General features: G+C 44.1%; 1 protein-coding gene across 2 annotated transcripts; it reads right to left on the reverse strand.

The window, feature by feature from the left end:
• Positions 1 to 5,049: 5,049 nt before the first annotated feature.
• KCNS3 (potassium voltage-gated channel modifier subfamily S member 3) lies at positions 5,050 to 41,819 on the reverse strand. Of its 2 annotated transcripts, XM_046660449.1 has the most exons (5): positions 41,656 to 41,819; positions 26,032 to 26,138; positions 19,399 to 19,590; positions 15,249 to 15,293; positions 5,050 to 7,033 (listed from the first exon to the last, which is right to left on the reverse strand). In XM_046660449.1, exon 5 carries the CDS (start codon positions 6,972 to 6,974, stop codon positions 5,499 to 5,501), a length of 1,476 nt encoding a protein of 491 aa, XP_046516405.1. In that variant the 5' UTR covers positions 6,975 to 7,033; positions 15,249 to 15,293; positions 19,399 to 19,590; positions 26,032 to 26,138; positions 41,656 to 41,819; the 3' UTR covers positions 5,050 to 5,498. The 2 variants fall into 2 exon arrangements, with proteins under 2 accessions (XP_046516405.1, XP_046516404.1); XM_046660448.1 differs by lacking the exon at positions 15,249 to 15,293 and having other exon boundaries at positions 41,656 to 41,817.
• Between the last annotated feature and the right edge of the window lie 30,270 nt (positions 41,820 to 72,089).

The following is a 72,089-nucleotide window of genomic DNA, read 5'->3' on the forward strand; positions in this document are numbered from 1 at the left end:
AAGAGAGCTCAGAATGGAAACCGAATGGCTTGGAGACACAGGGGCGGTTGTAGTGGTTTCACTTCAGTGAGTGGGAAACAAAGACAAATGAACTTTCAACTGCTGTTGGCAGCGTTGAGGTTAAATGTAAGCTGTGAGGTGTGTTCTCTCAGCCTCTGGAGAGCTTTAAAAACTGAGAAAACAGTTATCTGTCTCAGATAATTTGAGGGTCTATGCAGAAATCATTTCAATTATCTTTTGAGGCTCCCTGTTTTCCCGTGACTCTTTAACACATGATTTACAGAAATTCTTACCTGACCGGGTGTTCCGAAATGCCAAGTAACTGGAAATTGATGGCTATGCAACACCTTCTAAGACTGGATATGTGATAGTATCAAGAAATTATTGTTTATTTTTAGTTCTATCAATGGCATTGCAATTATGTTTATAAAAAGATTACACTTTGAAAGATACTTACTGAAATACTTATGGATTAAATGATATGACTGAGACTTGCTTCAAAATAAACTGGGGAGGAGAGGAAGTGAGCCAGGGAAGAGATGAAATAAGTTTCTTATGAGTTAATAATTACTGAAGCCGGGTGATAGACCCATGGAGGTACCTCATAGTATTCTCGCAACTTTTGTATATGTTTGAAATTTCTCATAATAAAAAGCAGGAAGGAAAGAAGTGAGGGCCAGAGGGAGGGAGGAATGAAGGCACTGTGGTTGTGGTGCTGCCAAGATTTGGTCTCTACGGAGCTGCGCGGCCTTGCCTGAGTGGCTCCTTTTCCTCATCTGCAAACTGAGGAGGTGGGCCGGATAACCTCTCAGGCCCTCTGAGCTGTCCTATCTCATGGCTTTAGGTAGCGCCCTAGCCATCCTGCATGCCCTCTTTCTCATCTCACCCCTCCTCTCTCCAGTGTTCCTAAAGGCTTTGGCATTCTTCCTGGGAAGGACAAAGTAGCAGATGCTGAAAATGAGCAAAGGGAAGCCACTGAGTGATTTTCAAGCCAATCACAATCATGCACCTATTGATGTTCAAGAGCCCTTGACCCCGCATCACCCTCCCGCATTTGAGGGCCTTCACGCCTCACCGCCAGACAAAGGGAAATAAAGAAGTCCTTGCAAATGTTTTTAATAGCCTAAGTTTTAAGGCAAACCAATTCCCCATGTCCCCAACAACAATAAAACTTCATTGGTTAGGACTCTACTAATAGAGAATATAAGAAAAATTAGTTGGCAGGTTAAAATCGGTTTTTGGTATCCAAATTTATAACGTGAACAAAGTTAGAGGAGAACTCGCCAATTTGCAGAAAGAAAGTAGATTATGTAAGTGTCGGAGATAGAAAGGATTCTGGAGGTTATTACACTCACCTCCAATCTGAGAAAATCAGAGAGGGGCTGGCTGGCCTCCTGACCACACAGCTAGTGAGCCTTGGTGCTCAGACCAAGTCCCCAGGCTTCCCAAGGCCCAGCTCTTCCTTAAACTAGACGTATAGACAGGATCAGTCCCGAGTTTGTCTAAGACATGAGAAATGCCTTTCTGCTAACACAGGCAAAACCTTAACACTAAACGAAACCACACTGAGACTGCTGTTACTCTAGGTCAAAAATGATAGAATAACGACAATTTCATATGATGCAAATCATCCTCTTCTGAATGTTAGAAAAAGCTTCCCCAATAATGTTAATCAACCTCTACAAAATAGAACAGGGGTCTCAGCCAGAAGTCCCAAAGCAACAGCCCTCCCATGACCCTCTAGATGGGTACAAGATCAAGTGCCCCCAAAACTCTAAGTTATATTTAATTCTGAGTTAAATATAAAGTCAACACATGGGGTTGAGCTCCGGCATGTACAAAAGCAACTGCAACAAAATATTTCCAGCAAAAAATAACCCCAAAAAAACAGGAAGAACAAGCAAAGTCACAAAGTGTAGCTCTATGGGCATAGTTAAACCTCCACAAGAATCAGCACATCTAAAGGTGGAAGATCCTTTAGTAAAAAAGAGTGGGAGAAAAGAGAAGCCCAAAAGGCAGAGATTAGCAGTGCCTGTGGCTGGGACCTGTCCAGTGTCAATGAAGGTTTTATCCTGAAAACTGAATTGAACTCACCAAGATCTCAAAAACTAATGTCCCAGGGACACAGCTCAGGTGTCACCTCCTCCAGGAAGCCTTCCCACACTCACACTCATACACACACACTCAGGTAAGTCAGTTGACTTATCTATCTCCCATTAGCCTAAAGGCTCCCTGAGGACAAGGACCATGTCTTATTCTTTTATTCCCAGCGCCTGCGCTGAGCACACACCACATTAAGCCTTCGGGACATGCTGGGTGGAAACACCAGCAAGCTAAAGCAATCTCCGCAGAGAAGGACTGGGAAGGAGGAAATCAGGCCTGGTGGGACAGGTCCCTGGGTGATTTGATGGCCTTCCAAAACGCCATAAAGAACTGCTGCTGGAGAGGAAATGGAAGAAGAGGTCACAGGGTAAGGACAAGGAATTTGAAAGAATTAAAAGACAACATCCCCCAAAGTGGCCTGGTCCCACTTGAATGAACCCCAATGCCCAGGACTAATCAACAAAGAAACAAGCAGTGCCATGGTGATGTCGTGGTGCCCGCTGCCTGCTCGGCCCCTCAGTGCCCCACTCCACCATGAGCGTCCCCTTGCAGGGGGCGTTAAGCCATGGACTCAACCCCTTCGGCAAGAAGGAACCCGCCATCTCCTCATGTGAGGATGAACAACAGCTGACGTGCGTGGAGAGCAGGAAAGCTGAGAGCGGCATAAACACCAGCAGGCACTGCAGCTTTGTGTCCCTAGAGGCCTAATGATGCAGCAGGGAATCTGACTGATGATCTCGGCAGGGACTGGTGAAGGTTAGGGAGAGAGATGTCCAGCCTGCCAAGCCCAGAGGGAGGCCGCCACCGCCACCCACTCCACCCACTGCTGAGCGCCCTGGCAAGCTGCCTCTGGGAATTAACACACAAAAGATACAGACAGAAACACAACTCCCATATGCCTTGGATCATAAACGCTCACGGGAAAAGGATCTAGGTGTGGAAGCTCCCCGTCAGTACCCATATTCCTCAGCCGAATTCTTGTAGAGCCACAGCTTTCCCACTGCGTCTGTCACTCAGGGTCAAGGAAGGACCCTAGAGCCTGCTGTGGCTTCAAGGGCATTCTAGAAGACTCTGCTCTGTAAACAAATATGCCTGCTTTGTGGGTCAGAAGACGAAAGGTACATAAACCAGCATTTTCCCCTTTCACCTCACGTACTGGAAAAATCAAAGTCTGACAGAGTGCGTTGTTCTTTGTCTCTTCAAATTAACTGTATCCTGATGTATCCTTAAGTTCACTCCTGAACACAGAGGAGCGGGAGGCAGTGGGATGCAGGGCTCAAAGCACAGGCTCTGGAATCCAGCTCCCAGGGTTCTAAGCCCAATTCCATTACTCGCTGTGTGAACCTAAGCAAGACACTTTTCCTGTGAGCCTCAGTTTCCTCATCTTAAAATGGAGACAGTAAAAAGCTCTTGCTGCTAGACATGTTGTAAGGAATAAATGAGATTATACAGGTAAAGCACTTACATAGTAGCTTATTATTATTGTTGTTGTTGTTGCTATTACTACCACCCTTATCGTTACTCTCACTATTACCAATACCATTAGTGTTAGTACATAAGCAGTCTTCAGTTACTTCAATACTGATTGGGAAATCTTTAATAAAACCAGATCCCAAATTCTGTTGTTATGCCTCAAAGCTATACTTATGGCAACCTCAAAAGCACTTTGGGGAAAAGAAATTGTTTTAAATGGGCAGGTGATGACACACACATGTAATAAACCTCCAGATTTAAAAGCAACTATAAACCCTGTTTAGTTACAGGCATCTCAGAAGTCATGGAAATATAAAGAGGAGTGATGTCTTGAAGAGTTACCTTGATCAGATAACCTACAGACAATATCTTTCTTTCAAGGAAATGCACAATCTACAAACACAAAAAGTTGGATAATAAATCCATGTGGCTCTTCCATTCAAAAGATCTCAGGGAAAGAATGCAACCTGACAGCAAGAGTTAGAGTTGCTGAACTTCTCCAAAATTAAGATTTCAGCTATGGGGCCAGCCTGGTTGCATAGTGGTTAAGTTCACATGCTCCACTTTGGTGGCCCAGGGTTCACCTGTTTAGATCCTGGGCGCAGACCTACACACCACCCATCATGCCATGCTGTGGTGGCCTCCCACATAGAAGAACTAGAAGGACTTACAACTAGGATATACAACTATGTACTGGGGCTCTGGGGAGAAAAAAAAGGGGGGGAAAGACTGGCAATGTTAGCTCAGGGCCAATCTTCTTCACCAAAAAAAAGGCATACCTAAAAAAAAAAGACTTTAGCTAAATTCTCTCTGCATGGGATAGAATTGCTCTGTCACTGCTCTGGGAACGAATATGGATATTTTCTTTCATTGTGAGGGGTATCTACATAAGATGCAGACATTACTGTCTCTAAGGCAATTTTAAAATATTGGCTCATTTTATAGCTGCTGGCACAGCTTTTTTCAGTGATTCAAGTTTCACTCCTCTGGCTATAATGAATCACAGCTGTCTGTTTGTACATTTTTCTTTCCTCCATTCACTGAACGTACCTGCGCCTATGAGTGTGTGGGTTTACTCTGCTCTGCATAATTTTCAGGTGATGAGGTTTCATCTTAGCAGAACAAATTGTAAAATACAAAACATACCCTGAAACATATCTGTAAGGGCACATGTTTCATTCATATATGTCAATTTGAGTACATCCTAAACACGTACATGTTTGATCAGTGTACAATGGAGAGTATGGTTTAATCATGGACATGATCCTTCCACCTGCCGACCACCACCACATCCACTGCACAAAAGAACTAGCTCATTGTTGGTATATGTCCAAAATTCAGGAACACAAGGAAAGGACTCTCTGTTCTCCAAAAAGAGCATTTCCCTACCAAGCCAACTTTGACTATACTGAAATGTACTTACATGACATAAAACATCCAACTAAGACATTCTCCATACTGAAGTAGGCAGTTTATTAGGCTCCTAATTTGCATGTCTAGAACGTGAACATGGGTTTACATGCGTTGTCTCACTTTGTGGCTCTTACATGCATGCAGTCTTCGGTCAGCTGGGCCTTTGACTCTACTTGTCAGTAATTTACAGCTAGCTCAATGTGAGTAAATGACAAACACGGAATGATATATAAGCCATATCAACAAATCCCTCCCAATACCATTAACCGTTTTTTCCAAAATCGTATACAACTCTCTCTTATAAAAAAATAAATTTCAGAACAAGGCATTTAATTCACTTCACACAAAAAATAAAGACGATTCTATCATTTCAGAGCAATGACTGTCCAACTATGGCTGAAAGATACACCCTGAGAATTAAATGATTTTAACGAATCCATTGAGGTTTATAAAGCTGTGTTAACCTAACATCGGGAAGGGACACAAGACACAGGCACAAACATCCCTGCTCATTTTGCTGTGCAATTCTCCAAGGATGCCATGTTATAAACATCCTCGTTGTCTTCAATGCTTGAAGCGTCTGTGGAATCGGGATCGCTCACCACAATTCCCACAGAAGATAGACTGGTAATGAAGGCGTGCATCCGCTGTGCATAAATGTCCCTAATGTTGAAGTAAGGTAGCTCATGACACTTCTCTGGTGGGTCCTCGCTGCACTGGTCCACATCAATGTCCTTTTGTTTCTGGTAGTACTTGGAAAACTTGTTGAAGATGATAGTGATAGGAAGGGCCACAACCAAGATGCCACAGATGATGCAGGTGCTGGCAATAAGCTTCCCAGCCAAGGTGACTGGGTGGGTGTCTCCATAGCCCACAGTCGTCATACTAATGGTGGCCCACCACCAGCAGATGGGGATGCTGGTGAGGCTGGATGTGTGTTCATCTTTCTCCACAGAGTAGATAAGCACAGAAAAGATGGAAATGCCCACAGATAGGAAGAGAAGCAGCAGCCCAACTTCATGATAGCTGTGTCTCAGTGTGGCACCTAGAGAGCGAAGTCCTACCGAGTGCCGGGCAAGCTTGAGAATTCGGAAAATCCTCATCAGCCTGAGGATCTGGACCACTTTGCCCATGTTCTCAATGTCCTCACTCTCTTCCTCCTTGGTGTCTACAGCCAACGTGGCATAGAAGGGAATAATGGAGACAAAGTCAATTATGTTCAGAGGGTTTTTCCAGAATTTCTTTTGACAGGGAGCAGCAACCAGCCGGATGACAAGCTCTCCAGTGAACCAAGCAATGCACGCAATCTCCACACCTTCCAGCACAGGGTCATCCACCTCTCCATCCTCATTCTGGAACTCTGACATGCTGTGAACACACATGGCCACAATGGAGGCCAGTACCACACTCAAGGAAGAAATGGCGATGAGCTTGGCAGACAGGCAGTAGGCTGGGTTTTCCATTCGAATCCAGATCTTCTTGCGGAGCTGACCAAATCGCAGCTTGTCAAACTTCTCCAGCTCCTTTTCAAACAGAGACGACTCTTCGAAAGAGGAGTCAGTACTCACATCATTGCTTTTCTGGTCCCAGTCCTTCTCGTGGTTTTCCTCCTTGCGTTCCTGGTAGCGATTACTGCAGCAGGAATCGATGAAGAGCTCATTGATGCCCCAGTACTCAATCTCCTGGCAGAACGAGAACACGCACAGGTCCTCCATGACATGCAGCTTCCCCGTGTAATAAAAATTCAAAACATATCTGAACAAGGAGGGGTTCCGATCAAAATAGTACTCCTTATCGGCCACACTGTAGTCATCGCACAGCTCCAGAATGGCCTCTTCTGAGTGGCAGGTGAGCAGCTTCCCAAGTCTGGTGTGAGGAAACCGCAGGAGGGTGCTTTGGTCAACAGACTGCTTAAAGCCCCCCACATTCAAGTTGACAAGTTCCTCGTCTTGTCCCGGGCGATGGAAAAACTCACCAAACACCATGGTGGATACAGAGGGCAGAGAGCTGGCTGGGGAGGGAGACGAGGAAATTCACGCTGCACCTGGAAGGAGCACAAGATGGCATTAGCACTGTCCCATCGTGCCTTGCCAAGCTTATTTTTATCTGCCCTTTCCAGGATGATAGACTACATTAAAAGCAAAGCAGAAAATACAATAAAAAGGAATACAGTATTGCACATTTTGACTAAAAGAAAATCAACACAAAACAGAGGGGTTTTTTTCAAAAACTAGGGTTGATAGGGCCATTTTTTAGGAAAAAGAAAAGACTGCCATATAACTTTTATGAACACTAATTTCTATTACTCTATTTATCAAGCATCCAAAATTCACCTCCCACCTCCCAAAAAAAGCAAGGGTCACTTACACAATACAAGCATCTCCAGTCTCACCCATAAGGCTCCGGCATTTGGGAATGCTCCACTCAGACATGATAGGTTAGTTGCTGGCTGGCTCACAGCTCATCTCTCCCTGTTCCCAGGGCTCGGTCATGCACCCTCAGAAAGAGCGCTCTCCTCTGCTTTGCACCTCACCCCCAACCCACACATCTCTGGGGTATCAGCTCAGCTCTTACAAAAGATGTGGGTTTCTCCTTATGCTCCAGTGTTCCACTCCTTCAAGAGAAAGTCCTATTCCCTATGTTTGTTGTGGACAATCAGAGAATATAATTATCTCCCTGTCCTTAAGTACCATATATCTTCAAGGTATAGTTACACTTTATGGGATGGGATTTCAGGTACATCCACAATGGAAGAAACTGACTTGGAGAAACCTTTTTAAGCTAATTGCACTATCAGTTTCCTGACACATACACTCTCCTCCCCCATCTCCTCCCTCGCATCACAGATGGTCTCTCACACACTTCCAACCTATGACACCCAAGTCTATGCTTGCCCAGCACATATAGCTTGTTCTCAGTCCTGATACTAACTAGGATGTACCAGACCCACTTCTCAGAGAGAAAATAATAAATTTTGACCATTATCCAATAGAATGATGCTTCCTTAGAGCAGATAATGTAGATAAAAGAAGGGTAGGAGACTATCAAATACTGAGTTCCTACTGGGTAATATTAGATGCTTTGTACTTATTATTTCATTTAATCCTTCCAACGCTATGAGCTAGGTGTATAGGAAAATGGATACTCAGAGAGGCTGAGTCTAAGATCACAGGATAGATAAATGGTAGAGCCAGGATTTAAACCCGGCTTGGATTAACTCCAAAGCCCATGCTATATACCCTCCATTTTCTTCCTTATTACAATCCAATAATCCAATATGGGAAGCACTATAATAGAAGTGACTCAAGCATCTTTGGGATTATTGAGAAAAGAACAATGACTTCTGTCTGGAGAAGCTTCATAGTAGAGGTTACCATCATCTCAAATGTTAAAGGTTCAAGCAGAGCTCAAAACAAGGGAAAAGGGCCTTCCCAACAGCAGGCACCAAAGGATGTGCAGAAGCCAGATTGTGAAGGATCTTGTATATTAGTCTAAAGGGTCTAGACTTTATCTTGTAAGCAAGATCTTAATCAGTGAGTGGACATGGTTGTAACTATGACTTAGAAAGACCACTGACAGCAGGGTCAAGACTGCTTGAGAGAAAGGCTGGGGCCAAGTAGATAGGGCTGCAATAGAGCAAGTGAGAGAAGGTGAGAGGACCTGACCTCATACAGCGGTGGTGTATAGAAGAGGAAGTGACAAATTCAAGGGCAGTTGATAAAGTGGAATTGACAGTACTTGGTGATTGACTGGAAAGAAGGGACAAGGAAGCAGAAAGGCTGAAGGAGGATATGTTTCCTACTTTGCATAAGTGGGTGGATGGCGACACCATTAGAGGAGGCAGAAATGTCAGAAAGGAATTTCTCCTTATGCTTATGGAAAGCCAAGGCTGTCAGTGAGACAAGAGATTCCTCCTGCGAAAAGGACACACTAGAGGACACAGCCTTCAAGTACGGCCCTCTGCCATCCACCCCAGGAGGAACCCGATGGTCACAAAGAAGGCATGGGCATCTGCTCTCGAGACATCAACACTGAACATGCTCCCACGAAACTAGAGACCACATTATGGCTTGACACAGCATTTAATAGATTTGCTGATCTCTTCAAAAGACTTGATTTTTTTCCGCCTCTGCTTTCTATTTTTAGTTAGATATCTTCTTTGAAGGGCCTAAATCAGAGCTCATGGCTTGGTCCAAATAGTTATGGAACTTCAGATCTCCAAAAGCAGGCTAATGCTCACGGCAAGGGTAGTAGTAAAATGTTCCAAGGAGCTACATTTAGCTAAGCTGGCATTAAGTTTTCATGGACGCTATCTTCTGGTGCCTTATTTTTAATCTCCTTGGCTAGCCTGGAAAGCCACATGATAGAAAGCCAGCATCAGTCTTCATGATACTATCTGCATAAGTCAGTCTGGTAAGCAGAGGGGATGTATCTGTTTCCCAATCATTCTGCAGTCGCTTCTCTACAGAACACTGCTATCACCCATGATATCAGTCTTTTTGCTCTGTCCTCCTTGCTTTTTATTCATTCCATGCCAGTGAAAGAGCCCATTATGAGGTCCAGTCATTCCACAAAGTCTAATCACCAAGCAACACATGTCATAAAACCAGGAGTTTCTTGCTGTGGGGCTTTCAGAAGAGAGAAAAGGGAAAGCATCTCTGGATCAGATCACATCCTTCAGCTCAGAGGCAAGCTGAGATTTTCCAAGTCACAGTGGCAAGAATACAGTGCTGCCTTCCCTGTGTGTCCACGGCAGCTGACAGGGGCAGGGAAGAAGGAGCTCCTGCCTTTACACACGGTTGGAAGGTCCCCTCTGATGCAGACAGTCCCTCGTCGATTACAAACACTCCTTACATCATGTGCTCCTCACTGCTACCCTGGGATTTTGCAGACGAGGAAGCAGGATCAGAAGACATGAGTGGGCATTATGCAGCTATTAAGGGTTAGAACAGAGGCCCAACCCAGGGCCCCTATGCCAACCCCAGAGCTCACGACTCTACAGCATGATGGTGCTCACATTCAAGGTGACATAAAGAAAAGCAGATTCAGAACATCATTATTTCCAAGATTCCTATATTCAGGTCAACATTTATTTAACAGCCATTCTTTTACTCCTATTCAGAAAATATTTACTAGATCAAAGTTATCTGTATACGTACTTATGTATATTCATAATTTATATATTTATAAATTATAAATTTACATTTGTATAAGATGTATATATATATATATATATATATATATAAAGGTATATACATGTGTGTGTATAAAGTCAACCACACACATACTAAATAAAAATATGAGTCAATTTCTCTATAAGCGGGATAAACTTTCCTAATGCTGACTCAAAATATAGAAAAAATAACAAAAGAAATAAATTTTATTATATAAAAGCAAAATTTTTTGTGTGAAAAAACATGCCATGAGCAACATTAAAAAGAGAATATGGGAAAAAATATTTGCCACTTATATGAGAGACAAGAGGTTAATATACCTAACATATAAAGACCTTTGGATAAAAAGAATAAGAGCAACAATGATAAAAATGGACGATAGAAACAATAACAACAATGGGAAAACAGACAAGGGATAGGAACAGACAGTTAACAGAAAAAAATTAAATGTGCCTTAAAAAAGGAAAAAGAATGTTCTACCTTGCTCATAATAAGATAAATTCACATTAAAACTATGCTGAAGCATCATATCTAATCTATCTAACTGGAAAAAAGTCCAAAACTTGGACCACATACTCTGTGAATGAGTCTGTGAGGAAGCAGACACTCACACATTGCAGGTGGAGATGCAAAAGAAAGGAGAATCATTCTGGAGGGGAATTTGCTAAGATCTAGCCAAACTGCACACACATTTACCCTTTGACCCAGCAATCTTTCTTGTAGAAATTTCTCCCAAAGAGAAACAGGCAAAGATTGAAAACACTTGGATAACTGGAAACAATCCAAATATCCATCAATAGATGATTCGGTGAATAAGTTTGGCCTATCCCTCTCTCTATATACGCAATAGAGTGATTTTTAGAATATATTATTTAAGTAGGGGGGAAAGCTAGTTAGAGAAAAATGTATGTAGCATGCTATAATTTATCTACAAAGGGAAAGTTACGACTATATATACATATATACACACATATACCCATGTATACACACATATATACATACACACACACACACACACACATGCTTATGTAAAGAAAAAGAAACAGTGGAAGGATAAACCAAAAATGAATAAAATGCTTCCAGATATGGGAAGAGAGCAAGTGGGCATAGCAGACAGTGTTGGAAGGTGGACTGGAGAACCATGTAAATGTTTTACATAATTACAACACAAAATTAAATAAAAATGAAAAATAGAATCCCTAAAAATTTAACCTTACTGTGTAGCAAGTTGGTCATTAACCTCAGAGAGCTGAATTATTTAGAGGTTTTTTTAAAACATCATAATCTGACTGTACATCCCTAGTGCTATACACCCCAGGACAAATAAACTGTAAAATCTTAAAATGTTTTTAGTATTCATATTTGTATAATTCTTCTGAAACTTTTATATACACACACACAAAGGGTAAAGCAAATAAATGATTATGTTAATGCCATTAGGAACCCTCAAGATTTGGGTGCAAAATAAAAGAAACACAAATATAAAAATCAAAGAAATTAAGTAAATCCAACAATCCTAAATTTGAATTGGAAATATCAGTATAACTCATGATCTATTTTTTATTAAAAGAAAGTCTTATTTCCATTGAACAGGCCTAGAGCAAAATGACTAACTCTAGCAGATGCTGTAAAGCATCACCCCATCTCCCCTTAGGAACTGAGGCTCTCACACCTGCTGGGAGTGTTAATAGCTAGAGGCTCTCAGCTAAGTCCTGCTTTGGGAATCACTCTTAGCCAAGGAGAGTGGCCTTGCCCAAGGTCACACACCCTCCTCAGGCCAGCTCACATCCAATAACTTATCTATGAGGGGCTATAAAGACCCAGCATCCTTTTCTCAAGGTAGGCAACCCAGCTCCAGAGCTCTCCATAGGATCAGCTGAGATTTCTGTTGCAACTTTATCTCAGTTCAACTCCTTCCTCTGTGCAATCCTCCTTCCTTCATTTCCCACAGATGCTGATCCCAAGCGCACCTCCCAGCAGACTTCCTGCACATAAATCTCTGTCTCAGTCTATTTCCTGAAGAACCCAACTGAAGACACCAATTCAGGAGCATTGAACATCTTGAGTTCATGCAAATGAAGCATCAAAATACAATTTCTCACTAAAAGAACAAGAGCTCCTTGAAGACATAGCTAATCCAAGGTCTGGGGCAGTAACTGGACAAGATAAGCCTGGAATATCTTGTTATACCAGAAGGCAAGGAAGCTATCAACAAGGACAGGGCAAGAGCCAAAAGGAGATTCCTACTGGTCAAAGAAGGGAAATTTGTGCATCAAAAACAAAAAAAATATCCAATGGACTGAAACACATCAAGCATGCTAAAATTCCTGAGTTAGTGATATTTTTAAAAATGAAAGAAATAGATTGATCATGTTTGGAAGGTGCTTGAGTACCAACCCATTATTCTGTAATGCAAGAAATAAAGAGAAAAATCAAACATTTATCCTGCCTTCCTGCATGAATTGCACCTTAGAAGAAACATATAGTAGGCAATGAGGAAAATTTTTCCTTATAAAAATATTCCAATAATTCAAAAACAATAGTAACAGAAACAAGTAAAATGGTACACCTGAAAATATTTATCTAGATTTAAAAATATAAACAGGTTGAAAGTAAAAGGATGGAAACAGTACCTGAAAGAGAACAGAAGTGGTTATACAACTATCTACAAAACAAAATTTAAGATAAAAACTGTTACTAGAGACAAATAGCATTTTATAATAATAAAAGGGTCAATTCATCAAGAAAGCATAAGAATTATAAATACAGATGTACCTAGCAACAAAGCCCAAAAATACTATTTGCAGATGACGTGGTCATGTATCTAGAAAATCCTATGGGATACACACACCAAAAATAGTTATTAGAACAAATAAATAAATTCAGCAATGTTGCAGAATACAAAATCAATATCCAAAGATCAATTGTATTTCTATACATGAGCAACGAGAAAACACAAATATGAAATTAAGAAAATTCCATTTACAAAATCATCAAAAAGATATTATGTAGGAATAAATTTAACAAAAATGGTGCAAACTTGTACAATGAAACCTACAAATACTATTGAAAGAAATTTTAGACATAAATAAATAGAAAGACATCCCAAATTCATGGATTAAAAGATTTACTATTGTTAAAACAGCAATAATCCCTCAAACTAATCTATAGGTTCAACACAACTCTTATCAAAATATTTTGCTGCCTTTTTTTCAGAAATTGACCAGCTAATTCTAAAGTTCATATGGAAATGTAAGAGACCCAGAATGGACAAACAATCTTGAAAAAGAACAAAGTTGGAAGACTCATATTTCATGGTTTCAAAACTTGCCACAAAGCTACAGTAACCAAGACAAGGTGGTACTGACATAGGATACACAGGTTGATCAAGGGAATAGAACTGAGAATCCAAAAATAAGCCCTATCTATGGCCAACTGATTTTCTACAAGAGTGTCAAGCAATCCAATGGGGGAAAAATAGTCTTTTCAATACATGATATTAGGACAACTGGATAGCCACATGCAAAAGAATGAAACGGATGCCTACCTCACACCATATGCAAAAATTAACTTAAAGTGGATGAAAGACCTAAGGATAGGTACTAAAACTATAAAATTCTTACAAGAAAATACAGGCATAAAGTTTTGTGATCTTGGATTAGGCAACGACTTCTTAGATAAGACACCAAAATGACAATAAAATAAAAGATAAATTAAATAGATCGACTTCATCAAAATTAAAAATTTTGTGCTTCAAAGGACTTTATCAAGTCAGAGGACAAGTATTAAAAAAGTGAAAGACAATCCACAAAATGGCAGAAAGTGTTTGCAAATCATATATCTGATATGGGTTTACTATCCAGCATAGATAAGGAACCCTTAAACTCAACAATAAAAAGACAAAGAATCTACTTAAAAATGAGCAAAGGATTTTAGTAGACATTTCTCTGAAGATATACAAATGCCCAAAAAGTGCATGAAAAGATGCTCAACATCATTAGTCATTAGGGAAATGCAAATCAAAATCACAATGAGATATCACTTCACACCGCTAGGATGGCTATAACCAAAAAGTAATAATAATACAAGTGTTGTATTATAATACAAGTGTTAGTGAGGATGTGGAGAAATTGGAACCTTCATGCATTGCTGATGGTAATTTAAAATGGTGCTGCCATTTTGGAAAACAATTTAGGCCCATTTTTCAAAAAGTTAAATACAGAGTTACGATAGGATCCAGCAATTCCACTCCTAGGTATATTCCCCAAAGAACTGAAAACATATGTTCAATCAAAAATATTTACATTAACGTTCATAGTAGCATTATTCATAATAGACAAAAAGGGGAAACAACCCAAATGTCCATCAATTGATGAATAGTTAAACAAAATGATATATCCATGCAATAGAATACTAATTGGCCATAAAAAGGAACAAAATACTGATTCATGCTACAACATGGATGAACTTTGAAAACCTTGTGCTAATGAAAGAAGGCAGACCAAAAAAGGCCACATATTGTATGATTCCATTTATATGAAATATCCAGAATAAGTAAACCATAGAGACAGAAAGTAGATTAGAAGTTGCTAGGGGTTGGGAGGAAAGGAGAATGGAATGCGACTGCTAATGGTTATGTGTTTCTTTTATGGGTGATAAAAATGTCTGGAATTAGATGGTTGCACAACCTTACGAATATACTAAGAGCCACTGAATTATACATTTTAAAAAGGAAAATTTTATTTTAAGTGAAATATATCACAATAAAACTATTATTTAAAAAGGTATTCCAACTAATGAAGGAATAATAGAATTAAAATCTCACTATTTTGCAACTCATAGTGAAATAACAGATCCAGCAATGATTACAAATGGCTGCTAAAATGCAGATAAAAAACTGATGGGGAACTTCATAAGAGGTAGATCAGAGTAACAACACCTGAGAGCAATGATCAAGCTTAGCATAACAAAAAAGAGACAATTGGATATAACGTGCCTCCTGATAGAAATATATATACACAATTTTATAGTATTACAACCCCCCCAAAAAATCAGGGCAAAATTTTATGGAGACTCTAGACTTACCAGTTTAAATCAAATAGAGATTTCAGAGGGGCATGTTCAATGACACTGTAGGGACACAATCAACAAAATTCACACTGTGGAAACTCGTACAGGACAAATGACCCAGATCAAACAAGGGACATATCAAATAGATCCAATATGTGGGCTTTGTATGGATCCTAACTTGCCAAATGCTTAAAAAATATATGAAAATCAGGGACAATTGCACACCAACTAAACACTTGATAATATAAAAGAATTAAGGTTAATTTTTCAACCTGCTAAAGGTATTGTAATTATGCTCTTAAAAAGAATCTTATCTTTTGTAATATATATTCTAAAATTTTATGCATAAAATTGTACCACATTTGAGATTCATTTCAAAATAATCCACCGAGGGCACCGTAGGATGTGGGGGAGGAGGTTTGACATTGATCATACAAGACATTGCTCGGGCCATAAATTGATAATTGTTGCAGCTGAATGATGAGTACAGAGGACTTAAATGTATTATTCTATTTTTATATATGTTAAAGTTCTCTATCGAAAATGTTTTAAGAAAAATTTACTAAGCACCTTTTTTGGCTGTTCATTGTAGTAAGTGCTTTCATATACACTCTTGTCCATTCTTTAATTCCCAGCAGCTCAGTCAGTACCTGGACACTAGTAGACAATGAGTAATGTCACTGAATGAATGAATCACTTCCTTTAACTCTCCAATAATCCTAAGTGGTAGATCTTATGTCCCCATGTTGCCAATAGAAAAACATGAGGCTCAGCGTTTGGCCAACATTGTTCAGCTTTGATGGGGCAGACTGCTCGCACTATACCTCACATATGAGTATTTAAATTTTTTTTTTTAAGTGGGAGGGAAGAGGGACTGGCTGATCTTCGAATTGACATGTTTTATCAGTCATGCTTGTTAAAGAATGCCATACTCTTTGGTAGGGGTTTGGTACTAGCACGCTGAGAGCTCATGGGGTCTCCAATCAGACACACATGTGGGTACAAAAGGCATTTGGCCACACGGTAGAAAAATCAATTGTTATTTTCATTCTCTTCCTCAAAAAGAGCTTAGGCTCACTGTATCAATCTCTCTACCTACTATCAACCCAAATCACTCGTGGTGAGAACACTATATACTGTATTTGGCCACCTTGAGCTTCTTGATGTTTGTAAGATTGAAAAGAAAGAAAAAGATGTCAAAAGTCCAAGATATTCACTGGCAGCTTAAAAGAAAAACCACATTGAACCACTTCTCTCCAAGTGGCACCTGTGAAGCCATTTCAAAGCTATTAACCTCTTACTCACCTCTTCCTAGTCCACTTCCCTCTCTCTGCTTTATGCTCTCAGACTCACTTAGAAAATACTTTGAAAACTGTGTCTTTTCAAGGCTGGCACGTATACATGCACTGTGCATGAGTGGCTTGCTTTGCTCAGAAGTATAACAAATAGAAGTCAGTATTTTATTGGGCAGAGCCACTTTTTAAAATCAATTCCACAAAAGTAAACAAAAACCTAGATTCTTTTTTCCTTCCCATTTGCCCACAATCTACATTGGTCCTTTCATCAAAGAAAAAAATACGGCATTTTTTAGCACTAATATTGCCATCTTTTTGGAGCATTCTTCTAAGAGCTATACTTCATTCTACTAAATTTAAAAGAAAAAATCATTTATGCATTTAAAATGGGTAGATGATGCTAAATTCTATTTCTGGCCATTCCATGTAAGAATATTCCAAATAGAACCAAACAAACGTAAACAGAATTGAAAATCTAAACTCAATCCACACCCACGGATTGAGCACCCTCCCACCAGGCACCTTCCTTGGTGATCATCTTCTCTTACAGCAAGCTCCCTGTGAACTGGTGTGAGCAACGAGTAAAAAGAAAATCGGAAATCCATGAAGGCCAGAGAAGAGCAGAGAGTATGACGAAATGTCAATGGCATTGAATTATCCATTATGTGGATTTGAAAATGGAGATTCTGGTGGTCGTCGGTCCAGCCCTTTGTGAATCAGAGTGTTTTTTGCAGCAGCTAAAATAGTGCAATTCTGAGAAACAAGCAGCTGTTTATGAGACATCTAGAAGGACATGTGCAGAGCCAGAGTGCAGAACACATGGAACTTCAAAAAGCCTTCTGAATCTGAGTCTTTGTTTCCAGGGATCAGAATTCCCTGGGCATCCTGAGGCTCCTCCATGGAGCCATTCCCTCCAGTAGCCTTCCCAATGGTTCAGCCCAGCCAGTGAGGAAGCCAGGGCATAACATGTGAGTCCCATTGGGCAAGTAGACAGCAAGGAAACTCCCCACTAGGTCTGCTCCAGGTCTGAAATGTTCTGACAGCACAGGGCACAGCTGACCATACATTAATGGCCCAGGTCCAAGTAGTCATTGGGGTCCCAGGTTGCCCTACTTCAGAACATTCATAACCTGAACCCAACTTTTAAATGTTGAGCTGAACGAAACAAACCCACCAGGTTCCTTTATCCATGCTGAGTTTTCAGAACCAATTAAAGAAAAGAGAGAAAATCAAGGACTCCAAAAACTTGTGTTTAAGCTGCCACTTCCCAGCTACATGACCTTGTGTGGATAGATTCTTCATCTATAAAAGATGATAAACACACCTTGATGGTAAATTAATAAATGCAAAAATATTTTGAAAACACAAAGCACAGGATACATGTAAAACCTTATTCCAAAATAGGAGATTAAGCTAACTGTACCTTTTCCCCACTATCCCCTACCCCAACTCCTTTCACTCTCTTGCTCCCTCCATGTGAGACAGTCACATTAGAGTGGTCTTCACTCCCTCCAGACCTCTATTTACTGTGGCTGCTCCCCTCTGGAAACTCCAGCCCTCCCTGTAATTCACACAGCTCATCTCCAAGCAGAGGGCTGCTCAAAGGACTGAGTGATTAAGTGAGCCAAATACGTAGCAATCTGTCCTATTTGTAAAAAGCAAAGAATCACAGACAAAAGATTTTCAACCAGAAATAGGAAAAATGTGGACTTTACCACAAGAGTGGAGCCTTAACTGCAGTAGGTACCCACCAAGTCTCCAACTGAGTCATGTTACATAGAGGAGCCCACATAAATGGCTGGAACAGTGAAGACCTGCCATCCAGGGGCAGGAGTTTTGGAGAATTTGAATGAGCCTAGGCCAAATGAATAGTTCTCCCCCCAACTGCCCCACTCTACTCACCTTCCCCCACTGCTCTTCAGGTGTGCTTTTATTTTGGCACCCACACAAGATATTGTAATTTCTTTACAGTTCTCCTTACCCCCCACAAGTCTGACCATTGCTATCACTAGACTCTAAGCTCTTCCATGGAAGGGATCACGTATTGTCATCTCCATAGCACAGCCCCTTCTGCTAATTGCTGCCCATAGTCTAGTGAAAGATACTCACTTCTATCTGGAAGAATTAACAAAAGCTATCACTATTTTTGTCGAAGAGCTAGCAAAATGATCTAGACCAGGCAAGGCAAAATGAAATGCCTCCAGTGGCCAAGCAGGTAAGCTGAACAAATGAAGCGGGCTGGTTGGGGACTGTGGTGAACTATCCAGAGGCAGAGGCTACTCAGCGCCAGAGTGCTTCGTAAGAACAGAGGGCCAGTAAAGGTGTATCTTATAGTGCTCCGGAGAACCTGGAAATCCTGATTTTTATGTGGCATAGCTCAACTTTAATTAGAATTGATCCAACATGTTTTCAACATTATGTGGCTCAAACAAAAGTGTGTCTCTGTGCCAGGTGCTCTTGCTAAGCCTCCAATCTGGGACCGGAGCCAGACTCTCACCAACCCCAGCTCCACAGTTCCCATTTTAAGCCAGACTGACTCAAATGGACACAAATGAAATCTTGTCACAATAACAGTAGTGTTACTCTTTCAAGACTGAACTCTAAATGTCAAAAGGGAATAGGGGCAATGTAGAATATGGAATCTTCCATAGTTGGCCTGCTGAATCCACCAGTACAACCCAACCTAATCCTTCCAAGCTGGCACTGTCCCTTCTCCTTTAGTCATCTACCCCAACTGCTCAGTGGATTTTACAGTCAGAATAGTCTTCCTGGTGTCTGACCTTCATTTTGTCACTACACTGTAAGGTTCACTCTCCCCTTCCTTTGATAAACAATGGTGCAAGAGAAAAATCCAGAGAGGCAGCTCTTACCCTTGTGGTGTTGATGTCACACACTCTGCCCTCATCCTGCCCAGTAGAATATCCATCGTCATCCAAGAAGTTCTGCTCTTCTTCCTTCACTGGAATGTGTGGTGCACATAGGCATTTAGCGGCCAAAAAGAAGATAAGAATCCTGTTTTCTGGTTGTCCTGGCCAAATCACTGGCTGGGAAATCACTCTCACCTGCAGAAGAAACCACCAGTCAGGCTGTAGTTCCAAGGAAGAAACACATCCAAGACATTCTATCTCAGACTCGGTGCTCTGGGCCCTTGCCTGATTAGACCCATATCTTAGAGCCCCATCTAACTCTCAGGGAGGGGGCAGTCTTTTCCTCCCACGCAACCATCACTCCCACTGGACATGTGGATAGAAAGACATTGCGAAGCCCCAGGACCTGATTCATAACAGCAGCTGGCTTAAGGACTCTCAGACCTTGACCACAGGGGACACTTGGGACATCCCCACTGACCCTGAGGCCAACAAAACATCCAAAGATAAAACAAGGCACAAGCATTAGGCCACAGTCACTCGCCTCCCACACAGTTTCTTACAGGAGTGTTATTCTCCTAGCTAATTCATCAAGGATATATTTATAAACTTCCAAATGAGTACCTTTTAATCCATTCCAGATACCAAGTTCTGAGTGTGACTGCCCTAATAGAATTAACACTGCTGCTCTAATTTGAAATCAATAGGTTTTAAAGGCTGGCCAAATTCAATTTTGCTTTATTAGTCCATTGCTGTATTTCACAGATCAGAAATGATACCCATGCTACATCAGAGCCCTCTGGTTAAGGCACGTGCATGTGTGTGCATGAGTGTGTGTGCCTGTGTGTGTGTGGTGTGTATGAGGGGAGGGTTAAGTTTGTATCAAAACAAAAGGACAAATTGCAATTGCTCTCTCTGAATAAGTTAAAGAAAGAAAAAAAAAAATTCCAAATCCCAATGAGGTAAGCCTTGCCTCATGTTGATGCATTCCCATAGATTTATACTGGTATCTAAGCATCCAGCCATTGATTTTCATGTTTTGCAATCAACGCTAGGTCCAAAAGAGGGGTTGAAGGGGGAGAAGAAAAGATTGATTCTGAGCTTCAGAAAGGAAGTGAAAGAAGTGCCTCCGGCTCTGTCAGTCATTAAACAAACATTCATTCTAGTCTGAGATCTGCTTGGAATTATCCTAGGCACTGAGACTACAAACAAGACACAGTGCCTGCCCCTGCCTCCCCTCCAGGAGCTCACAGGCCCAAACCAAACAATAACAAGTCATGCTGTCCTACCAACATCAAGGGGGCAACGGAGGGGGAGCAAAGCAGGAACAGAGGTTCCAACAAGGGCCAGAGCAATCCTTCAGTGAATTTCCACCTCTAATGGAGATGATAGAAAGGAAAGATCCAGAAAAAAATGTAGCTCTACCAAAAATGAACTTCTGAGACAGGACTCTTGGCAGAAGAGGTAGAGAAATCTCAACAGGGGTAAAGAAAATCAATTCAGGAGCTAAAGTCCTCCCTTTCCTCCTCCTCCTCCTCCTCCTTCTCCTCTTCCTCCTTTTTCTCTTCCACAGCCTCCCAGCAGCACACTATTAGGTCAGCCTCAAATATCTGCGTTCCACTGAAACGCAAAAATGCTGCTGTGTCTTTTTTAAAGGATATAGCACACGTGTATAGTCTTCTTTTCCCTATCAGGCACCATTCCAAATGTAGCACATTTTAAGGGAAGGTAAGATTAATCTGATTGGGACATAGTTAACTGCAAATAGCTTTGATATGACTATATCAATTACTGAAGAAAAAATTAACAAAGTACTTAGGCTAATCAGCACTTCCAAGAAACCCCAAGCACTGTGGGCACTGGCTCATCACAGAAGGACAGGGCTGGCCCAGTGACAGACCATGAGGTTCGCCAAGTATATCTTTTTTTACAGAAACTGGTGCCCAGTAGGCCTTCCATCAATGTCTGATGAATGATAACATCCCAGGCAGATCCTTTCTCTCTCCTTCCCCCCAAAATTCAGAATTCTTGTGCCTTGCCCCATTTTCCATCACCATGACTCCTGTCCAAAAAAACCGGATGCTTGGAAGACATACATCAGTCAATACCTCTCAGTGTGATGCTATGCCAATTCACACCCGTCTCAGGGCATTCACATTCCAAGTGTGACCTCTCCACACAAAATGATAAAAAATGATAACTATCATCTTCTGAGTCCCTACAACATGCCAAGAACCTTCTCAGGAGTTTCACACACATTTCCCCTATCCTCAACCCCTCTACGTGGTCATTCCCATCTTATGGGTGGGACAGTGAGGCTCAGAGGAGCCATTTGCCCAAAGTCCCACACCCAGTGAGTGCCAGAGCCCAGATTCAAACTCAGGTAGGTCTTTCTGATTTCAATTAGTGTAGAAAATCAAGATCTACTTTTACTAGTTGGGGGAGGTTAGGGAAGGATTAGGAGAGGTGGAAAGAACGTGGCCCAAACTAGCAGGCTATGGGGAAGAAAAATATGTACATCCAACACATTCTCCCATTCCTGCTTAACAAAACCACTAAATGTTTCCATTTCTCTATGTTCCTAAGATCCCTATCAATGTATAACTAAGAAGAGAGTATTGCTTGTGATTCTGCACTTAAGTAGGTTTCTGACTTTGCTGAGTGATTCAGCAGGATCCTGGCAAAACCTGACAAGCTCACTCAAGTATTGCTGGCCTCTGCAGAACTCCTCTCTTCACAACGAAAAGGGAGACCCTCTGCAGCATCCTTGGACTTCCCTCTAGCCAGGCTCTATTTCCTTGCGGGTTGACTACAACATTCAAACATATACAAAATGACTGCCTCCATTACTGAGAGGGAAAAGGTGAAGATTTAAGTGGCATATTGGACTCTTCCATCATCCAGAGAGCGGGTATCCAATCCTGGAATAGAACGAGGAAAATTAAATGGACAAGCACACAGTACACAGGAGTGATCATGACTACCTATGCCCTTCTCCCGGAACTCAGAATCACAGGAATAAGGTTGCCCTCCCAAAATTACACCACAAAATCAGTGCCTGAGAGATCAAAGCAGACACTCCAAGTGACATTGCAACATAAGTCTGTGTCCCCTGTACTTGCAAAGAATCCTGAGTGTACTTGTCACTGCCCTGCTCACATTTTTCTGAAATGTTGTGACCTCAGTGCCACCCACTAGACTGAGAAGCCTCCAATTAGGGACAGTGTCCTAACATCAATCTTCATATTAATTATCCCCGTTACACAATGGTGCTTGACACATTTTTATTGAACCAATTCCTCTCCCCTAAGCCAATAAGACTAAAGAGTGCATTAATTAAAAGAGTCAATATGGATAATGGAAGGCAGTTGATCAGCAATGGAAGCAGAGGAGGAAAGTGTAAAAGATCAAAGTTAGTTGCCAAGACCCATCCCAGTTCTTTCTAAAGGAGAAGAGTTTATCCTGAAGACGCAGCATCTCCAACCCGATGTGATGCACCTTGAGTGGAGTTTTAAGTGTCCAGACCTCAGAGGTTCAGGTATCATTAGGCAGCCAAAAATCTCCTCTTGTTCTGCTTCCAAGCTCCCCAAGGCACTTCCTGGCAACTTGAGCTCCCAAGCACCTGGCCAACAGGGAACCAATGAGCTCTGAGACCAGCACAAGCATCACTCTGTCCTCTAGTTCTAGGTACTGGTGAAACTTAATAAGGGAGGAAGAGGTAAGTTACTCAATGTCCTGTGAGTCTCCATGCGAGTCAACCTCCCAGAGTCTGATTAGCTCTGGGACACCTGAAAGTTAGGATCTGAAGTTGCAAGGCTGAGAAAGAGCCTGACCCTAAACTGTGATTAAGGGTAGCAGGTGAACAGCACCTTTGAGCACCCTCCTGGCAGCCAGCCAGTTTCCCTGGAGACATCCTGACCCTCCTACCTTCTACAGCAGGATTTCTCAGCCTCAGCAGCATTGACATTTTAAGGCCAGATCATTCCTTTTGTGGAGGCCATCCTGTGTACCGTAGGATGTTTAGCAGCATCCCTGGCCTCTACCCACTAGATGCCAGCAGCACACCTCCTTCTGGCCCCCAGGGTTGGTAACACCAAAACATCTCCAGAGATTGCCAAATGTCGCCTGGAGAGCAAAACACTCCCCAGTTGTGAACCACTGCTCTACAAGGAGAAAAGAAAGACCTCAAACATCTGTTTGGGAGCTGTAAGTTCAGAAAGCTCAGAATGACAGATTGTACTAATACTTCATCCGCTGACAGGGGCTGGGGATATTCTCCCGAATACTTGTTCTTCTAGAATTCATTTCCAGTGAATTCCGGTGGCATTTCCAGTGTCATACAAGCAAAACTTTGCAAATGAGGAAAGATAAAAGCAAAGTTAACCTTTTGTTGAAATTCAAAGCATGTTTCATGCAATTTGAGTCCAGAGTAAAGGTTAGTGATTTTCTCTGAGTGTCTGTCTTACACTTGACAACATTGTTGGTGCTGGAATGACACCCAGTGCACGTGCACTAATACAGTTTCAAAGACATGGCTTACTACAGCTTTCTGCAGGCACTGCTATTCCTCCTGACCAGACCCACTCCTGACCAAAGCTCCAATCTTGTGGAAACTCATGGACACCCCAGGAAAAACGCAATTATGTGTCAGTTTTGTAGTCTTGCCACTATTCATCAATCACAGACCAGTTTTCAATAAAATCTGAGAGTAATGAAACAATAAGAAAAATAACAAAAGGTGAAATTCGACCCTACCTCTATCTTACTTAACTAAGGAGAATTGTGGTCCAAGGTTTTGCTTAAATAAAATGAAACTATCACAATCAGACTACTATAATTGGATTTGTGTGCCAGAAGTGTTATACTTATATTTAAATTCTATAATCCAAAGCAATCAGAATAATACAACTCCTTCCAGTGGATTCAGACCCTAGATTACTAAGAATATCTCCAAACTACTTACTTTTTCCAAATTATCAAATTTCAAGAAGTATCTTAAGTTAATATGAGAAATCCTTGAATTAACAATGATTTTTTTTCTCTATTTTGCTCTATCTCAAGAAGATAATAAAAACTTCTCAGGATCTAATATATTTGGGGATTAAAAATAAATTTATAGAAGTTCTGGTCTTCAGAGAAAAAACCAGTAAGTGCTTTCCAAAGCAAAGACTCCAAATCATATTTGAAAGGTTAATATAAATTACATTTCTCTTGGCCATCCAGAGTGAATAAATGCAATGCCATCTCCAGAAATCCCTAAGGGTAAGTAAACCCCACTCCCCTCTCCTTGGGATCTGTGTTCCTAGACAACCTCCCCGGGGAGCAGAGGGAGGCAGCGGACTGCTGCTGAGTACCTCCAAAGACAATCTACAAAAGGAAAGCCAGGAAAAGCCCCATGGAAGGATGTGCATCTCATAAGAGCACAGGACCGCACAGCCACTGACCCCAACATAGTCCCCCACGTGTTGACAGGGCTCTGGGGCCACCCTGAGTGGCCCACATGACTGCCGCCATTCCAGTGGCCCCAGGAAGGAATTGCCCTGGACCCTCCACCTTGCAGGAGTCCCCCTGCAGCGTGGCTGACCAAAAGCAGGGGCTTAGGCTGCAGCAAATCAGCCCACCTGGGGGCTTTTGAGTGTGCCCTCGGCCTCATCTGTCCCCATATTTTCAGTGGCTGATGCATCAAACATCTGCACTAACACAGGGATAAAATGAGCAACGAAAGCAAGCAGTTTTGGAGGGAGTAGGGAAAAAAAATATTACACAACGTTAATAGTGGTGTAAATCAGTTAAAGGAAACCTTCTGGAGGACAGCGTAGCAACATGTATCACAAAATCCCACAGTCTCACATTTTGGAATATATCCTGAGGAAATAAAGCAGACAAGTGTGCAAGGATGTAAGTACAAGGATATTCACTGCATCATGAATTATTCACAAGAGTGAAAAGTCAAAGGCAACCTAAACGCCCGTCAACAAAGGAATGGTTCAATAGATTCAGAGGTGGCCATGCCGTGGAAGACTCTGTGGCCATTACTAATGCTGAAATAATGACAGTAAGAGCTCCCACGTACTGAGTCAGGCCCTGAGTTCTATGGGTCAGAACACATTTAATCCTCACAACACTCGTACAAGTAGTATTTATAGTGGATTCATTTTACAGATGGAGAAACTGGTAAATGGAGAAAACTATCTACAGGGTCAATAGCTTATTAAGTGATAGCTTCAAGTTTAAATTCAAACAATAATGATCTAAAGCCATTCTCTTAACCACTATGCTCCACTGCCTGTAGACTCATGAAAAGACAGTCACAATATGCTAAGTGAAAATAAAAATAAGTATAATACAATATATGGCTTGATCTGATCTTTATAAAATATGTATGACTTTATAAAGTGAAAAAAAATCTGTAAGAATATACACCAAAATGTTAAATACATTCTGTCTGGATGATGAAATTTGGGGTGATTTTTGCTTTCTATTCTGTACCTCTCAACAGTGTGTGAATTTCTTTACAAGTATTATAAAACTCTTATGAAAATAGTTATTCTACTTGGGAAATAGGAAGTCCTAAGCAGCCCTGGTCGGTATTGGGGGAGGGGGGAGGGGGGTGGGATGGACATGACGTGAACTTACGGATTTGGGTGAGATCGAATGCTCCGCGGATGTCCTCCTGTGTCATTTGCAGCTTCTGCTTCTGCTGTTCATTCACGTCTGCTTTCTGGCAGGCATGGTCCTGGGAACTACGAAGACAAAAGACAACATCACTCTTGCCCTCAGAGCTTAAGGAGCTTAGAAGAGGTTGTAGGAGGGTAAAGAGGTAAATAAATAGCTGCACTACAAGGCAGCGTATGTCAGGTATCAACGAGGAGAGGAACCAAGAAGGTGCCACAAAAGTTCAGAGGAGGTAACAGGTCCCTCCGGGAAGTAGGGACAACCACATGAACAGGTGGCATTTGAGCTGAGCCCTGAGGTCGGGTCAGATATGAACAAGTAAAGGAGACAAGTAAGAGTAAGGCCACTCTCCAAGGAAAGGCAAGAATACGTGTAGAGATGTGAGGGCTAGAAAGCTGTGGTATGTACAGGGAGCAGAAAATACATGAGTTTGGCCAATATGTAGCCACATGACCTAGAGATATTTATATAGATTATTTCTTCTTAGAATATAAAGAACTCTGCCCTTACCATCCACACCTGTGTGAGCTAGGAATTAACCGAGGTGCAAGATGTCACTGGGAAGGGAGAATGGATCTCACGTGCCATACAGAGAATCTGCTAAAACTAAGGGACCATATCCCAGGTCTCTGAACTATTTAGCCACAAGGAACCAGTCAGAGAAAGATAAAAAAACCTCTTGGAGCTATCACTGTTCCTAGAATGTCTCATAATTTGGAGGCTGTCACTGGGTTCCACAGTCCACCAGGAAGTGCAGTGACCTGAAATGGCAAGCAGTGAATTCCAGCAATTCCTTCCGAAATGCAGAGAGCGACACAAGCAGAAACATCGCAACATTTCATTAGATCACCCCATGCTCTTTTGTATCCCATTTAATCTATTTCCCACCTAACAGAGCAAGGGTCTGCACAGAGAATTCAGAAGGTCCTTGAAATTAGATGGGAAAAAAAAATCTTGATTTTCACTAATCTTGAACTGAAATTTAGCAATTCCTCCATTAAAAATGCAGGCAGTGGGCAAGGGCAGTATTGGCTGTACCTGTGACTTCACCCCGACAGAAATCCCAGATAATTTCATATCATATCAGAGTTGTTGCAGGTCTGTCAAAATATCACGTACATTCATGATTTCTTTGGAATCACAGTAGTTACAGACCTACTGCTAGATTTACTTTAAGGAGTTAATAAAGAAGCACGTATATTGCTAAATCACAAATTGGTTTAAATATTTTGATAATGGTATTTCCATACAATTGGATTCCCTTATATCCTATGGCTTTTATTTTTGCATTTAAAAACGCTGTTCTGACAAGTGGTCCCTAGGCTCCCCCAGACTACCAAAGGGATCCCTGGCACAAAAAAGGTTAAGAATCCCTTAACTAGAGATCTTGTTAGAATATGTCACATCGTGTCACTCCTATGTTTAACCCTTCAGTGGTTTCCATGTTACTCAAAGTAAAACTCCCTTCGCTCCCCCACTGTACTCATCTGACTTGATCTGGGACTCCTATCACTCTCTTTCATTGCCATGCAGCATACTGGTCTCCCTGCTATTCCTTAATCATGCCAAGTGAGGCGCATTCCTGCCTCAGGGCCTTTGCACAGGCTGATCTCTATGCCTGGAATGCTTTATCCCCAGGGGATTGCATGGCCTGTTTCCTCACTTCTTTCAGATCTTAACTCAAATGATATCTTCCAAATGAGACTTTCCTTGGTTACCCTATCTAAAATAGCCCCCAACAAAATTCCTGTTTGCCCTCCTTGCTTTATATTTTCTCTTTAGCATTTATCATGCCCTAAAATACACTTAGGGACATATATTTTATTTCTTTATCTTATTTATTGTTTGTTTCCCCACTCAGATATGAGCTCCATGGAGACAGGAATTTGTGTCTATCATTTACACCACCATGTCCCAAGTACCCAGAACCTCACCTGACACACAGTAGGTTCTTAAAAATTATTTGTTGAATTAATTGATGAATCAATTAGTTGGTTGACATTTGTCACACGGCTTGGCTACTGCCTGCTTCCATTCCATGTCGAACTTTAAAGTCTCTCTTGCCCATTGCATTACTGGGAGAAAAGAAAAATCACAGCAAATGTGCTTTTGAAATAGTGGTCACCACAGAAGCAAAGCAGTTTATTTATTAGCCGCTGAAGAAGGGCGATATATTTTTTTCCTTAATAAAAAGAGTGTTCATCAAAGACAAGATAGATAAGTTCTAACACACTCAGAAGATAAGATTTTGGATCAAGTTAGATCATAAAACAAACACAAAAAAGTAAATGGAAAAATTGGCATATGGCATAAAAGCAATAAAAACACCCTACGCCAGATTGCAATAGAAGTGATGCTGATTAAGAGCATCACGCAGATTCCACCTGGAAATGATAAAAGAAAATGGAAGCGTACAGACACATGAGTCAACGCAGGGGATGAATCACCACGTGGGCACTGCTTGACTTAACCTGCTGCTGTTCCAACGCAGACCTACCCACCTTAAGGCACCGCTGCTTACGTATTAAAAGAGCAAATATGCATTTAACACTGGTAAGATCTGAAGTTGGCAGGGCTGTCTTCAGACGTAAAGCACTTCACTCCATTCTATACCCTGTTTTAAGAACTACCAAGGCTAAGACTGGACTCCTTGTAGTTATAAACTGTAAGTCAAGGACAAATAAAGAAAGTGTTATCATATCACAGGTGTCCTTATACGGATATGCGCAAGTCGCTCACATATTAAAAAGTAACAAAATAAAATCTCCCAACCGCAAATTCCTCTTTGCAACAAAGCTTCTTGAAATCATTTTTTAACATGCATCCTTCCATCTGCTCCTACAAATCTTGCCCCAACGCTCCACTAAGTGTTTAGGCTAAAGGCAGCTCCAGGTGACCAAACCTCAAAGACACTACTCATCTGCATGTGACTGATTTGTGCCAGGCATTGTCACTGCCAACCTCTCAGCCCTGCAGGTCACTGACACCACTTGTCTGACTACTCATTCTTGGTTTCCTGGGAAACTGCTTCCTCTTCCCAAACCTTAAATCTGAGGTCATACAATAAAATACCTGCAGGGGCAGGGCAGGTGTCCAGAATGAAAAAGAAGAGGACACCTGGCCACTGTGACAAGCTAGAGAGCACCGGCACTGCAAAAAGGGGACTGCTAGCCCTTATCTGTCGGCATCACCTGGTCGGATTGCACACATTGTCAAGAACACCCACAAATCTTATTTTTACGGGAAATTTCTCAATTTTTTAAATGTTGGCAACTTTCGTTTTTACTATTTTAATACTGTAAGCCAAATCAAACAGATCTGTAGCCTGGATACAATCTGCAGGCCTCAAATTTGTGTCCTCTCCCCACCCCACTGCACCCCTCCATGGGTTCCCCCGACCCTCTGCTCTTCACCCCAGGAATTTCATCTAACTAGGAGCCCAGATGTGTATCTCCAACCCAGATCTGACTCCTTCATTTCGAACTCATATAACTGCCTGCTGGACATGTCCATTTGAGTGTCCCATTGGGACATTCAAGACGTCTCTCAAATCCCTTTCCTTTCTCTCTCCCTCCTGCCTCTGCTTTAATTCAGACACTCAGTCATTTTCCATGGTTTACTACAGTAGACTTCTAATTGCTCCCCTGCCTTAGACTTATCCCTATTCCCTGGCCTCAAATTCATTCTAAAATGCACAGGCTTAAAGTCCTCTTGGCCTTCAGGACAAATTCTGGGTCCAGACTGCTTGAATCCCAGCTTCACCACTCACCAGCTGTGTGACCTTGGGCAAGTCGTTTAAGTTCTCTGAGTCTCTGCTTCCTCATTTGTAAAATATGGATACTAAATACCTCCTATCACATAAAGCAGTTAGGAGGATTGAAAATGAAATATAAAAATAAAGTCTTCGGTGCTTGGTATTGTCATCAGTACTGTTCATCCCTTATCCTCGCCTGCCACAACCCAACTCAAACTCAAGAACTATAAAGAATTACTTGAAATTCTCCAAAAGTGCCTCGACTTCTCACTTGTCTGCTCAAAATGGCCTTCAAGATTCAGGTCTATTACATTCTCCAGAACCAAGCCCTGACCCCAGACCTCTCCCTACCCCAAAACCTGGCCCCCCCGACCCCATCCACCAGTGCCTCTCTCCATCCGAGTATTTAACTTGCTGAAGTGCAGTAGAACAATTTCCTCAAAGCCTCTACCACGGCACTGTGGGCTCCGCAAAGGCAGGGCCTGTTTTTCCTTAATCTTTGCACCCTTAATGCCCAGCAAAAATACTGAATGAATGAATGATCTCCTTTAATCCCCAGGTCACCCCAAAGAGGCACCCACCGTTTATGGATGAGGAAATTGAGGTTCAGAATGGTTAATCATGGAAGGGAGGTGGCAGCCCAGAGCCCATGTCCGGCTCTCCCAGTGAGGCCCGTGCTGGGGAAGCTGGTCACACTCTGCTCCTGTGGGCGGTGGTTTGCTGTCTGTCCTTACGCCCCAGGCTCATGTCCCTAAAACAAAATTTACTTTTGTCTTGTCTCCCGAAATGAGTGTGGGAAGAACAAAAATGACTTTTTATCATTTCATGCTCTTCGTATGAAGAGCTACAAAGGTCATTGTATAGAACACAGGTGATCATGAGAAAACTCACGGTTTTTTCTGTGCTAACCTCTATAAAGAATATACACTCAATTGTTTTTATAGTGTCTGTTACAAAATAACTTTTTGATAGTGCTTACTCTGTACTAGGCACTGCTTCAAACACCTTATTTTATCTACCTTCAGGCAGATGCTATCATTATCCCCACTGGGCAGATGGAGAAACTGAGGCCAGAGAGGTTAAATAACTTTCCCAGACAGTAGTGGCGGAGCTAAGATTCAAATTCATAGGTGAGAGCACAGACTCTGTACCTTGATTTGAACCCCAGTTCTGCCACTTTCTAGTTTATGATTTGGGTAAATTATTAAAATCTCTCCTTGATGTTTCCTCATCTGTTGATTGAGAGATAGATAGATAAATAGATAGAAGAAGTAATATAACCATTTAATAAAAGATATTGTTATGAGAATTAAATGAGTTAGTATTTATATCACATTTATAACAGTGCCCAGCACACAAGTGCTATATAAATATTTATTATTATTACTTTTATCATTGAGTGTTGCCAGAGCTCTGAGTGGCATCTGAGTGAGAACTGGATTCTAAGCACACAGAAATTTCCCCCTCTATTTGATGCTATTTTGACCCCTCCAGGTAGACACACCAGTAGCAGGACCACGGCAGCATCACTGGGAAGCCAGCAAAGCTCGTCTGCAGGGCCTTAGTTTCTTATGTCCTGTCAGTACATCCCTTGCTCCCTTTCAGCAAACACGATCCTGGTGTTTGCTCCCTGTTCCCCTAAGAGATTAGTCTTTAGGCTCTGATGTGAATGCCTCCAAGCATTTCCCATTTCTATTAGGGTTCTTTGGACACAAGCAAGAGCAACTGGTGTTAGCCCACTAAACAAATTCAGCTTACTTCAGAAGTCTACATGAAGCTCTCAGGGTCAAACAGAAGTTTGAAGAAGCACACCTGGCTCCTGTCTGTTCACTTCAGAAGGACTTGAAGGCAGAAACAACTCATGGAAGAAGAGGTTTGGTCAGGGAGCCGCCACAGGAAGGAACACATTCAGTGGTCTCTTCCATCCTAGAGTAACTCCATTGACAAAGTGTCTGATAGGCTGGACTTATGCCACCTGCCTACCCAATGGCTGGACTGGGGCAGGAGGAACCTCGGAGGATGTCCTTATCGTGTAGCATCCCACCAAGACAACATTCAACAGGGAGAGATAATTACCCAAAGGAAATTAGGAGGCTTCAGGAAGAAGAAACAGATGTGTGGCCAAAAATTCCATTCAATCTTCCCAGAGAGTTCTCCATTCTTGAACTTAAAATATAAATGTAAATTTATGCAGAGAATATAGAAGTTTAAGGAAGGTCAGACTTCAAGGAACAGGCCAAATTAACTACCTAGGTGACAGAAGCCCTTATCCAGTGTCCCCAAATCACACTAGAAGACACGTCAGTGACATTATCTTGCCCCCACTTCTCATTAATGCCCCTTTCCCCTCCACAGCCCGCCAGAGGGACTTGTCTAAACTACAAGTTAGAACGTATGTCTGTACTCTACACAAACCTTCAGTGGTCCCACAGCATCTTCAGGACAGAGTCCAAACTCCTCCTCTAATGTCAAGCAAAAACATCCCTGCCTTTCTCTCTGGTCTCAGCGCCCACCAATCTACTTCAAACTCCTCTGCCTCAGCGCTGTCAAATTATTTACCATCCTCAACCTTATGGTGCGCTCTCATTTCCAAACCTCACTGAAGCTGTTCCCTCTGTTCCTTTCTTTTTCAGTTAATTCCAGTTTTGTCTTCAAGAAATCAGCCCAAAATGTCACGTCTGCCGGGACACTTTCCTTTGATGTACCACACATGCACATGTGAATACACACACACACACGCGCGCACACACACACACACTTGTAATGCTAAATAGGCACCTCCCCCTTGTGTTTGCAGAATCCTACTTCTTAGCACATTGATACATAGTGATATCAGTGTCTGCTACACCGCAGCTAAGTGGGAGATGTCTGGTGTATGGATGGCTAAATGATTTTTCTGCTTCAGGGTAAAAGACAAGGATTTTCCTGCTCAAAATAGAGTGGAGAAGGCTGTTTGGGAGGTCCCTTTCCATCACATAGCCCTTCCTCGAGGCGCCAGGACGGTGGGAAGAGAATGTCTGACCAAGCTATTGTTTCTCTCTACCCAGTCTGAGCACCTGACATGTTCTGGAATTTCTAAAGGATTGTAGAAAGGCATTTATTGCTGCTAGAAGTAACAGAGCGCTTTTGCCAAATCATAAATCCTCAGCATATTTAACAACAAAACTCTCAGAGCGCCAAGCGTCTATTGCTGTAGAAAGTTGCCACAGTGACTATCTATTTCATGGCATGACAAAAAAAAGTTTCACTTAAGTTTTTAAAAGACATAGTGAAATAAATGGGATGGTTTAATACAGCATCTTATCCATTATTTGGAAGGTAGAAAAAAGAACGTTTTTACGCTTCAGAAACATCCACATCCAGCTCCTGGAAGCCATCCTGGGAGGATTTTTTTTTTAATGCTTTGCCCAGAACTATCTGCTATGAGTAATTCCACATTTCATCAAGATGAAAAAAATCATGAAATAATGAGATGCCACAGCAATGTAAGTCGAAAGAGTTTTCAGTTTGACTTCTTAAAATTAATTCGCACTCCTCTCCTTTCTCCAATCTGTTTCCCAAGCGCACCGCCCCCTCTAAGTTTCCAAGTTCTCCATAGAAAGAAAAACAAGGTGGGACAGAGCAGGAAGGAAGAAGAGGAGATCCTCTGAGGAGCACCCACGCCCTCCAGCGAGCACGGCGGTGACAGCTGACAGCTCAGGACCAAGCCCCGGAGACAGCTGTAGGCACGGTCTCGGTACAAGCACAGGCTTTCCCCTTGAGATGCAGAAAGAAAGTCCTTACTGCACAGGACAGAGGAGCGCAGTCGGAAAAAACAACAAGCTTGTGGACTCTGGAGTAAAACATGGCTAGCTTTACCTGTTTTCACACTCAAAGTTTCCATGTCTAAGAGTTTTCTACTCAAGTTGGTTTAGCAAGAAAAATTCAAACTAATTCTGCACTTGACTAATTGTTAGCTTCTGAAGAGATTCACAATGGAATGGTGCAAACAGGGTTTGGGGGGCATTGTTGTTGTTTGTCACATAAACTCAGAAAAAAATAAGATGGCACATTTTTTTTAAGAAGTCACCTAGTTCTTTTATTTGAAATCATAGATAAGCAATATATTGAACTGCTAAAGTTCAAATTCAGAAAATATTAGAGGAAAAGAGGCTAAAACATACCACATAAGAAAAAAATTAACTTGGCGGTGAATTTATTCTATAGTAGTAGTTCTCAAAGTGTGGTCAGGGAACCCTTGGGGTTCCTAAGACCCTTTAAAGGGTCCATGTGGTCAAAATTATTTTCACAATGAACTAAGATGTTATTTTCCTGTTTCACTCTTACTCTCTCACAAGTATCCAATGGAGTCTTCCAGAGGGCATATGATGTGTGAGAACATAATAGACTAAATGGAGAAGCAAATCTAAGAATCCCACTGTCTTCTAGTAAATCGGACAATAAATAAATTTGTAAAAATGTAAAACAGTGCCACTGAAAATTTTTTTGTTTTGAAAAAGACATTTTTCATAAAAATATGCCATTTATGTTAGCATGCAATGAGAGTATTATTGTTATTTTATATAAATTAGTAAGTAAATATTTTAAAATATATAGTTTTTAATTTCTAACATAAATATTGACAGATATAACCCACATTAACAAAAGCTTTTCAGGGATTCTCAACAACTTTTAAGCATATAAAGGTCCTGAGACCAAAACACCTGAGAATACTGTTTCATAGCATTAGAATCTCAATTTTTTTTCCAATTTTTTATTGTGCTAAATTAAACATGACATAAAATTTACCATCTTAATCATTTTTAAATGTACAGTCAAGGGTATTATATGCATTCATGATGTTATGCGGCCTTCACCACCATTTCCAGAAAGCTTTTAATCTTGTAAAACTGAAACTCTATACCCAATATGGCCTTTTCTGTGGTTTGTTTACTTCTATCCAATCAGCTAAGCAGCCCACACTAATGAGCACTAAGTCTCTAGGGTGTGTGTCTGTGTGTATGGGTGTGTGGAGCAGGGCCCTGTTCCCAGGAGAGAGAACTCCCTCTCTTCCTTCCACACCACACAGCCCTGCAGTTCCACGACTCAAAACCATCTAATGTAATGCATTTGTGGGGCATTCTGAAACCTAACCCCAATGTCTAATAATGCTTAAGTGGGAATGATTTCCGAGTTGCTGACACTAACTGACAGATGAAGGGTTGTAAAACAGGACTTGCTTGTGTGTTCTTAACTACTGATGTGGGCAATAGGAGTGACAGGTAAAAAAAAAACAAAACAACTAAAAGCAAACCCATTAGAGTTTAGGGCCACATTACATAACTGTGCATCCTGTACCCTTTACTTCAAAGCCCCATACAAAAGACACGAGATAAAAAGGTAAGTATGATGCACCTTCCACATTTTAAGTCTGGAGGAGCTGAGAGAAGAAAACACAGTGCTCATCACCAAAAAAGATGCATCATGCTGAGATTTGATTTCTAATTAGATCAAGAAGTCTGGGGAAACTGCTTAAAAGGTGAAGTTCTCAGGCAACATATGAACTTTCATGAGATTCCTATTTTTGCATATCTAGAGATCGTACACTGCAGGATTTGTGACTTAAGGAGATGATGAGAAGGTATGGAGATATCAATACCTTTGACACTTCAGCAAAGATAATGATAGATGATAGATAGATTGATTGATTGATAGATACAAGGACACTGCCACATAATGACACTTCTCATTTACACTTTTAGCCCAGAGGAGACAAGCTTCACCAGGAAGGCTCGACCCTGAAACAGACTGGGATATAAATCTTGGCCAGGTAAATCATCACCAAAGGGAGGTAGGTGGACAGAGGTCTCATGTCAGTGACCTCATGAGGGTACCACACTTCGAAAATTGGGATCTTAAAAACCCAAAAGAAAAACACTCCCCAGAAGGTATGATTTACTGACCTCAAAGACAAAACTACTGAAATATCCTTTCCAGAACCCAGGTATCTCTTCTCAATCCAAATCTACAAACCACAGTCTTCAACCACGGAGTTCTCCCATCTCTTTGGCCAATCAAACGCCTTACCTTAAGTAAATCATAGAAAATGCTTTCAGGCTCACCTTGGCATGTCAATCAGGACTTAGGAAAGCCAAACCAGTCCAGAGAAGAATGAAAGTGAAAACGTGTAAGTATGTTCAAGCGCAAAATTTTAGTCTGCCAGCATTCTCTTATTTCAACACACTAATTATTTGCCAGGATATAATTCAGCCTTCCTGAAAGAAGTCTTCATGAGGGAGCATACTCAAACTTACTCAGCAATTGGAGACAAGGCCAGAGATAGGACTCACACTTCTAATCTTCTAGAAGTGCTAGCACCATATAAATCTACACACAGAGATGTGCATGCGTTGATTTATTGAAGAGTTGGACTCAGCTCCCTAACCTCAGCCAAGGTCGCCTTCTCTGTAGACATGCATGTACGCAAACCCTCCCCCACACCCACCCTGTCTCTCTGTTCCCTTTCATAACCAACCTATACATGTATGGTCTTCACTTCTTCACCTCCCATTCATTTTTCACTCAGTCCCATCTGGCTTTAGGTCCCACCTCTCACACACACCTCTTAAGTAGGCTCCCATCTGCCACACTTGAACCTCTCTAATCTTTTCTTCTCTAATCTAGGCTTCACAAGTGATCTCCTAGAAATATAAATTGGCTCTTGACACTCCCCTGCTACAAATCCATGAATTCCTTCCCACAGCCCTTGGGATAAACTCAAAGATCCTGAAGCTGGCCCAAAGGGTGCAGCATGATCTGGTCTCTGCTCTTCTCCCCAACCTCCTCCCAACCACCTCTTTTCCTGGAGTTCCTCCGACACTCAATGCTCATTCCTGCCTTAGAATCCTCACACCACTTCCACAGCCAGGGATTCCCTTTCTCCCACTTTTCACTTGATAAACTCCTACCTATCCCTCAGAATGAAGTCTTTTCCTCAGAAAGGTCTCCCCAGCTGCCCCAGCTGAACTAGGGCCCTCCCTACCCTTGTTATTCTTCCCTATGAAGTTCTCTAGAGCATTTGCCACTACTTAAATGTTTGCATTTGTTGGTGTAAGGTCTGTCTACGTGCCAACCTCCCACCCCCTGTAACTGTTTCCTTTACCCTGGGGGTACCCAGACCCTAGTATAGTATGTAACACTGGGTAAGTACTCCCATACATGTTGAACGAACGCTTGTACATATTTGTATTTGTAAAGAGGATATTTATGACTACATAAGATAATTATTAAGTCAACATTGGTAATCATCTGCGGGGTGTTCAGTTGAACTCAGTTGATCTGCTCTGGATGATCAGCAGGATGCTTCATTCACTGGGGACTTCAACAAGCAAACTGAAGCCAGCTGCTGTCAACATAACTGCTTATCTATAAAATGATTGACTAAAAGCAGATATTGGGCCTTTATCATTCAATGCTTGTGCAATTAAAGACAATTTTACAGGGTGTCTACTCAGAGAAAACAAATGGTGCAAGGCTCTGCAGGATTGCAAAGAGAGCGAGCCCCCCTTGCCCACAAAGAAATATACTACAACCTAATCTACTAACTACAGCTTAGAAAAAAGAGTTTGTTTTTATAAGGGGGAGGTGTGCATGTGTTGCAAAGTTGCAAAAGGCGCTCCAGAGAAATGATAAAGGAACACAAGGATGGAAATTCTTTTAAGTCAGCTTCAATATTTGATTGCACATTCTAAAAATTGTTATTGTGTTCATCAGAATTGCAATTTCTCTCCATTCTTCACATACAGGGTCCCTGAATGCAAAAATAAAACAGCAAAAAGTACTTCCTCCTCCTTTCCAGCCCCTACTAAGTACGCTGGCAAGCCAAGAGCAGTAACCAAAAGCCAGATTCAGGATGAAATTCAAACTCCGCCACCTCCAAGGACCCTCCACTGCCCTCATTGTGAAGCAGAAAGATGACAGACTTGGACTCAGAAGACCCCTGGCTATGGCCAAGTCCACGCCTCACTTTGCCTTATTTTCTTCATCTGCAATATGGGCTTCCTAACCTCCACCCTGCCTGTCGCTTATCACACTCAGTTACTACGAGAACTGAAATGAGATAACTCAGTGAAAGTTTCTACAAACTCCAATAGGCTATACAAATGGGACAAGCATGGTGATCTTTACCAGGACTCATATTTACCACCTAGTATTGTCCTGTCTTGTGCTTGTTAATCTTTTTTTTGTCGGTCACCTCTATGATAAAACACAAGTTAAAAAATAACGAAATTTAAATTATAATGCAAATAAAGTGTTATCCTATTTATATTTTATAGGTATTTGCTTTTTTTAAATTGAGGTAACACTGGTTTATAACATTATATAAATTTCAGGTGTACATTATTATATTTCGATTTCTGTGTAGACTATATCACGTTCACCACCCAAAGACTGATTACCATCCATCACCATACTCATGGGCTGACACATGTGTGAGTCTCAGGTCCACTGTAAGTTCAAGCTTGGAGGACATGTCTCAGATTCTGCCTGCCCTTGTGCCTGCAGTACTGGGCACATGGCACCCACACGATAAATTTTTGTGGAAGGACTATTGGTTACCGGTTTGCTTTTTTGATGGATTTGACTCAGAGTGCAGTGTGCTGGCACATTTCTGGGTTTTTCATTGATAATATTTTCTGGAAATAGCCATAATGTTTACCTAGCCCATGATCTGTATGGTCTGTCTTCCTTTTTCCCAACCAGCTGGGCAGAATTCCATTGGAAAGACAACTACTTTGGCGAAAGCAAATAGAACATTTTTCTAGCACAGTTTTCAAGGTTTCTTTTAAGGATGAGATGGGGGGCAGGGGGCCAAAAAGCCACTTGGTAATGGCAAGCCACCTCTACCTGTCACCATTCAATGAACCCAGTCTTAGTCCTACTAAGCACAAGGCACAGTGTTGAGGCTGTAGGAATAAACAAGGAGAACAGAATCTCACAACAGCTCTGCAGCCAAACAGCCAGGATAGAATCCTGGCTTCACATTGTCCCAGTTGTGTGACTTTGCACCAGTTACTCAGTTTGTCTCTTTTCTCATCTAAAATAGGGTAATAATAGAGCCTCTCCTAAGGTTTTCATCAGGATGAAATGAGTTAACACATTGAGAGCTCTCAGTGCCGTCCTATTACACGGTAAAGACAAATATTAAACATCTGGATCCTTGTAGCTAAACAGATTGAGACTCAGAGAAGCCTAGATACTTATGTCAAGTCAAGGAGCCATACGCAGGTAGACATCAGGGCTGGACCCTAGGTCCCCAGCCTTAGTGTGTTCTCTGTGACCTCTCCTTGTGGGTATTTCACCCAGTGGTACTCTGGAGGTACTTCCTGACACCTTATAAGTGGGGCAAAAAACACACCCACCTTCCCCTCTGCCTCAACCTACCCTGAATAGCTGTCCTCTCCTGCCAGTGAGACCTCCGGCCCAGCCCCATGCAATCAGAATGCACCTAGAGGGGTTCCAGCTACTGCTGGCTCCCACGGAAATACTTCGATGAAGAAGGAAAGTCTCAATTCCTAATGGGACTGTTCTGAGGATTAAATGACATAATGCCTGGAAAAGTGCCGAGCAGAGTAGCTGGCATACGGTACCCAGCCAACAAATGTTATCTATTAAGAAAAAGAGGAGGAGGAGGAAAACCCTGTGGTGCCTGCTCTCTCAAAGCTGACACACATTCTCATCCCAAATGCCAGACACAGCGCAGACTGAGATCTCTGGTAGAACAGAGGGATGCAGAGTCTGTGAAGGATTACAGGGAAGGGCAAAATTCACTGAAGACAGAGGGGGTGGCTGGAGTCCCCATTCTTCCTTCTCTTTATTAAAAAAACAATAATAAAAAAAGAAGAAAAAGCTTAGCTGGTGCTTTGCTGGCAAACCCAAGCGTCAGAGCATTGGATTTTTAAAATTTTAATACTTCTGAACAGAACAAAGTCTGCTTCCAACCTCCCCATTTGCTCTCATACACTTGACCAGCAAGAGCTCATTAATGGCTTTATCTGGGCTGCTTTTCCAGGTAATAATGGTTCAGACGCGAGACTGAATTAAAACAGATCCCACAAATCTCCTTAGAATATGCACAGCAAGCTATTGATTCAGAGTTCTTAAGCACTTCAGCATCACCTTCTCCTCCCTATCCCAATATTGACAATTCCTAGTTCTGAAATGACAAATTTAATATTAGAAAAGGCAAAGGAAGGAATCTGGTGAGAAAAAAGGAAGAACTGAACTAGACTGGAGCAGAAACTTCATCCCTTACAGTGTATGCTAGTGAGCAGAGCCCATGGCCTGGCCCACCCACCCTGGGCTGGTTGCAAACACAGACTGAATGAATCAACGTCCTCAAGGAGTTCAGAACCCACGGAAGGAGAGAGACCTATACATCACACCAAGTGCAACCACAGAATCAATGCCACCCTCTTTCAGCCTGAGATACGTGGGGAGGACAGACATTGGAGCATCCGCCTTTAGCAAGGGGGCAGGTGCGCAGGAAAATGCTTCCTTCCTGTTTACTTGGGCAGGTATTTGCAAGTAGTCCAAAAAGGGGGGCAGCTAGGGGTAACTTACACAGTTCTAAGCGAATGGTCATGCAAATCGCTTAAGGAAATATATGAAAAGGGTAAGGTTTCTGATCTGGTTTTCCCCACCTGCCCCACTCTTCAGAGGGTAAGATGAAGTAGAAGAACCAAGAGTGGGGCGAACCAAAAGTCTACCTTCTATGAGGACAAGGAACACCCCCGCCCCCCGCCCCTCACTCGGGCATCAAACCAGGGTCCCCGGGTTATTCCGGCGGGTGAAGGCAGTTCTTTGCTGTCCTCCCCTCCTGCCGAAAGCTGCCTGAGTTAGACTCCAGCTCAGTCTCCCCAGCCGAGATGGTGGAGACACCAAGGGCGCAAAAGGTGCTCCTTTCCCAAAAGAGACGAGGAGACACAAAGCTGGGGGGGCGGGGGGGGGGGGGGGGGCGTGGTGTTGCTCAGAATGAGCCCTGCAATGCGAAAGGCGCCCAGCCTGGCTTGCCGCGGCCCCTGCCGGCAGGTCTGACTCGCTCGCCAGCCCATTCACCTCCAGAAAGACAGGGAAGTTTCCGACCCCGGACCACCCACTCCCACCACCACCACTGATCCAAACGTGGGGAGGCTGCAGGCGACTCGATGTGGGCCCTGCAAACCCCAAGCTGCTCCCACCCCGAGCGCGCCCGCAGTTCCTGGGCGCAGCACTGCGCCAGGACAAGGGCCCTGGTGCGCTCTTCCCTGCAACTGTCGCGGGGCTCCTTGCACCGCTGCAGGGCAAAGGGGAGGGGAGGAATGACAGGGAAGAAGGCGGAGCAGGCGGCCTGGACAGCACTTACATTCGTCGGGAAAGCGCCTCCTCTTGAGGAAGGGAAGGAACGGCTTCCCAGCTAAGGAAACGCCCCAGGGATGCCCCTCCGCGAAGTGCCGCCTTTGCCTGCCTCAGCGATTCTCCCGCCTCCAAGCCCGTCCTCCACTCCACCCCAACCACCCTACCCCCAAGAGCAGCTTTCCGAGGGACTCAGACACCATCCCGACTGCCCGCAGTTCGCGCAACAGGCGGATCCTTAAGGCTCCAGCGACGACTCCGGGCTCTAGGGACCGGAGGATGGGGAGCGCCGCGAGACAGGCACCCAGCAGGACGCAAAGTCCCCTGCGGGCATAGACCTACGAGGTCGTGCACCCATGACCACGGGAGGGAGTGAGGCAGCAAAAGGTGGGGAAAGTTGAGGGGTGGCACGGTGAAGTCTCCGGAGCGCGCTCGGAGGTGGGTACACCAGCGGGTACCTGCAGGAGTCCGGGCGCTTCTGGCTGGCTCCGTTCTGCGACGCCGCCCGTCCGCGCTGCAGGGATCAGGCCTCGCCGCGCGGTCCCGCGCCTGCCGCGGCGGCGGCAAGGAGAGCCGGGTGGCCGGCGTTGGTCCGTCGGTCGGTCCCGCCTGGCAGGAGCGCGGCGCCCGGGAGCCACGGGCGGGGCGGGGCGGGGCCAGACGTTCGGCCACCGCCCCATTAGTCCCAGCTCCGCCCGCCGCCTTGTATCGGGCCCGCAGCCTGTGCTCCCCTAGCCGAGGGCGCGGCGCTCAGCCTCCGGCGGTTGCTGCCTGCGGGCGTCAGGCCGCGCGACAGGCAGACCGATGGATGGACAGAGAGGCGGCCTTGCGGGACGCGCGCCCCCGCCCAGACTCAAGTGCAGAGTCACCCCTGGAGCGGCGTACCCTGTCCGGGTGGCAGCAGGAGCGTGCCCCGCGCTTCCCACCTGAGAGCCCTCCAGGGCTGGGAGCATCACGACCCGGTGGCCCCGGCGGCTCCGGCAACTGCCTCTGGAAAGTCGCCGCCCAAGCTACACTCTGCAAATTTGCTGGGATTTTCCTAGGAGGTCTCGAGGCCCCAAGTTGTTTTAAAACAAAGTGCGAAGGAGGAAACAGCCTCCGGTCCTTCCTATTTACCACCAGCCCAGCTGCCTGAAGACTCAGGCACAGTGCAGAAGGAAATTGTTTTACGCGCTCGATTCCTCGACTTACCATTTCAGAAGAGGTAGCAGACATATGCACTGAACGGAAGGGGGGACGAGTAGGGTCCCCTTGCCAAAGCGTGGAAGAGGACATCAGATGGAGATGCCTTAGGCTGAGGTTGAGGAACAAACCAGGACCTCAGCGAGGGCAGCGTGTGGTCCAGAAGGCATCTCTGACCCCTCTGCAGTGAGCGAGAACGTTCAGTGAACCGCCCGGAGGAGAAATGGGACGCTCGGGGACCCACCCCCGCGCTCCCCCTCCCGCCCCCAAACTGCAGATTTTTAAGTTGTGCAGACTTGCAATAATTCTTCAGAGCCAGCTGCTCCAAGCTGTAGGCACCCAGTGTTCTCTGGGTTCCCGACCCACATCCCGCGATCTGCCAGCTGCCCCCAACCCGGCAGCCGCTGACCACTCGCCTCAGAGAACCACCTAGAAAGACCACATGTAGTTCCGCTCCAGGCACTGAGCCAGGCATAGGGGAGGGCATGTGGCAAAGGGATGTATGGAAAAGGTGAAAGACACTTTCTCTGACCTCATCGAAGTACCGGATGGTGTCTGGGTTTCCTCATCATTTTTATTTGACCAAAACCCACAGTGGGAGTGAGACAAAAGGAGCCATGTTTACACTGTCTGGTAGGCTTCTAAGAGGAGGTGAAACCTGCACCTTACGGGGAGGTTTGGCAGAGGAGAGGGTAGTAGCAAGTTGAAACGGCAGAGGAGAAGCAAAAGCAAAAGCCAGTCTTCTCTCAGACTCCAGCATGGTGGTCCAGCTCGTGGAAGGCAAGGTGGAGACGCAGGTGGCTGGGGAACAGGTGTTGGGGGCCCTCTGTCCCTAATCCCATGGTTCTTTGGCTCCCCTGAGCCTACCCCCTCTCTTGTGAAAGAGGATCCAAAGCATTTGTCTACACTGCTGTTTGCAAGCAGCTGAAGAAGGTAATTTTCATACACAATTCATCATCTTTAGCATAAGATCTAAGATTATTCTCAAAATATGTTTACATTTTATCAGCACCTGAGAAGAATGCTCCCAGATCTCTCCCAGCAGTTAGCTATTTAATCATTTTTAAACTACTAAATTTATCTAAAAAGTCCAGCATTGTTTACCCGAGAATGAAATATATTCAGAATCTCTAAGCACTGCGGAAGGCGTCTGCAGTGCAGAAGAGTCAGGGAGTGAGGTCCTTCTCACCAGGTCTGGATGGCGCATGTGCACTGGAGGGAAGGCACCAGAAAGGGCCCCCACCTGGCATCTGTGAAGACTGAGGACAGGAAGGACAGGCCTCCACTGTGGGCATAGGAGGGGGTGGATGTAGAGGGGGTGCAGATTTGAGAGTCATACAGACTGGGGTTGTCAGCCTGCTGTACCCTGTGGGGAGCCCCGGGAGCACGTCACTTAGCCCTTCAGCCCTGGTTTCTTCATCTGTAAGAAAAGTTCCTCCCTCGAGAGTGATCATGCGAAGCAAATGAAATAATAAACAGGAAAGTGTTCTATGGACCATAAAAAGCATGCCTGTTCCCTGGAAGTTTACCCAGGTTGAGCCAGGCAAAGTGATGAATGCACTCCTACACACACAGGCACACGTGCATGCATGTGCACAGGCACACACACGCACTGCTCTCACTCCCTGTGTCCATAGGCCCTTTCTCTGGCCTCAGTCTCCATCGCCACAGTGCATGCTCTGAGCTGTCCAACTGCCTCTTCCCTCCCACACGCCCACTTCCTGCCCCATCAAAACATCTTTGTGCCACATGCTATGACATCCTATCCCCTCTTCATTAACCATGCCCATAGGAGAGCGTCTAGACAAGCCATGCACTAACCTGTAAGGGGCTAACCATCAGATGACAATGGCACTCACTCCTCCACGGCTTCAGAAAGGACACCCAGAGTCATTGGAAATGCCTCAAGCACACGTGGGGTGTGTGCAGTCTGTCTGGCAGGCCTCCAGAGTCTCCTTGCTCCGATACTTTCCCCTTTTTGAAGTCTCTCTCTCTTACCCACTTACCCACACGTCCATGTACTCCCTTCCCTCTCCCCACCTGAACTTGTCCTTGACCTTTCATTCTCACTAAAAGTCAAATGACAGAAAACCAGCTGGCTGTCACTCCTGGAGGCAAGTTAAGTACTAATTTTCTTTTTAAATTGGGACAGGTCTACCTGTGAAAATGAAGATGCTCTCATCTCTGGGAGGAAGGTGGAGAGTGAGGGCTATTAGGAATGAATAGTTAACATTTATTCAGTTGGCGCCTCTTACTCATTACCCTTTAGCCAGCAGGCTGAATGTCACCCCAGCCCATCTGAGCACTTGAAACACTTGCAAATTTCCCAAACTCACCAGGCTTTTTCACATCTCCCTGCATTCACAGTAGTGCTCCCTCTGCTTGGAATAGGCTTCCCAACTACCATGCCCTTCTTTGCTCAACCAACTCGCTTTCCCTCAAGCGATAAACGCCACCCACTGGAAAGGCCCCTGCTATCCTGGATTATGTATCTCTTCTCCACCCTCTCTCGGCGCCCTCTACTTCTCTCTTTCACAGCACATACCATACTGGATTTTAGTTGTTTATCTTCAACCTCCTTAAAGACTGAATTTCCAGGACGTTTTATAAGCTCTGCACATTTGTAAAGTGAATTACTAAAGGCTCTGTCACAGGGCTGCTCGGTTCCATCTGCTCCTGAGGGGAACTGGCATTCTTTATTTTTATCTTACCTTCTATCAGGTAAAAAGAAAACACATAAACCATCACATCCGTCTCTTTGCTTGGATGTCAGGCAGCTCAGGACTGAATCTAGTTAATTAGTTAGCAGACTTTTATTCCAGATTATTGCTACAATGATCACTCTTCTTTCACAAAATTATTTTATGCTTACTTTAAATGCCCTGTTATATTATTTTTATATTGAAAGTATCTTAAATATTTATGGTCTTAAAATCCAAAGGCTTGAATTCTAATCTGCCTCTTCCCCTGATCAGCTCAGTGATATCTCTCACTGGCTCTCTATTTGGGTCTGGATGAGATGGTCTCCAAGGGCCTTGCCAGCTCTAAAAGCTTTACAGTTCTACAGATAAAAGGACACAGTTTATCAATTATTAAAAACAGAAAACCCTGTGACAGACTAATGGCCTAAGTCTCCAGGTCAAAGAAACACTCTCCTCAGGTACTTGGAGGTGTCGTCTGAGAATCCTTGAGCATTTCCCAAGGTGAGTTCCATAGAACACCTGTGCCATGGTCCAAAGCCTTTGGGCAAGTGTGTATTACATTCCACTTGTTGATACTCATAACACCCTTTATCATAGTAAAGGCTTTGTCTGAGAAGTCAGGTCATAAAAATGCTCCAAGGGATGGACTTCCAAATGACTCATAATCTGGCCAAAACTTAGCTTTTCAGCCACATTTCGAACTCTTCGCACCTTTCTCTCTGTCTTACTCATGCCTATACATCCCAACACACACTCCAACCCCAACGCACACACTCTCTACTCTTAGATTGCAGCCCACACATGAGCTCCATCTTTCCACTGTGCTCACTGTGTGCTCTCTGAGCCTTGGCGCTGCCTGGAGCCTGCTTCTATAATCCCCTTCTCTATCAGGCAAACACCAGTTTAGCCTCCACTACCATCACCCCTTCTCTGAAACTTCCCCTAACCCAAATCATATTTAGCTATTCCTTCTACTGGGCCCTGTTATACTTTGTACAAACTTCCAGTTATACTCATATACGGTTATACCCCTGTACTATTGTCACCTGCTTTGGATTGAGTCTCCTGCATTAAACTGTGAACTCCTTGAGGGCTGGCCCTATGTGATATTATTCATCTCAGTATCTTCAGAGCCTTGCCCATTATAGATGCTCAGTGACTGCTTTAAGAATAAAAGGATGGGTGGATCGATGGATGGATGAATGGATGAACTAAAGCCTTCAGACTTCAGGAAGGATGCACAAAGGCAAACCTAGAGGCACCAAAGACCAGATGTGTCAACTCATGGTTTTTCCTCTGGGGGAGTTCTGCACCTACCTATCTTAATAATCCTTCATTTGTATGATAGAACTTAGGATCTAGCCTTCACTTCCAACTAGAAGAGTGAAAAGTGGCAGAGACTGCTAGGTACAACCCCATAATCTTTTCTCTTCTGCTTCCCCAGTAATAGTTTCCCCAGTGGTTACCTGGGTAGTAGGGTGCCCAACTCTTCCCAGTCTGCCTGGAATTGTCTCAGTTTTAAAACTGAAAGTCCAGTGTCCCAGGAACCTCCTCAGCCCAAGACAAATCAGAACAGTTGGTCATCCTGGTAGGTACATTGCTGCCCAGGATAAAGTCCACCTGTACCAGCCCCCAAGCCACTAGGGGAGAGCTTGCAACTGAATTCTTTCCCATGGGATGTCAGTGAAAGTGGTCCATTCAGTCTTTGGGACAGAAGAAATTTTCTATTACAATTTCTTTTGAAAAAATCCCAACTTCTTGCTGCACTACTGCAATAATGAGGAAATTCTACCATATCGAGATATGGTTATGCGAAGGAACCAAAAGAGCTTTCTGGGGGAGCAGGGTGGAAAGCAAGTGCTGATCTTGACTCACAGTAACTGGCAGGTCGCTCTCTCGAATGCACCCACTCTTCCTCTTGAAATGCAGCTGCAAATACCCATAAGCACAGGTCAGCGGCACTGACTTCTTCTTTCTTTCTTTTTTCTTTTTTTCCCCTTGGTTGCAGAAGGTTAAATTTCTCATACTTCTCAATTGTGACGTATTATCGTCATTAGCACACACAAGGCCCCTCTCCTGTTTTTTATGCTTTTTTCCCCCATTCCACACTTGCATTGCCATCCCACCCTCCATAGGCAGCCATTCTAATATGCTTATTGATATCCTTCCATTTCCAGGTGTCCTTGTGGAATGTGTAGGGTTGTTTCAAATGCATACATTTAAAATTTATACAAATAGTCATTCATCTTTTATCTCAATCTTCTCGTGTGTATCACTCCACACAGTGTGGTGGCTTTTAGCTCTGTCCCTGTTGCTCTGTGCTTGTCTGGTCTGCTCCTCTTTATTACTGTGTACATCATCCACTCCCCATTGATGGTGTCCAGAATGCCCCCAATGCCCCACCACCACAAACAACACTGGGATGGACATCTTCGCACATGTCACCTTATGGACCTGGGAAGAATTTCAGGGGGTATATATACCCAGCAGCAGGATTGCTGGCCATATGGTAAGGCCAGAACTGATATAGAAATACTGAAATATGGGGCCAGCCCAGTGGTGCAGCAGTTAAGTTCGCACACTCCGCTTTGGTGGCCTGGGGTTCACCGGTCCAGATCCCTGGTGTGGACCTATGCGCAGCTTATCAAGCCATGCTGTGGCAGGTGTCCCAACATATAAAGTAGGGGAAGATGGGCACAGATGTTGGCTCAGGGCCAATCTTCCTCAGCAAAAAAAAAAAGAGGAGGATTGGTGGTGGATGTTAGCTCAGGGCTACTCTTCCTCAGAAAAAAAGAAAGAGAGAGAGAAACACTGAAATAGAATACTGAAATACTTCTGTGCTGGTTGGCAAATAGCCCTGCCCCCAAGATCTCCAAGTATCCTTCCTGTTGCCCCAGCCCCTTCTTCAGGAGCCCCCAGAACTTTCCACCATCCACCAACTACATAGTTAATGCCTGGTCCAGTTAGAACTGACTGTCTTTCCAGCAGTTATTAAATATTTGAATATCACCCCTGGATATGTATATGCTTAATTTGATGGTCCCAGTCCTTATTTCTCCACAGAGAAACCAAAAAAAATTACCTAAATAGTTTAGTCCAGTCTCTTGTGCTATCTTTAAGAAATTCTCAGAGCTGCAGAAACCTTGCTGATGTTCCTATCTGCTTCACCAAGGGCATGTCCTACCCAATGCTAAGCAGAGATATGGGAGCTGGTAGGCTGTGACCACTCTCCTCATATCAGAGCCAAGCCCACAGGCAGCTGTGCCAGCAGGTGAAAGCCCTGGAATGAGCACCCTGAGTTTTAACTTAGCTCTGCCCGCCCTCTGTCTACTGTGTGACTTGGAGCATTTCGCATCTCTCTCTGACCCTCAGTCTCCTCGTTGGCAAGATGCTCTCTCACATAGTGGGAGTGGGGTTCAAATACGATAATGCTGTGATGCAGAACAATATCAAGGAAAGAAAAAGCCTTTTGGTGTCAGATTCAGCATCATACTGGCTGTGTCACCTTGGCCGTCCCAAGGCCTCAGTTCCTCCTTTGTAAAATGGGGATAATTATACTTTACGATATCCCCCAATTACTATGAGACTCCATATGCTGCCTTGACATCTTTGAGCCTCACAGGGTCCCAGAGGCTTAGCCATGAGTTCCCCTGCTCTGGCCAGATATGCCCCCCACCCAATGGGATGGCTCCCCTCCCAGCTAGTTCCTCTCTCAGCTGGACCAGTTGCACCCACCAGGTCCTCGACCTAATGGCTTTCACCTCCCTGCCAGTCCACAAAACTATTCAAACTAGCCAATCACATCCTGCTGTGAGAACCAAGAGTCACTTCACCTGCTTGTCACTACAAAGCCTGCATCCTGCATCCCCTGCTGGTTGACTCTGCTCCTGAGTGCAGCCCCATGTGGCCCTGCATGGCATGTGGCGTCCTCCTCCCCAGGGCTGTGAGTGTGTGTGACCAACAAACCAATGTCAGTCTCATCTGTCCAGTGTCAGGGGTCGTGTATGCAGCCACTTCATACTATTTAGGGCAGAACATCCCTCCTTCACTAGCAGGGTGAATAGGAGGTGATCAGAACAGACACCTACTCAAAGAGTCATAAAATCAAAGTGAATGATAGCTATAAAGCACTCAGCATCGTGCCTGGTCTGGTAAAAGTTTATTCCCGCAAAAAGAGAAAACAGAGCTTAGTCACGGCAGGATGTTGTGAGAGCCAGAGGATGAGGCACTGCCAGAGCCTGGGTGGGACTGAACCAAGGGCTTTCTTAAATGCTGTTGGAAGACCTACCTCATGCTCACTGACTCCATGTCATCCTTGCCAAAGGGGGAAACCACAAAGAAAAATTATTTCTCTTTTTCTTAGTGTAACAAGAAATGTCCTTCATAATTGAAATGGCATTGTAAGTCACCTCACCTCCCTTTGGCTCAGTTTTCTCACCTGTAAAATGAGGATTTTGAACTAATAATACGCCAGATACCAAGCAAAAGAAGGGACCTCAAGAGACAGGATTGAAAATACTGATAAAAGTGCTCCTCCCTGAAAGAGCTCACAATTCACTGGGATAATAGCACCTGCCTTATCCACCAAGCAGGGGATGAAGATAACAGAGCAGGATGGTATAGCTGAGAGATAAGAGCCCTATAGAATGTGACAGAGACTGCCGCTTGTCACTGAATTTCCATCCTTCCCATCTATGTTAGGAGCAGAACTCCGGTGTTTACAGAGCAGTCATGTGCCCGACTAAACATGCTGCATTCCCAGCCTCTCTTGCAATTAGTGTGGCCATAGCAACTTTTAACAGTCACATGTAAGCCCAAGTGTTCTCAGAGAGTCTCTTTAAAAAGAGGAGGTATGCCTTTTTCCTTCCTTTCTGCAAGTCTGGCCTAAAATGTGGATAAGATGACTGAAGCTCTGGCAGCCTTTTTGGACCATGAGAACAAGAGGTAGACCCTAGGGATGGTGGAGGGTGAGCTCAATGAAATCTGGGGCCCTCACTGCTTCTCTGATCTATTCTATCAATGCTCGCTACTGCCAGTCACTGAGTGTCTTTTACCTGAGAGAAAAATAAACAATGTATTTGTGTGTCTGTGTGTATATTAGTGCAATGATCCTAATCTCAACTGATACAATATTTAATATTGATAAATTTTATTCATGCTTAGCTCTTAAAGACCTGATGAGATTTTTTAAAAGAGAAGACTTCAAGAATTTCTTTTAGCTTCTGAAATGTCAAGTTTTATGGTGGTGCAGCATTGCATTGCAGGCATTTTCACAACTACATTTAGGAGATTCAAATCAATGTTTGGGCTCAGGTCGTTTTATGACTGAAAAGTCTAGAAAATGCTACCTTCTTCTGAACTAACAGGGTAGACTTCTAGGGAGTAAATCTGCTCTACAGGACTTGGGCCCAAATGCACCCTCTTTCACATGCATAAACACTCAAATGCACACACTTGCATGGGTGTGCACATACTCCCAGGAAGCTACACGTATGCATCACACACACACACACACACACACACACACACACACACAGAGGTACATCCTGGCATCTGTAACTGATGGCAGGCTCCAAGGGTCCCATGACTGTGAAGGATTCCCCCTTCACCAGAACACTAAGCTACTGTGAGTTATTATTTTCAATAACCCGTTATCCTGGCTGAAAGTAGGTTCTGAGTTCTAAAGACCAAAAGCGAGGAAGCTCCGTAGTCAATCCTTGACCAAGGAGGAGCCCTAAGGGAGAAGACGAAAGAGGAGGAGCCCCTCTCACACACACCGGTTCAGGGTCAGAAGGAGAACCCTGGTGAGCCAGGGGCAATCAGGACATCATGAAGCTTCACCTTCGTGGAGGACACTCCATGAGAGTGTGAATTAAGCTCCCACCTGAGCCTCTGTTCTTCTCCCTCCAGGGCTGCTCCTCTAGACGAGTTTATCAGTTGATTCAATCCCTGCTTCTATATTTTGATGCCTCCCGGAGCTCAGCCACTGACTTGGATCTCAGTCTTTTGAGAGCCTGCTCAGGACTGCACATTGAGCTAAAGACTTCGGAAAACACAAAGATGAAGAAACTTAGCCCCTGCTCTCAAGAAGTGAGCACTCTATCAGATAATCAGTTGAGAAATTAATATTGACAGCCAATTCCGTGAGAATGTATGGATATTTACAGGAGCTGACACAGATCTAAAATGCCACATAGTACTGTAGAACCTTGGGAAATTCTCAGTTTTATCATCCACGACTTAGAAACAATAACTTCTGTCCTCAGAGAATTGTGAGCTGAGTAACTCCCCTCACAAATTGTTTAGGGATACCCTCTGATGCTCAACAAAACTTTTATCAACTTGATTTTTTCAACATTTCCCATAAAATCTCATTCAAATCTTTTCCACTCTAAGTCCTGGAATGTCTCCATCCCAACTCAATCCCCGGTCTCATCCTTAGCAGATAATCTGGCCACCTACTTACTGAAAAGATAGAGGACACAGGAGCTGTGGTCCCTCAACTTCCATCTTGTCCACCGTGAAGTTTCTCTGACTCTTCAGCATCTTCGCTGTTCCCCCTGCTTTGAGGAAGAATTCTTATACCCAAGTACTTTGGAGAGAAAAATTAATGACAACCCAGAGATTCAAGACTTGAGAAAGAAGTTTTTAATAAATGATCACCAAGGAACTAATTACAATCTTAGAATGCATGTCATAGCATAGTGGAAGTATATAGGTTTCAGGGGTTTTTCCAGGCTCCACCACTTACCACCCGTGTAACCCTGAGCATGTGACTCAAATTTCATTCGTTAATTCCTTCAACCAATGTTTAAAGCTCTATCGAGTAGGAAGTGTACTAACCACAGATACAACTTAACCATCATAAAATGGGGATAATAATACTAACTTAAGAGTTTATCTTGAGGTTGTCGTGCCCCACCAAGCACAAGAGGGAGTACTAAATGTGAATTATCTTCCACTTTCCTTCCTTGCCCTTGGTACGCAGGCTCCTTTTCTATATACAAAGAGGAATTTCTCATAAACAAAATAAATTCCTACTTGGATAGTGAGAAGCATCAATATAAAACCCACATAGACTTTGAAGCACACCCTTCCATTCTGCATTCCCATTATATGTCAACCATCCCAGGGCAGAGCCTGCAAGTCCTGCCAAATGATGACAGGCAGGATCCCTTAGCTAGAGGGTTGGCAGCGTGGCTTCCAAATATGCCCTCCCTAATCCTCAGAAGGGCTACATTTTCCTTCATCCTTTCTCCTGGTCAACAAGTGTTTTCTGAACATTAACATTATACCAGGCTCAGTGCAACGGACTGGAATTTTTGAATGTGAATTTCAAAGACTGAGATTCAGAGGTGCAAATTTTTTATTTTCTTTATTTCTCTATCACTGACTTAGTTCTTAAGAACTCAATTCTGTGAGGCAACAGAAAACTATCTTGGTAAATCTGGTGATTTCTGGAGTTAAATTCTATAAATTCAGGCTCCTCCCCCGCTCCTTTCCTTCCCTTAACCTCTGCGGTACATACGATACGATCCGTGGAGGGCTTTGTATCACCCTAACAGTGGGGGTAAGTGGAGTGAAGTCTCCACAATGGGCCTCTGCTGGGATGGGCTGCCCACTGACCCTACACCAACACTCATCACTGACATCCACGTTTTCCCTGGGCCCTCAGTTGCTTGTTGAATTCACCCTGTTCCCTCGTGGACCTGACCCTGGTGCTTTTGGGCCATCACCCCACTTACAGAACTTCTGCAGTACCTCTGCAGGGTTTAGAAACTCTCAGCCCCTTTCCCTGCACTGCATGGGGTGTGAGGCACCCGTAAGGTACCCTTAGGCCCATATTCCCAGACAGCACACTCAGCAGCCACTACTCTTTGGCTCGAATGCCATGTTGGGGGCAGATATCTCTATATGGTTTGCAAAAATGAATAGTGATATCCTTTGCTCTGGGATCCTTTTCATCTTCCTCTCCTTCTCAGGGCCTCCACCAACTCTCTCAGATCTAAGATCCAAAGTTCCTCCCGCCACCTCAGAGCTTGCTCGATCAACTTTGTGTTAGAAAACTGGTTCTTCATTTATTCCCTTTCCCATTTATTGTTTATGCCGGAACCTTGGCTCTTGAGCTTCTATAATTAATTTCTGTCTCTTAATGTCATTGTTATGGGCTTCAAGAGTCTATTTTGCTAGTCAAAAGTGAAACTCTGACATTTCTTCCTCTTTGCATTCCTATAATAACAATCCTAATCCTAGCCTTTGAGTAAATATGGGAAAGACTGCGTACAAAATATGTGGAAGGGGGAAACACTCTGATTAATGTTTTAAAATATTACCTCCATACATATTAACCACACATGGTCCCAGCCATTGAAAAGCTCGCAGTCAATGGAAAATTTTCACAATTGGCAAGTTAGGCCAATTGACTGGATCTAATATAAACTCCAAAGACTGGCTGTGATTAGCAAAAACTGGTTTGTAAAGTAACCCATAGATTCAGCTTTGTCCCCAACATTTGTGGGGCCGGGATAAGAGGACAGATAGAGGCTCTCAGTCTCTTATCTGATGCTCTTGCCTTCCCATTCTGGTTCCTTCCAACAGCATAAGAGAATCTCACACCCATCCAAATTAACACATCAACCCACTCATCCAAGGTATCTACAAGGTCTGCTTTCAGGCTATGTTGTACCAAAAGGCTTTTTTTTTCTTGGATATATTATTATCTGGACACCATGTTTAGGTTAATGTGTTGGTTTCGTGGTTCTACGGACCATAAGATAGTGTAAATACAAATCCCATGCCTGATTGCGAGAGTAGGAAAAATTACTCCACTCAGAATCCAGACTGTAATGGTCAAGCTTTCTTGTCAGCTTCATTTGCCAATAGGAGTATTTTTTTCCTATTCTAGCCTTTTCTTAAGTCCTTAGTCCTTTGTGAGTCCAGGCACTATGTAAGGGAAGTAGTTACTTCCCATATTCACTGAATTTACAAGGTTGGTCAGAGCAAAAGATGGGTGGGTCTTGGAGAATGCTGGGGTGATTAGCTTTCCTCAAGAAAAGGGAGCAGGGCTGGCCCCATGGCCAAGTGGTTAAGTTCGTGCACTGTACTTTGGTGGCCCAGGGTTTGGCCGGTTCAGATCCTGGGTACAGATCTAGCACCACTCATCAAGCCATGCTGAGGTGGTGTCCCACGTACAAGAAGCAGAAGGACCCACAACTAGGATATACAACTATGTACTTGGGGGCTTTGAGGAGAAAAAAAAACCCAGGAATATTGGCAACCGATGTTAGCTCAGGGCCAACCATTCTTAAAAAAAACAAAACAACTCAGATTCCATTTAAGAAAAAGAAGCAACTTAACTCCATAGGAAGAACTCCATATGGAGGTATACGATTGGTCAGTCAGCCTCTCTCTGCCCTGGCTGTGTGGTAAGCATGTGACGCAAACATGAGCAAGAGGTGGAGCTGGTTTGTCACAGTGGTGGTGGCCATGGATGTGGCAGCAGTTTGATATAGTCTCTGTTTCTGCTTTTTGCTTCTTGACAGTCCAGAGGGCCCTTGATTCTTGTCCATTCCCAACCATGATCTTCCGTTCTCTCGTGAAGTCTATGAGCTCCCAGGAAATTACCCTTCGATTAAATTTGTCAGTCATTTCTTGGTCACTGGCAGCCAGGACTCTATCAAATTCACCACCAGAAAGGCTTGTTTCTTTTCCCCGGCTGCTGTCTGCATCTCTGGATCTTTGAGCAATTTCTTCGGTAGATCAGAGTGACATAATTTGTGACCAATGTACACCTAGTCTCCTGTCCCAGTGATATTCCCGGGCTGTCAGCCATGCCACCTTCTTCAGGAGATCAGTCTCTTCACCATTTCAGATGCCCCATGGTCTCTCATTGGAAGTGATGCCGATGGTCTGAGGGTGAGACAGGACAGGACACCTAAGTCCCTGTGCCTCCACCTGACTGATGACAAATGCTAACACTAATGTTTACTAGAGCTGGCACCAGGGCTGCCCCACAGCACTCAACTTAGCCTTGAAACGGACATAATGACCTACTTAAAAGTTTAACTTTATAGAAAGTCCTACATTATGAACAGGGTGTTGGACGTTGCCTTTAGGTGAGCTCCACCAATTTTGCAAATACCACAGATGCTTTTCCTGATCTTTCTCCTGATAGAGGACCACCCCAAGCCTTTGAAGCTGGTATCAGTGTATAAAATAAAAGGCTCATGAAGATCAGTGAAACTCAGTGCAAATCCTCGTCTAGCCACTCCTTCAGAGTTCAGATCTCTTCTCACAGGCCTCAGCCCATCTCTCTCCTGAGCAAGTGCAGAGGCCCATGTTCCCATCTGTCCAGCTCAGCCCCGCAGGACCCAGGCAGTCCATTAGACTGCCAGTTAGAAAGGTGTAATCCCGGTTTACTCTTTTCAAACTCCAGACTATCCTCTGACCACCACTGCCAATTTATTGAGTTCTCTCGGTCAGTGAGGCCAGTTCACTTGGTGTTGGAAGAAACCTTTCCCAAACAGAGCTCACTCAACTGGAACACTGTCTGCCACTTATTTCTCAAAGATGCTGGAGAATTCACACATGTCAGGAAGTGCCCTTGCTGTCTCGTTGGGACAGGCTAGCACTCAGAGAACCATTACTAATAGCCCTCCCACTCCTTTCTGTAAAATAAAACATGCAAGCTCCACCAAACAGTTCACATTCCCAAGAATTCTCTTGACTAGCTGCGAGAATAGGGTGAGCACTCTGGAGAAGACCAAAAGGAAAGAGTATCATCATCATCATCCCCCAGAAAAGAAACTAAGGCTATTCCTTCCTTTGCTTCCTCAACCAGGACTTTGCCTAGTAATACTCCCATCTAAAATCAAAGGCTGAACAGACTAAGGCATTCCAAACCTGGGAATATTTTTTTAATCCATTTATTTAGTGTCCAATAATTCACACATATTTTAATTTTTCAGATTTTTTGTGTGTTCTAATATGAGTGGGGATACATATTCATTTTAAGATACATATAATGTCACTGATTTATTATAATTCCATAAATCATTGCTCTCTGACAGAATGGCTCTTTTAGAAGATTCTCCAAAGATTGTATGGGATGTATTTATACTAAAAAATCTTAACTGGACTATATAATATCCTAGCCAGCTTAGCTGCTATAACAAAATATCATAGACTCATCGGCTTAAACAGCAGACATTTATTTCTCACAGTTCTGGAGGCTGAAAAGTCCAAGATCAAGGTGCCAGGAGATTTGGTTCCTGGTGGGAACCTTCTTCCTGGCCTGTGTATACACATATATGTGTGTGTGTGTGCATGTGTAAACTTTGTTTCTTTGCTAACTCTGGCACCATCTCCTACCAGTGCATTCCCTGTCTGCCCTGCCCCACCTCCACCCCCAACATATGCACATAAATCAGTAGCCTTGGGGAACTGGTAGCCTCCAACACTGCAGCCTGGAACCAGTCCAGGCTCGCTATGTGACTACCACTGATCCCAGTGGCTGCTCACCTCCTCCTGCCAACTCTGCTGAAAAACTCTCCTTTCTCCTGAGGGAATCCAACTTTCTCTAAAAAACCCAAGTTGAATGACATTCATTTATAAAATTCTCTGCATAGGTCAGAAATTTATTTCTCATGATTCTGGAGGCTGGAAGGTCTAAGACCAAGGTGCTGGTAGATTTGGCGTCTGGTGAGCACTGGCTTCCTGGTTCATAGGTGGCCGTCTTCTCACTGTGTCCTCACAAGGTGGAAGGAAGCCAGGTACTTAGTGTCAGAACTGAATTGACTTGTAGGACACCCAGGTGGTGTCCACAGAGAACTGGAGAATTGCTTGGAGTGGAAACCCCACACTTTTGGTGTCAGAAGCGTTGTGAGAGTGAAAAATAGTTCATAGGAAGAGCTGGGGGTGGGGAGATAAGGGATAAACTACCTGCATTCCTGTCACATGTTGTGTCAGGATATGCGGTTTCCCCATAGGTCAAGCAGACACTAAGGAACGTGGCTCAGCTTGGATCATCTTGCAGCTACCCAACATGGGAAGGCTGCCCACCTGGCCCAGGGACTCCATCAGCAACAGACCCTGGACTGCCCGCTGGTGGCCAGAGCTGAGGAAGAGTGGCAGAGTTAGGTCTCCCATGTGCAGGGACTGAGAAGTGGGGCTCCTGGGGACCCACCAGAAACCTAGCCCACAGAGGACATTGGCGCCCATCGGTGTCAGCCAGAGCAACAGTGGCAGTCAGCAGAAGAGGACTATATCTGTGCCCGCCCAGGTAGAGACTGGCTCTTTAATCCTTCATCCAAGAGAGTGCTCACTCCAGCTCACGCTGCCTCACACCAGCTCACACCAGCTCACATCAGCTCTGGAGAGTGTGCCACTGCACATCTCTTCCCAACTCGACATCCAGTGACAGCACATTGTAGCTTGAAATCAGCTGCGGTGGGACATTTACCCTACAGAAATCCAGAAACACTACAAATCTGGGCATCTTTTCCAAAGAGCTGGTTGTTAAACATTTACCACCACACGGCTGCCCCCTTTCCGCCTATTTGCCCTGACACTGCGCTGGATTAAAGACCAGACTAGGCAGGAGAGGCAGACAGAAGAGAAGCAGGAGGAGAGGAGAAGGAGAGCGTGCCCCACTCTCCCACTCTCCGCTGCAAGCCCTCTGAGTGTGGCAATCTCCTAAAAGGGGTGAGGAGAACAAATTTGAATCACATGTGACGTTGGCATCATAAACTGGGCTGGACTAGTTTTAATAAGGGACAATAACCTGTGAGATCTGCCCAAGACGAGGGCAGGGGGAGTCGGCTATATTCCAATTGGGGACAGTGACTGTAAGAAATAGCACTATTTTGTATTTATGCCCAGTGAATAGAGGGTCCTCAGAAAACCTGTTCTGTCTGTTTTCCCACTGCAGCTAGCAAGGCACTGAGCCACAGATGGCTCTCAAAAGCACGCAGTCACTTAACCATTTCCTAGTCCCCACCTGGGTGCTGAGCTGCTGTGCAGTGCTGGGTTAACCACTTCCCTCTTGGGGCTACAGTGTTCTCCCCTGCAAAGGAGTGAATTCTTCCATGAATTCCGCATGCTCTTGCATGCACTCTGCAGGGCTCCCAGTTAGTCATCACTGAGGCTGGCAGTCACTATCCTCCGAGAATTTCACATCCGAAGAGAGGAGATGAGACAAGGACTGAAGCTGAGCCAAAATGCCAGGGGTGGAGGGGGAGGGCAGGGGGCGGCTGGCCTAGTGGCCCAGCAGTTAAGTTCGCACGTTCCGCTACAGCAGCCCAGGGTTCGCCGGTTCAGATCCCCCGGGTATAGACATAGCACCACTCGGCAAGCCATGCTGTGGCAGGCATCCTACATATAAAGTAGAGGAAGATGGGCAAGGATGTTAGCTCAGGGCCAGTCTTCCTCAGCAAAAAGAGGAGGATTGGCCACAGATGTTAGCTCAGGGCTAATTTTCCTCAAAAAAAAAAAAAAAGAAAAATGCCAGGGGGGTTGAGGGGTGGAATGAGCAGCAGGCTCCTCCTCGCTCTGGGAGCTCAGGGGCTTGAAGGAAGAGTCTGCGGGGAGCTATAACGTCCTCTGCATTCTGCTTTCCCACTTGTGTGGTTTTTAAGAGAAACTGATTGCAGGGAACACCCAGGGCTATATTTATTGATCAAAAGAATCTTAAAGGGAACAATCTAGGCCAGGGGTCTATAAACTACAGCTGCAAGCTAAGAATGGTTGAGAAATCAAAAGAAGAACGATATTTCATAGCACATGAAAATAATATGAAATTCAAATATTGTCCATAAATTAAGCTCGAATTGGAACCCATCATACTCTTTGTGTATTATCTCTGTCTACTTTCAAACTACAAAGGCAGAGTTGAATATTTGGAATAAAGACTGCGTGGCCTACCAAAGCCTAAAATATTTCCCATCCGACTTTTACAGGAAAAGTTTTCCTACCCTGCCCCAGCCCGTGGAAGCCTTCTTCTCCTGTGATTTGCAATCCCTTTTCTTCTCGAGTTAACTAAAGAACCACCTCTTACTGCCAGCCGAGTGGTTAAGTTCGTGGGATCCACTTGGGCGGCCCAGGGTTTCGCTGGTTCGGATCCTGGGCATGGACACGGCACCACTCTTTGGGCCACGTTCAGGCGGCATCCCACATGCCACAGCTAGAAGGATCCACAACTAAAATATACAACTGTGTACAGGGGAGATTTTGGGAGAAAAAGAAAAAAGAAAGATTGGCAACCGTTGTCAGCTCAGGTGCCAATCTTAAAAATAGATAAAAATAAATAAAAATTTTAAAAAGAGCCACCTCTGGATCCCACGAAGCCTGGAGAGATGCTGCTCAGGTGCTTTGGCTGAAAGTGGTCAGACCCTGGGAGGGGCGAGGAGGAGCAGGGATATTGAGAGAAGGGCTGACCACCTTACACTTCCTCATGCATTTTACCTCAGGGCTCTCCCCCTTCGGCCTGCTCAGGGCTGGGCGGGGTGGGAAGAGCACGGATCAGCGCTGCTCACTTGCTAAAGAAGAGAAAATTGAAGACAAGAGGCTCGCTGGTCAGCTTCAACTTGAGAATAAACCTGAAAAGGAATTTTTTTCCAATCACAGATTTTAACCATGTCCTCTCCAATGGCTCTTTTTTGCCCTTAGTGACACCCTGGGCAGATGCCACAACCTGTCAGGTAGTTTTGCTTGTTAAAAGCCCAGGATAGTTTGAAGTATAATTTCATACAGCCAATAGTCCGACAGCCAATAGTCCGACAGCCAATTCACAGCTTCCACTTCCCCCAGTTCCTGGTTGGTCTGTGGCTGAAGGGACCTGGAGTCAGAGGCTCCGTGGAGTGGAGAGAGGTGACTTGCTCTTTCCCAATGGCCCCGGTTCCTTCTCTAGGATCAGGACCTTCAGCATATTGGGGCAGGGAGGAGGGAAAGAGGGGGGAAAACAAGTATTTTGCGGTGTGTGTGTGGTTATTTGGGACTTTTTTCTTTGTTTTTACTGAATTGGCTACCGCTGTGGTTCTCTGTTAGTGGTCCTGGCTCCTCTGGTCCCCATCACTGGCGTTGATGTTCTTGGGTGTCCGACGTGAGTTCCGTGGTTGGTGGGGATGAGGAGTGTGCACACGTCAGAGGACCTGACAGGGTCCACTACCTCGGAGGTTCCAGCCCCGATTGCGCCTCTTCTGTCCTCCTCTCCCACTTTCCTTTGCGATTAGGGCCCCTCCCCGGACAGCTCTCCGAGGAGGCGAACCTGGCTGCCTCAGGGGCCAGGGTGGAATCAAGCCGGCCCACGGAAAACTCGCCATCTTCTCCCACCAAAGGGTAGAAATAGAGCCGGCTTCCCTCCCGGCCGGTCCTCCACTTCTCTCCCTGTTTGCTTAGGGTGGCCGGGGGCAGGTCTGCAGGGGCTCTGCTCAGGCAGGTGCCCAGTCTCCCCTTCCAGTAATCTCTTGCCTGAATCTCCTGGAGCCTCCTGCCTCTGAACTTGCGGTGGGCACTCGCCTCCGCGGCGGGATTGCGCCTGTTCACTTTGGTTCCTAGTGATCCATAGGGAGCAGAGGGAAAGCCCCTCTCAACCCAGTGAGGCAGTGGGAAGCCTGGTCTCCTGACCCTGGTCCACACCCTCCAGACCCAAGAACGTCAATCTCAGCCTCACGGAAGCACTTTGACCCCTCCCACCCCCCCGCCTAATGGGGCCAGCTAATGTAATAAAGGAGAGTTGAGCTAGCTCAGGCTTTATTTCAGTGGGGGACCTTTTCAGGGACTAGGACTACCCAAGGCTCACTCTGCGCTCAATTTCTGCCCCAGCTTCTCCGTGGCCAGTCCTAAAAATCATTCGAGGAACACAGGCTCCTCCACGTGGCCGGCTCCTGCCATTGCATCTGAGCCAGATTGCCGCCTCCAAAACTTTGAATAACGTATATCCTAGAGGCGGAAATCATCACGTTACCATTCTGTTGTATTTACTTCCAGCTGGCTTTCCATGAGCCCTGTAAGTATACAGATCTATACCCTTTTGTCACTTAACTGCCCAAGACTACTTAATTTTTCAACTCTTGGGCATTTTTTTAATGTAGAAAAATTATTGCAAAAAACAGTAAAGTAATTGCTGAAATACTGAGGAACAATTACTTATTTTACACTCAGTAGTTCGCTCTCTCTCTCTCTCTCACACACACACACATACACACATTTTTCGGGATCTTTATTCTTCCAGGTAGGAGTTGGGGAGGGAGGGGAGAAGGAAGTTTCTTACATGCTTTCCTGAATGGGTGCCCAAATTTCCCAGGTGCTTTTTAGATGAGACCCTGTGACACAGAAAGTTCCTATTTTACTGACAAGGAACCTCAGTTCGAAAGAGTTGAATAAGTTTCCCAAGGTCACACACCTGGTGAGTGTCGAGACCAGGAATGCAGCACACTCTTCTATGGCCCCAAAGCCCTGTTAGCTCTGAGATACTGGACCTGCCAAACTAGAGCATCTTCCCACCCCTTGAAATGGTGTCATCAGATGACATCACCTGGGACAATTTCCAAAGTTTTTTTGGTCAGTTTTACATATTCAACCAGGATGGCCCCAGCTCTCCCACTGTTCCTCCTCAAATGGGCACTCACATTGCCCTGCAGGAGTCATTCCTGGGTCTGCTTTCTCCTGTTCCCAGTAAATGCTCCTTGGTTGGTTTAGGGATGTTTCAGACCCTAGGAATTCTCCCCATGGTCATGCTTTAGCATCTGCTCCAGCAGATGTGACCAGCCAGGAAGTCCCAAACTGTGAGTGAATAAATCTCTGAATTTCCCCAGTAGTCACTGAGCCCTGTTCCACTGGCAGCCACACCCTCCCAGGTCTAAGCCCATCGCTGACAGCAAATGAAAAACCAGAGCCTGTAAGAGGTTGATCACAGGGCAGGCTGTAGTAAGGGACCATCAGCCAGGAACCACTTAGTGAGCTTCTCCGAGCCCTGGGTGCCCAATCCGGGTTAGCAGCTGAGTGTTAATAAGTTAACAAAGAGTGCAGATCAGCACATGCTTCCTGAGTGTGTCCCGGGAGCCACGCCTGTGTTGGAGAGGTCCTTGAGAGGAACTGACCACTGGTTTACCCACAAGCTAGACCCCGGCAGTTGGATGCTCCTCACCCCTTCCCTTGTCCTTGGAATGTACATTCTGCCCACTGTTCCCACAGTAGGAGCTGGCTTCAGGGACACAGCCTTGAGAGAACAGTGTGCTGTTGAGACCATCTGGATAGTATATGTGACTGAATCCAGTTCAGGCCTCTATATATACTTGTAAGATTCTGGCAGGCAGGTGTGGATATCTACTGATCTTGTGGCTGCCCAAGACAAGCCTCATAGGTCAGTTCCTTGCTGATTGAACCTGCCACCTCCTAATAGGGAGTGGTCTGCCTCTCTCTTCCATCTCCCCTTGCCCTCTGTGCTCAGGGGCCAGTTTCAGATTTCACCAGGAAATTCCTGAGGTTGCAAACCAACAGCCTGGGGGCTAGGTTATCAGGAGAGTGAGACACTAACCGTGTAAGCAAGAGATTAAACTGTTTATTCACTCCCACATCCCTGGTTTCCAGCACAATCCTGGTAAATAGTAGGCCCTCATTAAAAGGGTTTTAATCCGTGACGTGTTCCTGCCATGGAGAAGTTCTCATTCCAATACGTAGGAGACGCTTTCGAGGTGCACAAACATATTCAGGGTTTCTGACTCCCTGACTGGTTTCACTGAGTTTGGCCGAACATTTCCCAGGCCTTTCCTGCTTGCCCATTTCACTTGCACATCTGACCAAAAGTGGCAGAAAAAAATTTTTTGCTTGGAAAAGTATATATATTCTTGCTCATCCTAAGATTTTCTTTTTCTGCTCAGCAAAACCAAAAGCTTTGCAGTAGGAATGCCGAGTTTAGCAAATGAAAATACAGGATGCCCCGTTAAATTTGAATCTCAGCTAAACAGTGGATAATTTTTTACTGTATGTTCCAAATATTGCAATATTCCAAATATTTTTTGAAATTCAAATGTAACATGACATCCTGTATTTTGTCTGGCACCCCTACTTTGGGGCCTCCACTGGAGTGTTTGTGGAACATTCTGAGTGAGCTGGAAAGGGAAGCCTGAGGAAGGAATCAGCAGATGGTGGGGCCTCCTTGCAAGGTAGCTCTTCTGGATCCTGCCTCATTGCTAGGAAAGGAGGAAGGGCAGCTGTAATGGATTCGCCTGGTGACTACTGGCCCCACTGAGGCAGTTCCATGCTGATGGCCAAGCAGAAAGTAGAGGTTGTCTGCAGAGAAAGGTGGAGAAGCCAGGCTGGGCTTCTTGCTGTGCCGTGCCTCTGCATCTTGCTGTGAGCTGAGCAAGTCTCCCTGGCTCTTACTGTAGGTCTGCAACTGAGACAGGCCACAGGACCTCAGGGTTCCAGTCTTTTAGACAATAGGGTTCAGAGGATTGGTCTCTGTCCTCAGTCTCTCCTGTCCTCTCTCTCTCTTTCTGTGTCTCTGTGTGAGAGTGTCTATGTGTGTGAGAGTGTCTCATGTGTGTGTATCTGTGTTTGTGTGTGTGTGTTTGTGTACGTGTCTCCCATCCCAACTCCCCTTCCTCAGAGTGTTTGGTAAACTTCTCTCACTACTTCTCAGAGCAGGAAGGGGGAAAGGCATTCGTGTATAGACTTAATGATAGAGTGTGCATTTTCTTTCCATCGCAGATTAATTCTTCTAGGAGCTTTGGTTTCCAGACATGGGGCCCCTACAGGCGGGTGATAAGGTTTTTCCTGTCCCCCTGGGCATGGAGGGGCTAAAAGTGGTATTCAGAGGCTCGTTGCCCCCCTTCTCTTTGCTTCTATGCATGCAGATATGGACTTCATGACCCTAGAGTATGTAGGGAGCCTCATATGATCAACTCTAGAGGCCGCACACGACAAGTATCTCAACTTTATGCAGGTGGTGAGTGCCGCGTAATTTGGGAGCACAGCCTTGACTGCTCTCAATTCTCACAAGTTATAGTGGGTTGTACAACCTCTCCTTGGTTTTACTCTTGGCAGAAGATTGCATATTTTGCAAGTAGAGCTCAAAAAGGCCTCCAGTTTCCCATAAATCCTTGGTACCATCTGGCTCTCTTAGCATTAACACAGCCCCTCTTGCTGTCTGTAGAGTATCATTTCACTGGGACCTAGACCTCTGGCCCCAGGCATGATTGGTAGGTTTCACATTTGAGTGGATGTATGTATGTAAACAGGTGATTACTATCAATAAGAAACAACTGTTGTAGGGTGGCCAACACTTCAAAAAGGAGCTGTGTATCTTATAGAAACCACAACAGATTATGAAGAGGGCTTAGATTGGAATTTAACTCCACTTCCATTCTTCACTAGCTATGTGACTTTGAAGGGTACTCAACTTTTGACCCTCAGTTTCCCCATAAGTTGGGGACAGTGCCGTGTGTTTTGCAGAGGACAGTGGGATGAATGGATGAAATGATAATTGTTGTCAAGTGTCCAGCATAGCCCCTGCCACATCGTAGGAACTTATTCCTTAACTGGCATCATTAGGCACCTACAGTGTACCAGGCACTTGCTGGAGGCTGAGGGAGATGGGTCAATGAGGCAGCCTACCGAAATTTCTACTTTTGTTTAAAAAGAAAAATGTCTGAGAGTGCAGGCCCTGGGTCAATTGCCTGCATTTGAACCCTGGCTCCAGCTCGTATCAGCTGGGTGAGCTTAGGCAAGATTTTTCTCATCTACCAAGTGAGGGCTGGTGGGTTGACCCTTAGCTGAGTAGGGAGAAGGGCATTTGGTGAGAAGCTGTCTGGGGCTCTGTTCAGACTAGTTTGGCTCAGGAAGAAAGATAGCTGAGGCCCTGGCTGCCTGGTATGGCTACACCATCCTCTCAAACCACTAGGGGAACGTGGACCTGCAGGCATCTCTCCTCAGCTGCTACACTTGTATACAGGTGAGCGTCCCAGGGCCTCTGGGGGTCACTTGTTTGGATGGTGCACAGTTGGCCTCAGGAGCAGCTCTGGGCTTGGAGTTTGGGGTCTTCCCTGAGTTATTGATATATTGGGAATCCTACCCTTGGCTTCCCCAAGCCCTTTCTTGGGGAAAGGACATCAGCTGAGTCAGACACAAAAGCACCACTCAGTGCTGGAGTCAGACCCCCATCCAAAGGATTCCCTTCAACCACTCAAACCCATGCCGCAAAAGCAATGCTGTTGAGGGCTCTTGTACGCATCTCGGTGATGTGTCACTTATAATCACACCCACTTGGCAAATCAACTTATTCCTGGGGCGGGGGTCCCCTTCCTAAGAGAGTTCATGGAGAAGTGGGCTATGTGGGAGATGCTGGAGGTTTGGCTTAGTTTGATTAAATGAAATTAGCTTGACTGTAGTGAAACTGGTATTTGGCATCTAACCAAGGGTTGTCAAGTTTAGTTGCACTTGTTTTTCTGAGACGTTCAGACCCCTCCCGCAGTCCCAAAGGCCCACTCAGAGTTTTAAGACCTTGAAGACAAGTTGCATTAAGAGCACCCAAGTGTGGGTTCACGAGGGTACCTGGAAAGAGGGTGGTGTTTGACACTTATATGGAAGCAGGTTGAGGCCACATGTTTAGGTTCTTTTGTTCCACACATTTGAATTGTGCCTATTATGCACCAGGCACTCTCTTTGGATCTGGGATATGGTAGTGAACAGCCTATCTTCACAGGCTTCTGCTCTTGTGGGGACAGGAGGGAAATGTGCTATCCAATGAGGGCGTGTAACAGAAAGCTAATCAACTTTGGTTCAGTGAAAACTTCCGACATTAGCCATAGGTCCTCACGTGAAAAACAAGTATGCAGCTCTGCTAAGGCCAGTGCTCTCTCCTCCCAGAGAGATGTCAACTTCACCGTAACAATGCAACTTAGTGTTGGCACCGATCCCACCAGAGCTGATGTTGCTCCTGATCAGAGCAGTGTGAGCTGCCCCTGTGCCTCATGGTGCTCCAGAGAGACGACGTATGAGACAAACTACATGGAGTGAGAGGAAGCACCATCTCCTGGCCAAGCAAGCAGGTACCATGTTTCTCTGTGGTGGGAAGTGTTTCAAGCTCACCATAGCTCTAGCTCTTTCTACCCACCTCCTTTCACTATCCTAAGTAGTCGCCTGGTTTTACAGATCCACAATCTAGTTATGTTGCCATATCAATGTCCATATAACTTTCCAGTTACTCTGCCACTAGTTCGTTTCAGTAATAGAGGACTTTTAAATGTTGCTACAAATAGATGATGTGTCAGACCCAGTATGAAGTGTTGAAGGAGGCTGTGAAGGTCAATTCCAATTTCAAATGTGTTCAAGGAACTTGGTCTAGTGGGAGAACTTCAGGTGTGTATTTACCTGGATTTTTTTTCTAGTCTTTAGCAGTTTTTCTAGATACAGTTCAGTAATGGACCTATCTGTGCCCTTGAGCTCTTCATTCCCCATTGGAATTCTATAGTGTTCTCTCTCATGTGGCTGCCATATGACTCGGTCCCAACAACTAGAGGTGATCAATAAGATCAATAAGAGCTACCATTTATTGAGCCTTTGACACATGTCCAGTGCTAGAAGAACATCACTTGAGTTAGCTCACTTAATCTCTCAACAGCCCTATGAGCTGTTATCCCCATTGTGCAAATGAAGGAACTGAGCTAAAAAGATAAGTAAATAAATCTTATTTAGAAAGCAATAGAACCAGGATTCAAAGCAATAGCTTCCAGAGCTAACAGGCCCTTATCTTTAAGCCTACTCTTCTGCAGGTGCCAGAGAAAGGCATGGACATGTTGCGAGCTTCAATTCTCACAAGTGAGAATTACTGTTATATTTGGCCAAGAAAAAAAACTTTCTGGAAACAAGAAGTCAGCCCACAATCCACAAAGTTGAAAGGAAAGCACTGTAGTTTCATGCTTTCACTCAATCCTGCACAATACTAGCTGAAAATTTGTTAAATCATTTACCAAGCAGAGGCTATTCCTGGGTTAATATAAGCACTGTAAAGCTATGTAGAGAATGCAATATGGCAGTTCTCTCTGACTGAGTCAATTATTCCTACCCTTATTAGCTTGGCTTGACCCGTGCTTACACTGTATTAATAATGGCTAACTACATCTTACTTGACGTGCACTTGCAAGGCAGCTCTCTGCTAGGTGTCTTATGTAGTCTCTCCTCTTAGACAAAGTACTCTGGAATTACCCTTGGCCTCTTTTGTAGGAGTTATGATGTTCAAAATATAGAGGCTCAGTTACCTATTAGAACTAGATGACAGCTCTAAGTTCTTGAGCGTGTATACTAATGGGATAAGAATGGTATTGGTTGAGGCCAAGAGGAGATCTTATCTACCAAGATTAAGGGGCCTAAATTGTTCACAAACTAACAGCATTAAACAAACCTTCTTCTCAAAGGTCTTTGTTAAGAAAGAAGTTCTGCAAATTTCAGTGGGTCTCCTCCAGGATGAGCCAGAGGACTGGGCAGCAGCCTTCCCTGAAGTAAGTGTGTGGAACAAAAACTCCTGAGATTCTTACACTGAACTTCTGAATCTCGCCTCTAGCCAGGATAGGAGATTGAGGTCCCAGAAAAGAGTATGGTCAGATGGGGTTTGGGGGTTCCCACTGTGAAAAAGTTCCATGTGTCCTCACACCTATGATCTTGACTCAGGCGACTCCACGGGTAGCCTCCATCTGGCAGATCATCTTTCACACTCCAAGCATGATACTGGTAAGGGATACCCATGGGCTGGCTATGGAATCAACATGGCTGACACCAGGGTCCTGTTGCAAGCTGCGTTCACAGCCCTTGAAGCCCAGCAATTAAAAGTGAGTGAATTTCTAAAACCAAGAATAATTTTTGTTTCTTCTAATAAAAATAATTAATGAAGGGGCTGGCCCAGTGGCACAGCGGTTAAGTTCACACGTGCCGCTTCAGCAGCCTGGGGTTCGCAGGTTTGGATCCTGAGTGTGGTCATGGCACCACTTATCAAGCCATGCTGTGGCAGGCATCCCACATATAAAATAGAGGAAGATGGGCACAGATGTTAGCTCAGGGCCAGTCTTCTTCAACAAAAAGAGGAGGATTGGTGGCAGATGTTAGCTCAGGGCTAATTTTCCTCAAAAAAATAAAATAAAATAAAATAAAATAATGAATTATGAAGGAAAACTTGCAGGGGGGTTCTCTCTCACAAAGCTAACAAAGACTGTTTTTGATGATAGGAACACTAATTAGAAGCAGTTTGAATTTGTCTTGAAATTTATATTTCTCGGCCTAGTGACACCCTTTAAAAGAATACGTACACATTAAATATAGAAAATATGTATATTAAATGTTATGACATCATTATGAGTTAGAAATCTCAAATTCAAGTAGAAGACTATTTAAACTTGGTGTCTCTTCATCGTTAAATAGTCATTAAAATACTATTTAGTCAAAGTGGTTTTAAATTATACACGGAGGAATGCTATCTGCAAATAAGAAGCAGGCTTTTATTTCACATAAAATTCTAAGATAGAAATTTTGTGTAGAAAATGCAAATGTAGTTATTTTACAACCACTCAGTAGAATAGCTTTGATATTACAGGAACAAACTTTAAAACAAATTGTCAGGATTCTAATAACTCGTGCTTCTTGGCAAATTGAAGGCATTACTTTTCTGCTGTCAGATCAAGCACTTTCCACAAGCAGAGCTGGACGATTGTGATGGTGAACACAGCTGTGGGCTTGCCCTGTGGGCAAGAGAAAGGAAGTTGAGTTTTGGTAGCATTTATTTGAGAATATCTGGCTTTTTAGCCTGCTTGGAACTATCCTACCTTAGGGCTCTTGGTTGCAATCAACAGATCCCCTTCTGAACAGGTCGATGAAAGTTCTTCATTCGGGAAATTGAAAACGCCAAGGTTAGAGTTGGCCTGAGGCATGGCTATAGTGGCCCTTTCTGCATCTTCTTCATTCTCGGAAAGACTTTCTCTGTTGTGGCAAAGATAAGCCTAGAACAGCTTGAGGTCTTCTCTTTTTATCTCTAAAGGAAAAGCCTCAGTCCCAAGAGTTCAAACAAAAGTCCCATAAGAGTGCCTGACTAGCCAAAGCTCTATTACTTAACATCCCTGAAACGGCCATTTTGTCCAAGGGGATGTGTATTAATTGGGGGTGCTAAGGTCAAATAGCTACCCCCACTGTCTACCCTCCAAACTCCCACAGCAGGGGCAATAGTCATGTGATATCCAAGTAAATGTAGCAAAGGAAGTGTCGATTCTTGAAAGAGGGAGCTAGTAGAAATAGGAAGCAGATGTTCACTCAGATACCTAAGTGATGATTAGTGTGAAAAATCTAAATTCCAAAGCCTTCCAAAATCTAGGGCTACCACTTCTTCCTCCCATTATTCCCTTCCATGTGTCTCCCATGCAGGCTGTTCTGTCATTTTGCCTCTGCTGCACTTATTTCTAACTGTCACAGTTTCTACCCCTTTCTTCCTATATCTAATCCAACCTAAAAGACTCTATTTCAGTAGTTTATTATCCTAAATTTATCCTTCGAGTTCTGGTTAGTGTCCCTACTTATTCTAGGAAACAGTTCTGACTATAACTTTCTTATTGTGTCATAACCAAACCACGTGAGTTAGGACCTCATTATTCTAATTGTTTTAGTCTCTCTCAAACAATCCCCCTGTGAAACAGGCATAGCCTCCCATCCCAATGCCCATTTCCATTGCTGGACATAGACATTCTTCTCTCCATGACAACTAAACTCTAATACTTTATAATATTTGTGTACAGGAAAAATAAAGTTCAATGTCTCTAAGATTACGTTGATTACTCCAAGGACATCATTACGTGGACCATCCCCAAGAACGTCAGCCCTCTTCTCAGGGCTGGCCGCTTCAAGGTCCTCTCTGTAGAGATGGGAGTAAATTTTCACAAACTGTCCATGGCAGACATTGTTTCCAGGACTGTGAATTGAGGAGTGATAACACAATTGTTATCAAGGTTCCTGTTCATATGAAGGTAGTTATTAGAAGATCGATGACTTAATCACAGCTTAAAGATTAGACATCAACCCACTTATAGAAACACCAAGATAAATATAGGTGAAATATAGATGGAATCTAATACACTGGTACCTCATTCTAACATGGCCAGCCAAAGCACAAATAGTAGAATATCTACCTTTCTTGGACCACTTATCAAAGGAAGTATAATTATTAGAAGCATGAGACTTCATTACAACATTGATCCTGAGTTATAGGATTTATGAGGTTCTAATTACCAAAATATTGCTGTCCACAGCTTTCTTAAAAGAATTAGGTATTTCCAACTCCAGAGAGGAAAATTTTAGATACTTTCTTGCATTATTATACAAGTTAAGGATGGAAAGGGAACTTACAATTTATACAAAGTGGATAACTTAGTGGCAGTCAAGACTAGTGTCCATCTTCTATGTTGTTGACAAGTTCATAACTAATTAAAAAGTTACCGCCTTGTGTGGTAGAAAATTGAACCTCTCATAAAGAACCATGCCTTATCATTTCAGTCTATGTTGTCTCAACTTCTCTTTTAGACTTATGTGAAAATGGGCATCATGGAATAACCTATAGCATTAACTTGCTTCTGGAACACCAGTCAGAGGATGACAACTGGGGAGTAACCAAGCACACCACGATCAAAGCTGTAACAACTCCTCTAAGCTTCCAAGAACCCATAATATCAACAGTAAGGCTTCCTGGCTAGCCCGCTGCTTTGGTCTAATCTCCTTTTAGTTAAGTGGCGATAACTATTCAGAACACTCAGCAGTCACCTCTTTCATCCTTATACACCATCACCAGCCTTGACTCTTTAGTGTTATAGTAGGATTATTTCTTCCCCCAGTTGTGAAGTTAGTAAACTTCACTGTGAAGGACAACGTCTTCCCTGTGCAAGTGCCTGAGGCATCTGACTATGGCACAAACAAGAAAATGCTTGCTGATGGAAGCAACCCCTGTATCATTGAAGTGGGTTTCACTGCTCCAGGTATAGAAGCAGAGGTATGTATTAAAGCTCAGTCTGTCTCGACTTATTGTAGAACTTCAAAATCCCTAATACAGTCTTATCTTCAGTATACAGGTGAAGGTATCAGGTTACATACTCTGAGTACTACCTGAACTTCAGAGTAGACCCACATGTGTTCACTCTTCCAGTAGTTACAGTCTCTCCTGTTAGAGATGCAGGTAAGTGAGCTCTTTGGAAAACAATAAGCGTAGCTGTGCTGACATCAGAGAACACAGAGGAGGCAGGGCTTCTAGAAGTAACCAATGTGGCTCTGACTCTACTGTTGCCTGAAGCTGGAAGACACTGCAATGCTGACCATCTCTCCCTCATCACTAGAGGCAACGTTGACCAGGACTGGGTCCCAGTCCTCTCTTCCTTGCACTTGACACCTGAATCTGCACAAAAGCATTGCTACTGGTTCCAGGACAATGGAACACATCTAGCTCTTCAGGTTCCTCGCTTCTCAGTGCATGCGGCCTATGAGATAAAGATTGAGAACTGGTGATTCACTGTTAATTTTTTAATTTCCTATGATGATTCAGTCATTAATGGAAACTTCTTTCTTCTCAATCAGACTTGGCCACATCATCTATATTTGAAATAATTTATAGTCAATAGTTTATTCAAAGGCTTTCAGTGAATTACTAAAAAGAAAGCTAGGAATGAGGTACATAATATTGAGACACCATCTAGGCTCATATGAGCTCTAACATCTAAACTCGATAGCAAATTTGTTTATATACACATTTGGTCTAGACTGTGAATCCTCTTGTATATATATTTTTGTTTGGTGTCAGAACTGACCGCAAAGCCTACTGGCTCTTATTTACCCACATGTCTACACCTTCCCTTGAGGCCAATAGATAGTGACCAGGAAGACCTGAGAAACTGTGTAAGGGGCAGGAATGGGACGCAAAGTAGCAACAAAATAGAAAGTGACATTTTAACCCCCTTCTTCATTACTTTGATTGAAACCACTTTAAAATCTCT

Source organism: Equus quagga, chromosome 5 (assembly GCF_021613505.1).
Source record: "Equus quagga isolate Etosha38 chromosome 5, UCLA_HA_Equagga_1.0, whole genome shotgun sequence".
Lineage (NCBI taxonomy): Eukaryota > Metazoa > Chordata > Mammalia > Perissodactyla > Equidae > Equus > Equus quagga.

Excerpts from the sequence above, each read along its gene's own strand:
- KCNS3 (XM_046660449.1), bottom strand. The coding sequence starts at position 6,974 with ATGGTGTTTGGTGAGTTTTTCCATCGCCCGGGACAAGACGAGGAACTT.